This window comes from Phyllostomus hastatus, unplaced genomic scaffold (genome assembly GCF_019186645.2).
Source record: "Phyllostomus hastatus isolate PE091 unplaced genomic scaffold, TTU_PhHast_1.1 phas_contig_67, whole genome shotgun sequence".
Lineage (NCBI taxonomy): Eukaryota > Metazoa > Chordata > Mammalia > Chiroptera > Phyllostomidae > Phyllostomus > Phyllostomus hastatus.
In genome coordinates, this window is record NW_025333936.1 from 529 (window position 1) to 72,617 (window position 72,089).

At 37.5% G+C, this 72,089-nt stretch overlaps 2 protein-coding genes across 5 annotated transcripts in view; both read left to right on the top strand.

Moving 5' to 3' along the window:
* The first annotated feature begins 4,743 nt into the window (after positions 1-4,743).
* On the top strand, positions 4,744-30,350 carry LOC123825888 (guanylate-binding protein 6-like). 3 transcript variants are annotated; one of them, XM_045849538.1, is made up of 13 exons: positions 4,792-4,858; positions 16,586-16,680; positions 17,357-17,391; positions 17,679-17,895; positions 18,706-18,833; positions 20,622-20,731; positions 20,931-21,127; positions 23,207-23,452; positions 24,404-24,684; positions 25,087-25,299; positions 26,279-26,381; positions 26,681-26,874; positions 27,877-30,350. In XM_045849538.1, exons 4-13 carry the CDS (start codon positions 17,709-17,711, stop codon positions 28,201-28,203), a joined length of 1,986 nt encoding a protein of 661 aa, XP_045705494.1. In that variant the 5' UTR covers positions 4,792-4,858; positions 16,586-16,680; positions 17,357-17,391; positions 17,679-17,708; the 3' UTR covers positions 28,204-30,350. The 3 variants fall into 3 exon arrangements, with proteins under 3 accessions (XP_045705495.1, XP_045705496.1, XP_045705494.1); XM_045849540.1 differs by lacking the exon at positions 16,586-16,680 and having other exon boundaries at positions 4,785-4,858; XM_045849539.1 differs by lacking the exons at positions 16,586-16,680; positions 17,357-17,391 and having other exon boundaries at positions 4,744-4,858.
* A 29,062-nt stretch (positions 30,351-59,412) lies between these two features.
* LOC123825890 (guanylate-binding protein 6-like) overlaps positions 59,413-72,089 on the top strand; it is a 20,603-nt gene continuing 7,926 nt past the window's right edge. For both annotated transcript variants that reach the window (XM_045849541.1, XM_045849542.1), the window contains exons 1-5: positions 59,413-59,564; positions 64,480-64,683; positions 65,476-65,603; positions 68,764-68,873; positions 69,074-69,270. In XM_045849541.1, coding sequence (XP_045705497.1) covers positions 64,494-64,683; positions 65,476-65,603; positions 68,764-68,873; positions 69,074-69,270 — 625 coding nt within the window. In that variant the 5' untranslated portion in view covers positions 59,413-59,564; positions 64,480-64,493. The remainder of the gene's footprint in view (positions 59,565-64,479; positions 64,684-65,475; positions 65,604-68,763; positions 68,874-69,073; positions 69,271-72,089) is intronic.

A 72,089-nucleotide genomic window follows, 5' to 3' on the forward strand; every position in this document is an offset into this window, starting at 1 on the left:
GCATTAAAAGGGTTAGAGCTTAGGTGAGTCATCTTGCATGTTAGGGTTTGGTACAATTTATCTGTTTTGTGAACCATAGCACAGGCATATTAATTGTGGTTTCAGTTTCAATTATTAATTTCCCCAAACTGTACTTTTTCATATACAAACCTCCCAGTGCAAAACCCACACCCCAACTACTTCCTCTATTAGCTCTCTCACTCTGAGTCACTATCCACCTGCCCTAATCACATAAGGGTCAGATATCGGACATCTACCCACAGCTCTATACCCCAGAGTCAGCTGAAGTTATTCAGACTAGGCAATTCTAACCGTGCTTCCTATGCCTCACCCATTCATTCTTGTAGAAATACCAACAAAAGCTCTTGCCCATGTTTCACGTTGCTTCCTCTGCTTCCTCACTGACCCTCATGCTTCCCTGTGTTGGCCCTGCCTGGTTTGGCATGCCCTCTATTCTTGGGGACTGAGAAACAAAATACTTTTTCAATGGCAATTATCTTCTTATCTCCTGGCCTCATCGTATTTGGATAATAATAAAAACATACATTAAAAATATTTTATTTACTTATTTTTAGAGAGAGGGGAAGAGAAGGAGAAAGAGGGAGAGAAACAACAATGTGTGATTGCCCTCTAGTTCCCCCTACTGAGAACTTGGCCCACAGGCCATGCATGTGCTCTGACTGGGAATAGAACTGGCAACCCTTTGGTTGTCAGGCCAGCACTCAGTCCACTGAGACACACCAGCCAGGGCTAAAACCACACATTTTCACATGAACTCCAGGTTACAAATATATGATAGCCAGGTGGTCATTATAGCTCCTTGGGGATCTTTTATTCCCCACCCCTGTCCCCCCGCCTTTGTTCTTTCTCTTTTCCAAATTGGCCCACATCAATGTTGGGTATAATCCACTGGGAGTGAGGTACAGATTTACTTCTAGTTCACACTTGCTTTGAAGGTTTATTCCAATTGACTGCCCCCTTGACTGCAATTAGAATCACCTGGTGAAACATCTTTAAAAAACACTCATGGTCAGCTCCAGGTCCAGATCTATTAAATCAGAGTCTCTTTGATGGATCCAGAGTTCAAGTGTTGGTATTTTTTCAAAAGTGCCCCAGTTGATCTTTATGTGCAGACAGTGTTGCAAATAACTGATTTGTCTTTTAACATCCAAAGGGGGGTTTCTAGTAGAGTTGTGTTTTGAATATCTAAAGGACATTTTCTACTAGATTATTTTTTTCTCCCAACACCCTGTACTGAAAAAGTATTTGAAGCCGTGAAAGGCAAGGGCCTGCATGCAACATTACTCTGTTCAGCAAAGCTATCATTTAGAATGGAAGGGCAGACGAAGTGCTTCCCAGATAAGGTCAAGTTAAAGGAGTTCATCGTTACCAAGCTCTTATTATATGAAATGTTATAGGGATGTATCTAAGAAAAAGATAAAAAACCCCAAATAGTAATGACAACAAACTCATAACTATCAACAAGTGAACCTAAAACAAAAACAAAAAAGCAGAAACTAAGCAAACAACTATAACATAAACAGAATCAGAGAAATGAAGATCACATGGAGGGTTATCAGTGGAGAGAGGGAGGGAGGAGAATGGGGGAAAGGTACAGGGGATAAGAATCATAAATTGTAGGTACAAAACAGATGGTGGGAAGGAAGTTTAAGAATAGTATAGGAAATGGGGAAGCCAAAGAACTTATATGTATCACCCATGGACATGAACTAAGGGGGTGAATGCTGGAGGGTGGTGGGGTATAGGGCCGAGGAGGGATAAAGGGGTGAAAAAAATTGGGAAAGCTGTAATAGCATAATCAATAAAATATGCTTTTTTAAAAAAGAGCTCCTGCCACACGTGAAGTGCTCAATAAATGGTATTTAAAAAAAGGTTTATTTTCTTAACAACTTTCAAATATACAATAGCGTGTTTAACTATGCTGTAAATTATATTCTGATAGACTTTTTACTTTGAACAAGCTCTGGCTTTTGAACTCTGGCCCCTTATTACAAAACTAATGGTACATTCCTTTGTTTGGAACATGCTATTAGCAAAAAGCAGCTTCAATGTTTTTCTGAACTCTTTGGGACCCCATTTTACCTTGGATTTTGGCTTAGTAATATTATTCATTACTAGTTTGCCAATTTTTTAATTATTTCTGAAAAGGTTAAACTTTTTTTAACCCAGAATTTTAAATATTATTGAAATTTGCCAATACTTAGGCTTCAGTTATTTCTGATACTTATTATCTGCTCATTCTGCGTTTCCTCTGCTCTCAAACCCACTCTAGCAGTGAAGTCATGGTATCAGTCAGCAAAAACCTATCACATGTTTTTCTCCTATTCTCTCTCAGGCTTTTCTTTAAGCTGTTAAAGACAGCCCATTTTGCACAAGCAAAGCCTTTAAGTTCAGGGAGATTGAAGACCCCCATGGAAACTCTCTGTCGATGGGAAACACAGGTTATTGATAAATCCCCACACTGTCATTCAAAAGAATAATCCTGACGTGGATTTTAGTTGTTCTTCAGAATATCCGTGTTGGGACTGATCTTCAGTTTCCCACAGTGGTAGCTCAATAACTCACCTTTTTTTACTTCTTCATTTTCTCTTATTCTTGCTTTTCTTCTTCTTTCTTCTTCTGGCTCTCTGCCATCACTTCCCAAATAAATTACATGCATCCAAGTAAAAACACATATTCTCCATAGGAGCTTAAGATATTGCCACTTTCATAATTTCAATTAAGTTTTAAAGAACCTACAATTATGGTCAATGTCTGTCAGGAAACATACAGAGGGAAAATGATCATTACAGGTATATTTTCATGTGAGTTTCTACTGTGTTATAATCATATTTCTGTAAATTCTCTTGATTTCAATAAAGCAATTTTCATAGAAAAGTTTATGATACTGAGTTACCACATGGGGGCAGTACCTGCAAGCCTTTATATCTTAGGTATGGCCTTGGGCTGCATCCCCAGGAACTGTGGTGTTCCTAGTTTGTGTGTGGGATGGACAGGCCACATCTGGGAAATGCAGGCAGAAATGCCCCCACTCAGGCCAGTTGAAGTCACCTTGACATGGACCCAAATGTGAGGCTTCCTTGCTCACTCACAGAGGCCTGCAGAACTGGGCTGGTGTCTCCCCACTCCCTTCCTCCAAAATCAGCCTCTTCCATGCTACTACTGACTATTTCATCACCACGTTTCTTTTTAGCCTAGCTAGAAGCTACTTTCAATGCTCTGTTGCTGGGAGTTAGACAATTAGTTGTGCAGGCATGTGGATGCATGGCCCAGACATCCCAGTAGAAACTCACTTGGGTGATGCTCAGATAAATGGAGAAAATACATCCCCCTTCCATGTCTCTTTTCCTAAACATTAAAAACTTTTATATATACTGTTTGACCCAAATGTCCCTAGAAGCAGGCACAGATTGAAATTCTGGAATTAGACCATCGGTCTGTTAAGGCAATGATGCCTGGGGTCATCATCCCATGATAAACCCCAGCAACATCACATTTTCCTAAATCAAGGATGAGCACAGTATGGCCCATAGACCAAACCTGTCCCATTGCCTACTTTTGTAAGTAAAGTCTTATTGGAAGAGTCACACCCATTTGTTTACCTATTGTCTAGGATGCTGTCATGGAATAGTTATGACAGAGACCTTATGGCCTGCAAATACTAAAATATTTATTTACCTCCATAGGTAAGGAGGATGGTGAGGTAAGTGCAGAAGGTGAATTCCCTTCATCCTCACACAGCCCAGCTTCCTCAGGTGACCTTCCCACAGCACCTCTCCTTTTCCTGTTGTACATATGCTCCATTCTTTCCTCACAAATAAAACATGCACACCCAATCACTTTCTCGTCGGGCTGAATCAATGCCCCTGGAAGTGGGTAGTTGGCTAAATTTTTGTAGCTAGGGGGTGCCTATGCTAGGAGGGGGTCCATGTATTTGAAATGTGTAAGAATAAATGCTGGGAAAATATTAATAGTGAGTCTCTCTGGATAAAGCATTGAATGGTTATTCATTTTTATCTTACTTATCTTTGTTTTCTAATGATTGTATTGAAAAAGAGACTTGTTTAATGACATATATTTTATTCATTTCTTTTTAGAGAGAAGGGAAAGGAGGGAGAGAGAGAGGGAGAGAAACCTTGATATAAGAGAGAAGCATTGATCTCCTGTCTCTCCTACTCATCTGCAACCCAGGCATGTGCCCTGACCCAGAATTGAACTGGCAACCTTTTGTGGGATGACATCAACCAACTAAACTATACTGGTCAGGGCTTAATTAAATATATATTAGGGAACATATGAAAAATGCTATCAATAAAATCTCTTCCTTAACCAAAGTCCCCAGGAATCCCAGGAATCCCAGTAAGAGAAAAATGCTGGAAATACACTTGGTTTATACAGCTTTGCTTATATTTCTGCCATGAATTTTCTGTTTTTCTTGTGTGCCAAGGAAAATTAACCAATTGGGAGAGGTGTATTGTAAGAGGTCATGAAAGCCTTTCAGGACGTTGAGGGCACAAGATGGCTGGTGGAGTGTGTTTACTAAGGTGTGACTACCCAGTAACTGAGTTTTTTGTAACCTCCTTCATGCTGCACAGAACAACCATATTCACGTCCTTCTCGGGTGTCTTCAACATTCCCTTGCTAACTATAAATATCCCATGAACTGCTTTTACTTTCAATTTCAGTTTGATGACAGCATTTTTAGATTTTACTAGACCAATGGTTACGTTTCTCAGTCTATTTTAGTCCCTATAAAGGAGGGACAGGAAGGTGGAGAGAGCACATACAAACTGAGAGCACCTGAGACAGTTCTCGGACCTGTGTTGCTGTGGCATAAGTAAGTCCACCTTTTTTACCTCTCACTTTGTCTGGAACTCAGAACTTGACTTGTGATTCAGAGTGACCACTGAAGAGTGGGCAGGAAGGGAGCTTGCCTATTGTCTGGCCTGCAGGGGTCTGGGGCTAGCTTTAGTTTTGAGGAAGCTCAGCCTCTTTGCACAGTGACAGTTAGGTGCAGGTGTCCCCCTGGATGTGCTGCTCTGGAACCTCATCTTAGGTCAGCAGCAAGTAGAGTGGAAGAAGCTCCCGTAGGACCCTGCCTGCCTTGCTGTGTCAGTCTCTGTGGTAGGCATTAGAATGCACAGAACATGGCAATACTGTCCAGAAGCTTGCAGGCAATTATAGTCTCAAGAGACAGTTTCTATTAGTTATATGTATAAAGAGGTTCTGTAATGTCTGCATAGAAATAATTTAGTTTCTACATCCCTGATCTTTAGTAGTTAAAAATAGCTAGTCAAAACTCTCCCTTCCTTTCCCTGCACCCACCAGCACCCTCAACTCACTCTCAGATTCTTTCTCTCTCTTTCGTGTGTGTTTTCATAAGAGCATTCCATCTGGGTTTAACAATCCCTTCAGGTGATGCTTTTGTAAATGAATTTTGAAAACCAGTCCTGAACACAGTCGAACAGCTGCATTTTGTTATTTTAAAGTTCAAACTTTTGTGGCTCATTCACATCTAAGAACCCAGAGGCCAAGTTTTTGTAAAGTTGTTAGCAGTTGTTGCTGTCACATCTCTAGAGTTTCCTTTAATCTTCACTCTAGAGAGGGAATTGTACGATTCCAGCCATTCTAATGCTGTGGTTCGAGGCTCCTGGTCTGCACCACAGTCTTTGTTCTCCACCCACACTGAAGAATCAGACTAAAGGGAGTGGTACAGGAGCAGTGTGTTTGAACTTGCTTACTGCTTTGCTATGATAAAAAATGATACTGTATACCTTGTTTCTTAATATACTACGATTTGCAGATCATGTTGAAATGCATAACCCAGTGGACTTTTGGCTCAATGCAATTATTGTCAACTAATCTTCATCTGATTCAACACATAGATCCTGGAATGTTATCTTGTGCTGCATGCTATGCTAAGATATAAGTTTATAGTGTCTAGTTTTATTAGCAAAACGTCCTCTAGGCAGAACTTCAATTTTGCTTCCATTATCTCTGTAATTGTCCTTAAAAACCTAAGCATAGCTAGGTGAGGCTACTTGTTTAAGCCACATAAGTAGTAACTGATAGAGCTGGTATTTTAAACAGCATTAAATGCATCTTGAATATCTGACTTAAAAATATAAAACTGAACATTTGAGACATTTGAATGTAAGACCATGTTTATGTATTCTGATAATGAAACATACACAGATACCATAGAAAACCAGTTTAATATTTACAATGGCAATCAAAAATTGGTCAGGAGTCCCATGGGATAATTGTTCTGTTCTCCACCCCCCACCCCACCAAGGATTTTCTTTCTTTCTCTTTTTTAGAGAGAGCGGTAGGGAGAGAGAAAGAAAGAACATCAGCGTGAGAGACAGAAATTGATTGGTTGCCTCCCACACGTGCCCCAGCTGGGGTGTAGGCCTGCAACCCAGGGAGATATGTGCTCTTAGCAGGAACTGTATCTGTGATCTTTTGCTTTTCAGGATGATGCCCAACCAACTGAGCCACACTGGCTAGGGTGGATCATTGTACTTTTTTTAAAGAAAGATTTTATTTATTTACTTTTAGAGAGAGGGGGAGGGAGGGAAAAAAAGAGGGAGAAAAACATCAATGTGTCAGAGATACATCGATTGGTTGCCTCTCACACACTTGCAACTGGGGACCTGGCACACAGCCCAGGCATGTGCCCTGACTGGGACCTTTCAGTTCTTTGAACCAGTGACCTTTCAGTTCCCCGGCCAAGACTCAATCCTCTGAGCCATAGCAGCCAGGGCAGATAGTTGTACTTTTAACACTTAGTTTCTAAAATGAAATTATACTTTGAAAAGCAAGTATAAGAAAATTTCATATACTGTACCTTTTACTGAGTGTCACCCACTGGTGGCATTTTGCTAGGTTTGCCTTATTTCTCTTAATATATGTGTATGCCTCCCGACAAAATATGCAATGATATGTGCAGTTTTATTCTTATTCTCATTTATGGAAGTAACATGCAGAAAGACCCTTCTCAGTTAAATAGTTCATCCCGTGTCTCTTAAGATTCAGGGCATTTGCTTGTGTTTCCTGTTTGAAATGGATTCTGCATTTTTTAGATTGCCTTTATTCCCACACTGCCATTCCTTCTTCCCTTATCCCTTCTGTTCCTATCACTCTTCTAAATCTGCAGATAGGGTTACACTAAAGCATTAGGGAGCACATTTTGGTAAGTGGTAGTCACTATAAATCTACCATGGGTTACTGGTAAAGAACTCATAGGATAACCAATGTCTTTGAGGAAGATTATTCTGCCAAGTAAGTTATTGTAGTAGCAAAGCATAGAAAAATAGATGATCTAGTTTTTTTTTGTTATTGTGGCATTTTACTTATTTTTTTCTTGTGGTAAAACCTATATAACAAAACTTAACCATTGTACTCATTTTGAAGACACACATCACTGGCATGCACATTCACATGGTTATGCAACCATCACCACTATCCATCTCCAGGTATTTTCAGCAGCCTAAATAAAAACCCAGCACCCATTAAATAGTAACTCCCCATTCCCTCTCCTCCAAGCTAGGAAAATTTACCTGCTACCCTCTGTGTCTATGTATTTGGCTATTTTAGGTATTTCATGTAAGTAGAGTCATAGTGTTTGGCCTTTTGTATCTGGCTTTTTCACTTGACATAATGTCTTCAAGGTTCATCAGTGTTGTAACATGTACCAGAAGATTCTTTCTACAGCTGAGTAATATTCCATTGTATGTATATATTCTGCATTTTTTTATCTGTTTATCCCTTGATGCACATTTGGACTGTTTTCATCTTTTGGCTATTGCGAATAGTGGCTGCTATGAACATTTGTATACAAATACATGTTTGAGTCTATGCTTTTAATTCTTTTGTTTGTATACCCTGAAGTGGAGTCACTGGATCAAATGGTAATTCTACGGTCAGTTTTGGGGGAAACCACCAGGTTTTCCACAGTGGCTGCACCATTTTATAGTCCCACCAGCCATTCAAAGAGTTCTAATTTACGCACATCCTAGTCAGCATCTGTGTTTTCTTCCTTGTTGTTGTTTGATTATTTGCTACCCTAATGATTGTGAGATGGCACTTCTTGGTGGTTCTATTTGCATTTCCCTAATGATTAGTGACATTGGGCATCTTTTCACATGCTATGGACCATTTGTTTATCTCTTTTGGAGAATCATCTAGTCAGGTCCTTTGACCATTTTTAAATCAAAATGTTTTTGTTCTTGCTGTTGAGTTACAGGAGTCATTTATATATTATGGAGATTAATCCCTTATTATACATGGGATATGAAAATATTTTCTCCACTTCACTGTGTTGCCTCTTTACTCTGTTAATGGGGACTTTTGATGCACAAAAGTTTTTCATTTGGTAAAGTCCAATTTATTTTTAAATTTTTACCCATGCTCTTTGGTTTCATATTTAAGTAATTATTGCCAAATTCAGTGTCATGAAGCAGTTCTCCTGTTTTTTTTTTTCTCTAAAAGTATTTAGTTTTTATCTCACACTTAATTTACTGATCTATTTTGAATTAATTTTTGTATATGGTGTTAAGGTAATGATCCAGGTTCATTCTTTTGCATATGAATTTCCAGTTTTTCTCAGCACCATTTATTAAAAAGACTGTCCTTGCCCCCCTTGAATAGTCTTGGCATGCTTGTCCCAAATCATTTGATCATATTTGGGAAGGTTTATTTCTGGGCTTTCTATTCTACTCCATTGCTGTAGATGTGTGTCTTTATGTTAGTACTGCACTCTTTTTTGATTGCGGTAGCTTTATTACTGTCAGATTACTATAAGTTTTGAAGTCAGGAAGTGTGATATCTCCAACTTTGTTTTTCTTTTTTCAAGATTATCTTGTTTGTTTAGGATTTCTTGAGATTTCATATGAATTTTAGGGTGAAAGTTTTTAAAAAATTTCTGCAATAAATTTGTTGGATTTTAATTGGGATTGAATTGAATCTGTAGATCACTTACTGTAGATATTGTAATCTTAACGACATTATGTCTTCGAATCGATAGACAGGATGTCTTTTTATTTATTACTTCTTTAATTTCTTTCAGCAATATTTGATAGTCATTGTATAAGTTTTTCATCTTGGTTAACTTAATTTCTAAGTAATTTATTTCTTTTGGTACTACTATAAATGAATGTGTTTTCTTAAATTTTCAGTTTTTTCATTGTTAATGTATAGAAACAACAATTTTTGTGTGTGTTTATTTTGTCTCTTGCAACATTACTGGATTTATTTATTTTTTCTAATAGTGTTTTTGTGTCTTCATGGTTTCTACATATATGATCATGTCATCTGTAAAGAGAAATAATTTGTCTTTTCCTCTCCAATTTGGATGTTTTGTATTTCTTCATATTTTCAATTTTATCTGGCTGGAACCTCTAATACTATGTTGAATATAAGTGGCAAAACCAGGCATCCTTGCCTTGATTCCGACCTTTCAAGAAAAGCTTATAGGATCACGCTATTAAGCATGATGTTAGTTGTGAGTTTTCCACATTGTATGGCCTGGATTATGTTGAGATAGTTTTCTTCTATTTCTAATTTGTTGAGGGTTTTATTTTGTCATGAAAGTGTGTTGAATTTTGTCAAATACTTTCTCTGCATCAAGTGATCATGCCATTTCTTCTTTTTCATTCTCCTAATGTGGTATATTACATTGAATTTTGTATGTAGAAACATTTTTACATTCCAGAAATAAATGTATGATCATAGTGCTTAATCATTCTAATGTACTGCTGATTTTGATTTGCTCATGTTTTGTTAAGAATTTCTGTGTGAATATTTGTAGAGGACATTGTTCTGCAATTTTCTTTTCTTGTAGTATGCTCACATAGCTTTGGTATCAGGGTAATGTTGGTTTTAGAATCAGTAAGAAAATGATCCTTTCTCTTCAATTTTTTGGAAGAGTTGGGAAGAATTGGTGCTAGCTCTTTAAATGTTTGGAAGAATTAACCAGTCAAACTATCTGGATTCAGGAATTTCTGTGTTGAAAGATTGGTTGACTATTAATTTAATCTCTTTGCTAGTTACAAATCTATTCATATTTTTATTTCTTCATAATTTAGCCTTGTCAGATTTTGCGTGTCTAGGAATTTGTATACTGTATCTAGGTTATCCAATTTGCTGGCATCCTTATTTATAGTACTCTGTTATAAATTATTTTTATTTCTATAGAACCTTTCACAACGTCCTCGCTTAGGTATCTGATCTCAGTTTTCTGAGCCTGCCTTTCTTCCCCCTAGTTATTCTAGCTCAAGTTTTGTCATTTTTGTTTCTGTTTTCGAAAACCAACTGTTGGTTTTGTTTATGTTCTCTACTGCCTTTTTATTGTTCATTTACTTTTTTCTGCTGTAATTGTTAAACTCCTTTTTTCCGTTAGTCCTGGGTTATTTTTTCTAGACCCTTAAGGCTTCAAGTTAGGTATTGATTTGAGATGTGTTTTCTTGCAAGCATTTACGTTACACATTTCCAGCTTGGCACTGCTTTTGCCACATTAGCTTCTTATGTTTTTATTCTAATTTACCTTTAATTATCAAGTAATATTCCTTGTGATTTCTCTTTTGACCCATTGGTTGTTGAAGAGTATGTTGCTTAGTTTGTACATATTTGTGAATTTTCCAATTGTGCTTCTGCTATTGATTATAGTTTTATTCTATTGTGCTTTATATGATTTAAACCTTTAAACAAGCAACCAAAATATAACCAGAGATATTGAAAAAAAGAACAAACTGACAGTGACCATAGGGGAAGAGGGAGGGAGATTATGGGGGAAAATAGGGGATGGATTTTCAAGGAACATATATAAAGGACACATGGACAAAGCCAGGGGGGTAGGACTGAGGGTGGGAGGCAGGGATGGGCAGGGAGAAAATGGAGACAACTATACTTGAACAACAATTTTTAAAAATGTTAAAACAAACAAACAAATGAAAAAGAAAGAAAAGACTTTTTTGTGACCTAACATGTGATCTTTCCTTGAAAATGTTCCACCCTGGACTGCATGAACTCAGTGAGAGGTAAAAGTCACAGTGACAGAAGTGAGCCAAGGTTGAGGGCTGTGGGGTGCTGTAGTTACCTCTCTGGTAAGAGAGAGAAAATTGGGGCTTTGGAGACAGGTTCGGGGGATAAGCCCGGGAGGAACTGCTGCTCCCCTGGTTGGAAGTCTCGTGGGCATGCTCTAGAGAGGACAGACATGCTATGAGTCTTTTGTCTCAAGGCTTTTTAGCTTTCTTTAGGCAGTGGGAATCCTAGCTAGGGGTCTCAGAAGAGGGTCCAAACAGAATATTTATTAACTTTTCAGGTATGTCCTTCAACATGTTGATTCATCAAAATGTATGTATAGAGGGGTCAGGGTTATTTCCTGTTTAGTTCCCTTTTTAAAGAACATCATTGAAGAGAAACTGGGACTGAGGCCAGACTGTCCTGGGGTCATTTGGAATGTGTAAACCATTGGCTCCAAAGTGTCCCAGGTTAGAAAAGATAAAGCCTTATAATTCATTAGCTGGCTGTAAATTGCTCAAATTGTTTGGCCTTGTGTAGTTTTTTGTCTTAGTTTCCCTTATTCCCCTTGTTAAGGACTTTTTTGAGCTTTTTACCATCCTGCCTTATTTACTTCTTTGCATACTGTCTATTCACATAGATTTGTATTTTCAATGTATCTGTCTCTTTAGAAGTGTAGAAAATACAAGCGGAGTTACAAAGCCAAATTGCTGGTTTTACTTACCCATATATTTCCCTTCCCCAGAAATCTTTATATTTTATATGATTTCTATTTGCTGTGTATTATGTTTTAACCCAAAGGATTTCCTTAAGAGTTTCTTGTAAGGCAGGTCTAGTAGTAATAAAACCTTCGACCTTTGTTTATCTGGGAATGTCTTAATTTCTACCTCATTTTGAAGGACAATTTTCTTGGTTATAGATTCTTGATTGATTTCTTTTTCCTTATAAGTACTGTACACTAACTGCCTGAGCCACTGAAGCTCCCGATTTCTTTTTCCCTTTAGCACTTAAATATACAATTTTACTGCCTCTGACCTCCAAGGTTGTTTGCTGAGAAATTGTCTAATAATTTATTGTATGTGACTATTTTCTTCTCCTTTGTTGCTATCAAGATATTCCATAGATTTATCCTGCTTGAAGTTGCTGTTTCTTGCATTTGTACATTATATCTGTCATCACATTGGAATTCTTTTTTTCTTTTAAAAATAGGTTTTATTTATTTATTTTTAGAGAGACAAGGTGGGAAGGAGAAAGACAGGAAGAGAAACATTAATGTGTGGTTGCCTCTTGCATGCCCCCTATTGGGGACCTGGCCTGCAACCCAGGAGTATGTACTGACTGGGAATGTAACCAGCAACCCTTTGGTTCTCAGGTCTGCACTCAATCCACTGAGCCACACTAGCCAGAGCCACATTGGAATTATTTTAGTCATTATTGCTCTAAGCAATGTCTCTGCCACCGTCTTCTTTTTTGTGAATCCCATAATGCATATATCAGTCTGTTTTTGGTGTCCTACATATTTCTCAGTCTTGTGCATTTTTTTCATTCTTCCTTCTGCTCCTGAGACTTGGTAATTTCATATGTCCTATTTTCAAGTTTACTGATTGTTTATTTTTCTGATCATGCATGATGTTGAGACCTCTAGAAAAATTTTCAAGTCATTTATCGTGTATTCCAATTTCAAAATTTCTGTTTAGTTTATTTTTAGCACTTCCATCTGTTGGTAAAATAACTTTGTTTACATATTTTCTTTAGTTCTTTGTGTTTTCCTTTAGCTTTTTGAGCATATTAAATATTGTTATTTTGAAGTCTTTGCCTAGTGCATTCAATGATTGTGTTTCTTCAGGGATGCTTTCTGCCACTAGTTTTCTTCTTTGAGTGGGCCATATTTTCTTGGCTCTTTGTATGCCCTGTGATTTTATTGTTGTTGGAAATTGGGCATTTATAAAAACAACCACCTTTTCAAGTTCTTTGCACACTGACTTTGTGCTGAGAAAGTCCCACACTAATTAGTGAGGCATTGGTTTTGGGCCTTCCTGTTATCTTCAGGATAAACCTTAAAGCCTTTCAGGACTTTTATTAACATGCATCTTCTCTGGGCTTGTGTGTGGCTGTTTTAATTTTTCCATATACATACTAACTTTAATTGTTTTATCCTCATTTGAGAACATTCTTATTGATTTAGAGAGGAGAAGGGACGAAAAGAGAGAGGGAGAAAAACATTGATGTGAGAGAACAATATTGATGGGTTGCCTCTCATACATGCCCTGTCTGGGGACTGAACTCACAACCTAGGCATGTGGCCTGACTGGGAATCAAACCCATGACCTTTTGGTTTGTGGGATGATACTCCAACCAACTGAACCACACTGGCCAGGGCCATACTGCTCTTAAATGTTTTAATTCCCCAAACAATCTCTCCTTGAGGACTTTGGTAGTCTATTTTTTGTATCTACTCTAAAAATGAAAAATTATGTTTCTTCCCTCAATAGTTTATTTTTTTTTATTTCTGGCTTATTCTTAACACTTCACTTTGGTCAGTACATGTGCAGTCATTTTCCTGCACTAAACAGCTCTGACACTAAATGCCTGGGTTTAGTGCATACTCCACCAGTTAGGGACTCTGTCTCACAAAACTGTCCCATTTTTGATGCCAGACACAAGTGCAGGTTGTCATTCATACTTCTGTATGATTGACTATAAATTGGAGGTTCCCATGACCTCCCCCTCAAGTTTAATAATTTAACAAAATGGATGATAGAAGTCAGAAAAAACTTACTTAGTAATTTATGGGTTTATTTTTAAAAAGGATAAAATTCAGGAACAGTCAGATGGAGGAGATTCATAAGGCAAGGTTCAGGGAAGGAGTGTGCAACTTCCATGCTCTATGTTGTCTCTGGGCATGCCACCCTCTGAGCATCTCCATGTGTTTCCCAGCCCAGAAGCTCTCTGGACAACTTCAGTTAGGGTTTCTTATGAAGGTTTCATTAAATAGACATAGTTGAATAAATCATTGGCAATTGGTGAATTACCTCAGGCTCTAACCCCTCCTGCATCCTCAGAGGATGGGGTATGTGAGGCTAAAAGTACAACTCTCTAATCACATTCTGGGCTTCCATAGACACTGGCCTCCATCCTGTGATTATTTTGGAGCTTTCCAAAATCACCTCATTAACATAAATTTAAGTGGGATTGAAAGGGGCTTGTTTTAAATATCAAAAAATGACTTCCAGAAAAGATGGAGGCATAGATAAACACACTGTGCCTCCTCACACAACCAAGATAGGGACAATAACAATTTAGAAACAGAATAACAAGAAGAACTGACAGAAAATTGAACTGTATGGAAGTTGGACAATGAAGGAATCAAAATAGACCCGTTCATCCAGACTGGTAGGAGGGGCGAAGTTGGGCAGCCAGGCACAGGTCATGGTGTGAAGAGCAAAGAGCAACGGGACCAGGCGCATAAGGCATACAAGACAGCAGTGGGCAGACCCTGAGCACGAAAGTGGCAGCTGGCAGACCCCAGGCGTGGGGTGGCTACTGGCAGACCCAGTGAGGAGGCAATTGTGAAGCAAGGCACTGAGCGCTACCCAGGATCCCAGTGCTGAGAACTAGAGGCTTGGGGCACTGATTCAAAACACCTGTGGGGGTTTAGGCACAGGGCGAGTCCCCCAGCCTCAAAGAAGAGGTCATTGGAAAGTCCCACAGGGTGCACAAGCCCACCCACACAGGAATTGACACCAGAGGGGCCCAGTTTGCTGGGGGGAAGCAGTGGAAGGGACTGAGGTCTGACAGAAAGTGGAGCAAACACCATTGTTTCCTCTTGGACCACAGCCCCACATACAACATCATAACCCAGCGACTGGGGTGACCTGCCCTGGTGAACACCTAAGGCTCTGTCCCTCTACTTAACAAGCGTGACCAGACCAAAGAGAAAAAAAAAGATGGCTCAAACAGATTTGAAAGCCTCACAGCTAGTACTTTTAAGTGACTGAGAGATAGCCAACCTATCAGATGCACAGTTCAAAGCGTGGGTGATCAGGATGCTCACAGAATTGGTTGATTTTGGTCACAAATTAGATGAAGAAAATGAAGGCTACAATAAGTGAAATGAAGAAAAATGCATAGGAAACCAATAGCGATGGAATGAAAGCTGGGTCTCACATCAATGGAGTGGACCAGAAGGAAGAAAACAGCATACAATCAGAAAAGAATGAAGAAATAAAAATTCAAAAAATTAAGGAGAGATTTTGGAACCTCCAGAACATTTTTAAACATTCTGACATCTGAATTATAGGGGTACCAGAAAGAGAAGAGGAAGAGCAACAAGTGAAAAAGTTATCTGGACAAATAATAAAGGAGAACTTCCCCATTTTGGTAAAGGAAATAGACTTCCAGGAAGTCCAGGAAGCTCAGAGAGTCCCAAAAAATTTGGACCCAAGGAGGAGCACACCAAGGCACATCATAATTACATTAGCCAAGGTAAAAATGAAGGAGAGGATCCTAGAAGCAGCAAGAGATAAGGAGACAGTTACCTACAAAGGAGTTCCCATCAGACTGTCAGCTGACTTCTCAAAAGAGACCTTGCAGGCAAGAAGGGGCTGGAAAGAAGTATTCCAAGTCATGAAGGGCAAGGATCTATGTCCAAGACTGCTCTATCTAGCAAAGCTTTCATTTAGAATGGAAGGGTAGATAAAGTGCTTCTCAGATAAGGTCAAGTGAAAGCAGCTCATCATCACCAAGCCCTTATTTTATGAAATGTTAAAGGGACTTATCTACGAAAGGTAGGTAAGAAAAAGAAAATAAAAAACATGTATAGTAAAATGACAGCAAACTCACAATTATTAACAACCACACCTAAAACAAAAACAAAAACAAAACAAACTAAGCAAACAACTAGAACAGGAACAGAACAACAGAAATGGAGATCACATGGAAGGTTAGCAACAGGGAAGTGAAAGGAGGAGAGAGGGGGAAAGGTATGGAAAATAAGTAGCATAGAGGGTAGGTAGAAAATAGACATGGGGAGGGCAAGAATAGTATGGGCAACACAGAAGCTAAAGAAGTTATGACACATGGACATGAACTAAAGGGAGGAATGTGGGTGGGAGAGGGTGTGCAGAGTGGAGGGGAATGAAGGGGGGCTAATGGGACAACTGTAATAGTATAATCAATAAAATATATTTTATAATTAAATAAATAAATTATCAAATTAATTAATTAATATAAAAAGTGTCATATCTTGGTACTTATCCATTGTGGCATGAGTTCTGGCAGAAATTAACAATGAATAGCAAGGTACCATGGTTGTCTCTTTTCACCTTTATATCCCTGAACATCTTTTAAGACTTGAGAACAAAAGACCAAATATTAGAAAAAATTATACTCCCATCATTTTAATCCCTGAGAAAATTACAAGGGTTTATGAACTGTGCCAGCAACAAGAGGGAAGACAAAATACATGCTTTCTATTATAAATCACAATATCACATATCTACAATGACTTGCTGCAGGTTTCTGATGGTCTCTTTCTCTGCAGCTTCCCCAAGTGGCACCCATTGCTGTTCCCTTACTGAGATCCAAATTAGACAAAAGTGACAAGTCTTCTGGGAAGCCCTGCTAAGTCAGAACAGTGTAAGCAAATTCTTCTCTGCTCCGTTCAGTTTGAGGGAGGGAATTGGGAACTGAGCTGTTGCCTTAGATGGTCTATTGTATGTCTTCACTCATAATCTCTTGGCCTAAGCTTCTGTAGGTCAGTTTAGCTGCAGTTTTTCTCAGCAATGCCCACTACTTTTTTCTATCTGAGATATAAGCTATGCCACTGCCTCCTCATCTGTGGCCCTTTTGAAATTCATGTGAGGTGAAACAAAGACATGAAGAGGTACCTCTCAAACAAGTTAGAACATTGCAAGTAAGGTCTTCACTATTTCCTCTGATCAAGGGAGAGAACTGAGAACTGGGCAGTCACCTCCTGCAGACAAAGACTATACCACACTGGGGAGTCTGTGGGGGAAGGGCACGCATAAGCATCATAGAATTTCCAACCATTTTGAATGTGGCTTTTTTTTTGATTGGGTGTTTACTTGGTTACCTTAGGCTTTTGACTGTTTTTCAGACATGCCATAAAGTTATTTAGTCAGTTTTTGATATTTTTTGATGTCTCCATGGGAAACAAGGACTTAAAATTTCCTAGTCTGCCATTTTGTTTGATTGTCTAGGTTTTAATCCTGTCTCTGTAACTTACCTACTCATTCTTTGTGAGACTCATTTATCTCATTGGAAAATAGTTATAATAATTTTTAACTTTCAGGTTCTTGTAAGTACCAGTGAGGCCGGATATGTAAGGTACGTATCTCAGAGCTTGGTATATTGTAGGCCCTCAGTGTATGGTAATAATTGTTTGAATTTTATTATGTTATGGAAGTGGAACTTTGGAAAGTGACAATACCCTGTGTATTATCATTAACATTATCAGAGATTTGGGGGGATGATGGAGCAAGCCGTCTATAGTCTGCTGTTCAAGGTTACATTTGGTCCCATAGAAAGGACAGAAGTCTCACTCAGTCCTACATTGATGAGTGCTTTGTATAACTCTGAGTCAGAGAATGAATTTGCAATCTTATCTCCACCAGGAGGCTCTTCTAGGTTGGCAGGTTGCCCTGATGTCTGGATCCAACATGATGGCTCCCATTTGTCTGGTGGAGAACATCAATGAGCAGCTCTCAGTAAATACAGAAGCTCTACAGATTCTTGACCAGATTTCTCAGCCAGTGGTGGTCGTGGCCATTGTGGGACTGTATCGCACAGGCAAATCCTACTTGATGAACTGTCTTGCAGGACAGAACCATGGTGAGTGTTGTTTTAGGGAGAAGCCAAGTCTTTTGCTTAGTTTTCTTCACTGGTCACATGAAAGAGAGCTAAACTCCTTTCAATAATCCACACTTCTGATTCTAATTCTTACAGATAAATAACTACCTTTTTGGTATCTTGCTACTCTTTGGTACCTTTGCTACTCTTTGGTACCTTTGCAACCTGTTACCATATTTCTTGTTTTATTCCTATTAAGGAAAATCTTTCTTACTAATGCTCAGGTTTCTACATTCTTTTATCTGTGTAAGCACTGGGCTCTTGCAGTTGTGTCTCTGTTGTCTCACAGCACATTTTGCTTTCTTTGTAGAATATTTCCACCAACACATAGAGATGTTTGAATATCTGTTATGTTAAAAATCCTTTGTGAGTTCACATTCCATTGTGGCCACTAGCCCCACTCTCCTTTTTATCACTTTGCATGGCAAAAAAATACAATTTCTCTATTTCCTTTTTTCCACTTTTCCCTTCCACTGTCTCTCTTTAATTCATTTTTCCCCTGACTTTGAACATCGACATTCTTTCTAAATGTTCTTGTTCTGGTTATCAGTGGCCTCACTTTTGTCTGGTTCATGTATACCTCTTTGTCTCCACCTGGATCTTTGGGTTGTTATCGTCCTCACAGTTAACATTCCTTTCTCCTTGACGTACAAAGTAGGAAATTCTTCAGAAATAGAGAAAGCAACATCCTATAGGCTGAGATACTTACATTTTAACAAGTCTGATAGTGTAGCTCCTTGACTGTGTAGGTTATCTGCTGTCACATATGTTGCTTTTTCATGTCCCTTGCAGGTTTCCCACTGGGTTCTACAGTGCAGTCTGAAACCAAGGGCATCTGGATGTGGTGTGTGCCCCACCCCTCCAAGCCTAACCACACTCTGGTCCTTCTGGATACCGAGGGCCTGGGAGATGTAGAAAAGGTAAGTCAGAGAGTCACAGATTTTACCCTTTTTGATCTTATTTTCTCCTCATTTCTATATGATATTTGGTAATTTAACTGCTGTGACTTATTTGTGAAATCTAGAAATCCAGCTATAGTAAACAAGACAAATATTTATTTGTTTGACTTTCATTTCTAGGTAAGGTATCACATATACTGGGTCAATTTTTTTCATTATTTCTTGGCAGTGGGTAAATGATTTGATGCAATTTAATAAACATTCTTAAACACTTGAATTCTAGGTATCTGGGATCAGTACTGTAAATATTACTGATGAAAATATAAGTCCTGCCCTCAAAAACTCTGCAGTCCCATGGTGAAGTTCCTCAAGTACTCATGGAACATTTTTCAAGGCTTTGACATGCTTCTGAATGAGCCGGTTCTGTAAAAGCGTGTGTTTGTCCTACAACAAATATTTTAAGATGGATTTTTGATGTTGTAGTTTTATACTAAGAGTTGAAATGAATGATTTCTTCATTTTTGGCCTCCTTTTAGACTTATGGGAAATAGTATCTACATTTCTATACTGGTCTTTTTCTACTGAAAGAGGAGTTAGAAATTCTGTGTTCATTTTTAAAGTTATACATTATACAAAGCTATATAGTCTTGTTATCTAAATACTATACTGTTTGTTACCAGTGCCATTTCATCTTCTCTTAATTGATTATTTTTGACAGATGGTGGTCAGGGAAATACATTAATTAGCAAGTTATTTTTCTTCCAAACTTCTGTATTGAGTCTTTTAGGTATGAAACCCAGTTTTTACATTTACTCTGGGGAATGTCTTTTGATAGTATTTATAACAGAAATAATTTCTGGATTATGCCATTATATGACATTATTATAATTTGTGCAAAAAAATAGCCTGGCCTTGAAGACCCTCTGTCTGGCTTCACTAGGCTCACTATCCAGCCTTAATTTCTGCACCTAACTTCTGGTCCTGTCAAATCAAATAACGCAAAAACACATGTTTCTGGCATTTCTAATTTCACTTCCATGAGTCTTTCTATCTATGGGATTACTTTTATTTCTTTAAGTCCACATTTCAATAATTCTTAAGCACTCAGATCAAGACTTTGATGATGACTTCATATTAGGCACTCATTTCCAGCTTTCAGACCTCTATTCTTCCTTGATGGATATCTGAATTTCAGTTTAATATGATAGCTATAGGTTTCACTGCTTATATACATTATAAAGATGCAAGCCTCTTATAGATAGATATTGTCATCCTTGTTGCATTCATTGTTGTGGATATTTGTCACCATTTTGAAACAGTCATCATAAAAGAAATAATCGACATTTGAAACTTAAAAACAGTGGGAAACATTGAGTACCTTCCTGTGAACGTTTGTTGAATTTAATTGGACACAATTTGAATCCCTGGTTATATCAATTATTGTGTGTTATATATGGCCTAACACCAAGAAATACATATAGAATAGATATGTGCCAATACCTACCACTGAGTACCTAATTGCACTCCAGATAATCCATTAGTTTTTCTATATGTGTTATTTTATTTCATCCAATTAAATTTAAAGAAGACTTGTAGAGACAAGAATCCATTTATCTATGAAAAAATCAGTCATAAGAAATGCCGTTGTAATTGTCAAAGCTGATAGCTCCATCTGTGTCTGTTTTCAAACTTACTTCTTTCTGTGGTGAGTATGTTAGCTGCAATAATAATGAAAGACTAGTAGACTTAGTGTCTGAATGAATTTCCACATGTAAACTCCTAGCTGTCTGGCCCTAATGTCCTCCCTAGGGTGACCCTAAGAATGACTCGTGGATCTTTGCCCTGGCCGTGCTTCTGAGCAGCATGTTTGTCTACAACAGCATGGGCACCATCAACCACCAGGCCCTGGAGCAGCTGCAGTATCCTTCCAGGGACCACTCCACCATGGGTCCTGGGGTCTGTGGGAATGGAGATCCAGTCAGCTTCTCCTTCTCTTTCACTTAGTTGCCTTTGGTGGACCAGAAGGAACCAGAGCAAAAGAGTTTTGCCATATATGTTTTCTTTTAGAGAAATGTGGGAATTGTGGGTACAAGTTTCTTTTCCTTAACCAGGTGCTAGTTATGTGACAGAGCTGACAGAACTCATCAGGGCAAAGTCCTCCCCTACACCAGATGGAGGAAATGATTCCATGGAGTTTGTGAGTTTCTTTCCAGACTTCGTCTGGACTGTACGGGATTTCACCCTGGAGCTGAAGTTAAATGGTCACCCCATTACAGAAGATGAGTACCTGGAGAATGCCTTGAAGCTGATTCCAGGTGGGAGAGCATGACTGGGCAGTGGATGGTCCAGTACAGGGTTTGCGGGGTGGGGGGGGTGGGGGTTGCGTGCTAAACTTGTTTGTCATCTCTGGAGTTGCACTTGTGTTTTAGACTAGGTGAAATCTGTAGAAATGGTGGCTGGGAGATGGGTTGAAAAGCCCTAGGGACTGGAGGTTAAGTTCACTTAAGAAAAGTAGAGCTTAAAGTAGAGTATAATTACTCAAAACCAATGTTTTTTTATACATTATAATTTAGCATCCAATTGTAACCTAGAATACAGTGGTGCTAAAATGTTCTGAAGACTAGATACTTGTGTTTTTACTTTATTTTGGCTTCTTCTTTTTTGTTTTCAGCAAAACAACTGACCAGATATTTGTTACACCTGGAATTACAATGGAAAACCTATTAATGGAAAAAAAATTCATGCAATTAGATTACTTTTCTGAAATAAGGATATAATTTCCATTTAACTGTATAGCTATATCATCTACAAAAATTGACTTTATATTCTAAAAAACCTGAAGTATACATTATTGCAATCTATGCTACTGTCATATGACTGTTATCAGAACATTCATTTTATTTTCTGTATAATAGCTGTTTTTAATTTTAATTATTATTTTATGTTTTTTACATTATTTTATTATTGTTCAATTACAGTTTTCTGCATTTACCCCCCACCACTCCCTCCCACACCAGCCATCCCCTTTTCCCTCCCTTGCTTCCCTCCCCACTTGGTTTTGTCCATGTGTCCTTGCAGTTGTTCCTGAAAACTCTTCCCCCCATTATCTCTTCCCACCTCCCCTCTGATTACTGTCAGATCTTTCTTAATTTCAATGCCTCTGGTTATATTTTGCTGGTGTGTTTGTTTGTTGATTAGGTTCCAGTTAAAGGTGAGATCATATGGTATTTGTCCCTCACCACCTAGCTTATTTCACTTAGCATAATGCTCTCCAGTTCCATCCATGCTGTCACAAAGGGTAGAAAAATAAAAGTCAAGCACCAAATTACACCATACACACAAAAATATTCAAGGTGGGTAAAAGACTTACATCATAGCTTTTAAAAAATTCCCACATTTATCCATGCTACAATTTTAAAACAGGAAGTTATTTTAATGGCTTACATTATGTGAGTATAACCTGATGAAACCTTAAGAGAAATATGATTTCTGATTTACCCATTCTTGTCTTCATACTTCTATTTATGTTTTCTTAAAACATTTAATGAGAATTTTGCTAGGCAGAAGAGCAACATTGTCAAATCAAATATATTTTTTTTATATTAAAGAGTTTATAGATTAGTGGTGACATCTAAAACAAAATTTTAGTCACATATACTCTTTTGGTTTCTGCTACAAAAGAGCTAACAGTGTATACATTATTATCATCCATGCCAGATGATATCTTTACTGAATTTTTAGAGGAGGATGGTGGGGGGAAGAGAAAAAGAGAGAGAAAGTGAGAGAGAAAGAGAGAGAGAAAGATCTATGTGAGAGAGAAATATGGATTGGTTGCCCCCTGTATGTGTCCCAACCAAGGATACAAAACCCAGGTATTTGCTCTGACTGGGAGTCAAACCTTCCACCTTTTGGTGTACAGGACAACACTACAAACAACTGAGATACCCAGCCAGTCTGTACACATTATTTTTAGCATCAAAATAGTTTTCCTTACATAATCAGGGTATCATTCCCAATGTTGTTCTTTATGCCTTTTTTGTTTCTCTTCCTTTTGGTTGCACAGCTCAATTTCTACATGGGATCAAGTAGACAAAAAATTACATTTGACCTTTCATTCCAATACTCATTCATTCAGTAAATCTATATCCTGTTTAGGTCTGGAGATGGCAGCAATAGGCCTTTTTCTTCCCCCCACCTACGTTAGACCTTACCCCAAGTTTCTCCCCAGTTTGTATCATTGATAAGTTTGAAGATTAAAGAAGCATTGTGTGTCTATGATAAAGGAATTATAAACACAGAAGATGACAAAGAGACACAAATCATTTTCATGAAAACCTTTATGTTCCTTGTTAAAGACTGTTCCTACTGTAATCTCTGGGTCTTTTTTTCCTCAGGCATGGGTCGAAAAACCCAAAAAGCCAATCTTCCCAGAGAGTGCATCCGGCATTTCTTTCCAAAACGGAAGTGTTTTGTCTTTCACCGGCCAATAAATGACAACAAACTGCTAGCCAATATTGAGAATGTTCCAGAAAACCAACTGGATCCTAAATTCCAGGAACAAACAAAGAATTTCTCTTCTTACATCTTCACCCAGGCGAGGACCAAGATCCTCAGAGAGGGAGCCAAAGTTACTGGGAAAAGTGAGTCTCCTTTTCACATACTAAAGGGCTCAGTATATGTTAAATAAATTGTATGGTGTGTTTTCTAGATTTTTATTTGATTCTATAAAGAATTTTGGGTCTAAAGATATTCATACTCCATGAGGAAATGTGTGTATTTTACAGTAATCATAGTTTTAGGAGTATACAAATTCTTACCAAAAACTACAAACTTTATCAGTAATATCTGTGGTTTCTGCATATCTGAAAAAATCCTCTACAGATAAAAAATTTCTGATTAGATATAAAAACAAAGAACATATTTACCTGGCTGGTATGGCTCAGTGGATTGAGTGCCAGACTGTGAACCAAAGTATTACTGGTTTGATTCCCAGTCAGGGCACATGGCTGGGTTGCAGGCCAGGTCCCCTGTAGGGGGCACACAAGAAGCAACCAGACATTGATGTTTCCCTCCCTCTCTTTTTCTCCCTCCCTTGTCCTATGTCCAAAAATAAAATAAAGAAAATCTTTAAAAAAAGAACATACTATTTTCTCAGGGTAAGTCCTATTTAATAAGTGCAATTTGTAAGGAAAATACAAAGATATTTTGGAAATTTGGAGCAGTCCAAGAATAACAATCAGCACATAAATCCTTGAAAATCCATTGGAAACTGCAGAATTAGGAGTAAATATATCTGATTTACCCAGCCTCATTTGTCTATTTATGTAAACATTTACACTTCAAATTTTTAAATAAGAAGTTATGCTTCTTCAGATAACTTTTAATGAGTTAGATGATGGTAGACATCAAGTTTTTTTCAGCTCTGTGGCTGAAAGAACCATAAAAATGAAGAGTCAGTGGGACAATGAAGGTGATAACAGTAGAAGGAGGTAGAGCGGTTGTGTGTGTGTGAGTCAGAAATGTAGTTTCATATATTTCAGCTTGTTGAGTGATAACTTAATTTTTCCCCCTTAAATTTTCTGGCTTATTAGGGCTAAAAACTTTGGCAGTGAGTTATGTGGATGCCATCAACAGTGGAGCAGTGCCTTGTTTGGAGAACGCAGTGACAACTCTGGCCCAGATTGAGAACTCAGTGGCCGTGCAGAAGGCAGCCGACCACTACAGTGAGCAGATGGCCCAGCAAGTGAAGTTCCCCACAGACACGCTCCAGGAGCTGCTGGAGTTGCACGCAGTCTGTGAGAAAGGAGCCATTGAGGTCTTCATGGAGAACTCCTTCAGGGATGACAACCAGGAGTTCCAGAAGAAGCTTGTGGTATTTGTCTTAGTGCTTATTACTTGGTACTTGCCCAGTCCTCCAGCATCCACCTGATCACAAGACCTCACCACCATGGCTGCCCTTCTCTTCCCCTCCTACTTGTCTGGATGAATATTTCTTCTTCAACTCCTTGGTTGTCGAACATCCATACGGTTTGATTTTCTGGCAGTTCTGGTTATTTTTTGTTTTTAAATTTGTTGCCCTTCTTTTGGTTGTGTGAGGAGGCAAAGTGTATTCCTACGCCTCCATCTTGGCTGGAAGTCTCTTATTCCATGTTCTTCTCTAATAGAATGCTTCTCTCTTAAGAACCAGAGCTAGACTTCCTTCTGCCAGGTTCTTTGGAATTTTATCTCCTTTGTTCGTTTCTTCTGGTGACATCCCTCTATACTTCCCTTGTAGAAAATCATAAAGGATAAGAAGGACAATTTCATGCTGCAGAATGAAGAGGAATCTGTTAAGTACTGCCAGGCTAAAATTGATCAACTTTCAGTGGCCCTCATGGAAAGTATTTCAGCAGGAACTTTCTCTGTTCCTGGGGGTCACAAGCTCTACTTGGAAACAAAGGAAAGGATTGAAGCTGATTATTGCAAAGTGCCCAGGAAAGGAGTGAAGGTGAGGAATATGGGAGCATGGAGATCCTACAGATTAAAGTCAGGAGGGTCTCCTGAAAGTCTGAGAGCACAGTACCTGTTGTGGGTAATATGAGAGAACCGGGATATCATAGCTTTAGCTTTTAGGGTCCATTATTTGGTATTTCTTCCAGAGGAGAGTAGAAAGTCCAATCTTAGAAATGAACATGGATTTCTGATATCCATAATAGACAGAAGAGAAATAATCATTTCTTCATCCAACAACATGACATTCAGTGTGCAAAGGGCAGACAATTTACAAGTCAGAGTCTCTGTATTCAAAGCTGATTCAAAGAGAAAAGGAAGTCAACCATGTAGACAATTGCATATTGGGCTATAATACTTATGAACCTGAGAAAATTGGCTACATAGGTGGTAGTAACACATAAAATATTAAAAAAATAATAATGATAATAATGATACACTAATATGTTTTTAATTGTTAGCATCATAGGCATATCTTTATGCTGTTTTTCTAAATATTTTAATTTAATTCATCAAGTAGTATTAAAAAGCATCTACACTTTTTTGTGAACATTTTACACATCTGAACTGAGAGGCAGAGACAGGTTAAAATGACTTGCCTAAAATTATAGTCAGCAAGTGGCAGAGGGGAGGAGCGGTGTTAACTAGAGACATTTCACCCTGGGGAAGCAAATATAAATAAAAAAGCACCAGAGACAGTGGGTCTGTAGAACTGATCATGGTTCTCACTGGCTGGAACCTGGAGTGTGGGAAGGAAGGAGCCCTGGGAATGAGACAGGAGGGAGACAGGAGGGAAAGAGGAGGCAGGGGGTGTGGAGAACCTCCGGTCACTCTAAGGATCCTGGACACTGTGTGTGGAGCCATGATCCAGTTTTAATCATGAAGAAAAAAGTCCATGGACTTACTTGTTCTTGTTGCATTATTCTTCCCAGTGGGTATCGAAGTTTCGAAGTCCTTTGCTCCTTCTTGTTTCCTAGGCAAACGAGGTCCTCCAGAGCTTCCTGCAGTCACAGATGGCAATAGAGAAATCCATTCTGCAGGCAGACAAAGCACTCACAGCTGGGGAGAATGCCATGGCAGGTATGGGGCAGGGCAGGTTCCTACAGTTCCTTGGTAGGTGTGAAAACAATACCTTCCCAAAACAAGGAGCTCTTTTTCTTTTGTGGAACAGATTCTCCAAAATCTGAAAACAACAAGGGGACATCAGCCAGTCAGGGTGTTTCCCCTCACATACTGAAATCTGTTCTTGATAGTGTGGACTAAGGGGGAGTTCAGAGATTTTTCACACACCCTCCAGTATGGTTTGGTCTCTGAGCTCAGGAGGGTAGAGATCAGACCTCATTTACTTTTCTTGCCTCTCTCAAACCTCCCTGGGGCAGAGGAGCGGGCCAGGAAGGAGGCTGCTGAGAAGGAGCAGGAGCTGATGAAACAGAAACTGCAGGAGCAGGAGCAACAGATGGAGGCTCAGAAGAGGAGTCATGAGGAACACATATCTCAACTGAAGGAGAAACTGAAGCAAGACAGTGAGAACATGATAAAAGAGCAGACTATGATGCTGGAGCATAAACTGAAGGTAAGTCCTGCCATGGCCTCAGTAGTGCTGGAATGTCATTGTCCTGGGCCTCAGGTGGGGTGGAGAAGGTTACAGCAAGACCATGGAGGAAAGCACATTTACTTGTTGTGATTTATGAAAACTGTGAATCCTTGACAACTTCTTTCTCTTGTTCATCCTCTTCCTTTTCCGCTTCTTCCTACTTCTTCCTCCCACTCCTCCTTGTCCTCCCCATCTCTCTTCTTTCTTCCTCAAAGCTTTTGTATCTACTCTGTAAGTAAACTCTGGAGAAGTCAGGACAAACATGTGCCTTCCAGTCCTTGCAGAATATAAGTAGAGTTTGAGCTGCTGTTTTGGGCAATTTTTCAATGATCTCATAAGGCCTGATTAAACAGATATTCCAATCATATATATATCATATGAGCAGTAACTGTTTTATTTTATTAATATCACTGGAAATTATCAGGAACCTTACTAATATCCAAAGCCCTTGAGACAGGTCTATGCTTACATAAAACTATTGAAAAAGTCCAATATTCAAAGCACAGGGAAGTAATAGCTTTTAAGCTTGTTGCATTGTCCCCAAATGTAGATAGACTACTTAAGTTATCATATAGTATAGGGGGAATGCTCTGATTATCCTTCTGGACATGTTTATAACAGATTTTGGGTTGACTATATTATCCCAAGTGAGATCTAGAATTAGTGCCAGCAAACCAAGGCTACCTCCCAATTGGGATTATTTGTCTGGAACATGTTACATTTGTCCTCATGTTAGGCTTAGCATTCTTGCACACCCCTAATGGTACATGAGTGTTAGTTAGGCTGGGAACAATGCTTCCTCTCAATGAGTGTGTCTCAGCTAAGACACATTCCTTGTTCCAAAAATTGCCTTGATATTGTAAGAGAGAATAATTTTAGTATTAAAACAAAGAAAGTTTGGACAAGTACTTAAATATAAAATATATTTCATAGAAAATTTGGGATTTTAAAAGTGGTTCTTCCTTACTCACTATTTTTTAGGTCCAAGAAGATCTTCTTAAGGAAGGATTTAAAAGGAAAGCTGAACAAATGAATGCAGAAATAGATGAGTTGAAAAATATGATTGATACTACTCAAAAAGATGATACACCCTGGGTTGCAGAAGCGTTAGAAAAATTTGGCAATGAGATCACTTCAATATTGTCAGCTCCTGCTAAACTTGTTGGTAATATTGTGAAAGGTATAAGTTCGACTACTAAAAAAAAATTAATTTTCCTTTTAAAAAAATTTATAAAGTGTGGATACATTCTTTGGCCTATTTTGGGTGTGTATGCTTTTTGTTTTCATCCAGTCAAATTTTTAACATAAAAAGTGCCTACTAGAGGATAGCAATGCCTGGCCCACATTAGATAGAATAAATGCCTGTACACTTTGATATAGTGTGTTTACACTTGGAAATATACATGTACAAATCATATTTACATACATATATATATATACACATATATTGGAACAAAAGTAGGTTTACAATCTTATTCACTTTCAAATACAATAATTAATAAATATTTAATAATACAAGAATAAAGTGTATTTTGTGCAATTCAAAAGTGGATACAACTTTAAACCTACTTTTGCCCAACCCTGTATCTAAGAAATCCAACAAGACATCACTTTAAGTGAGAAAAGATTGGAAACTACAGAAATATTCAGCTATATTAATTAGTAATATAAATTTAGTATGTACGTATACTTAATTACTATGTAGCCACTAAATAAATTGAGAGTTGAGCTCTGTTTTTACAAATATAGAACAATCTTGAAAATATATCACAAAGTGAACACATGGTGTGTCACTGTAAAAGAATATAATTATTGTGCACAGACATACATATGTTCATTGAATGTCTCTGGAAAGATTAGAAACTAGTGTCCTTGGTAATTTTGGGGAGAACTGAGTGGCACTGGGGTGGAAAAGAAACATGCTTTTCATTTTGTGCACTAACTCTTGAACCTTGTAAATAAAGCTGTATTACCATTTCATAAACAAATAATAAGAATATAAAGTATAACAGTATTACTACTAATAGAAGGAATGTGGAATTGATTATTAGGTGATGAAGGTGCTCACTGCTTCTAGAAACAGTGAGGGGTCTAAGACTAAGATCAGAGTATGTGACAGCACAAAATTTGCACCCTAATCTTATTTGTATTTTGGCCTTGGCTCTTAATCCCTTGTATTTGCTCAAAAACTAAGATATAAACTTTCATGTTGCCCTGGGAAATTGCAGAAGAGTATCTTCTACTTCCTGCCTTTGAATTATACTCTTAAGGTGTTAGAAGCAAATTACTAACATGAGAATATGCAATCATGAGAGGGATTGTATCATCCTTAAGAGCGCAGTGGTGGGCTCTCTGCTATAGGCAAGAACAGAAGGCACATGTGCCCTTGCAGGACTGGGTGGCCTGATAGTTCTGGAAGTGATAAACCCTAACACATGAAGGCCATCAGGAGCCAGGTACATTCAATGATAGTAATGAGCAACATGGTTTGTCTTAGTCAGCTCAGGCTACTATACCAAGTTGCCATAGACTGGGTGGGTTAGACAACAAACCTCTATTTCTCCCAGTTTTGAGGCTGTTCATCTGAGGTCAATGTGCCAGCTTGGGTGGGTTCCTGGTAAGAGCCCTCTTCCTGATTTAAAGAGGACCACTCGCTTGATGTGTCTTCTCATGGTAGAAAGAGTGGGGGAAGCTCCAATGATTGCTTGCTGTAAGGGCAGTAATCAGACTCATGAGGGGCCCCACCCTTATTACCTAATTACCTCCCAATGTACCTACCTCCAAATATCATCACATGGGGACCTTGGAGGTTAGGGTTTTAACAAAAAAAATTTTAAGGGAACAAAACATCCACTTCAAAGCATGGTTGGAGTCACAGCAAGCTGGGCCTGACCAGAAAGAATTCTGAAATGGTGAATACAACAGGCATATGTAGGGTCATAGGGTTGGGGAAACAACAACCAAATGAAATCTAGGTGTCATCAGGATGCTGAGGGGTAGTCAGGACAAAAATATCACAATCTCTAACCTTGATCTGAGCCAATTTGGGATTCTGAACCTGTCTTTTGGAGGATAGGACAAGATCTCAAGACAAAGAGCCCTGCAACCTTAGGACAAAAAATAATAATACTAATTTTCCCAGTCCTTCTCTCAGGATACCTCTGCCCATTTCCTCAGTACCTGTGTCCGAAGGAAGTGGGAATGACTAAACAATTTGAGCACTTGGAATCAGGATCCAAGTTGGCAGTGATACCAGATATGAGAAAGACATCACAGTGTCCCTGTTAAAGTAGAGGCACACAGTGTTCAGATAATAAATGCTGTCTTGGCCCACAGACAGCACAGGCAGATAAAAGTGAAGTTCATCTGCTGATAGGAACCATTACTTATACATATTTCTGCATATCTCCTTGGAGTATGTTTAGGCACAGGATGTCCAAAGGCATCTTCTGGGGCAAAAAAGGTTGACACATGTGTAAGTGTTTTTACCAGAATTCTATGAACACATCAAATATTTAAGGCAATGGTTACTTTAGACTTTTGATATTTGATTAAGATCTCTAAGGTGATCTAAAGTTTAACAGAACAAAACAACTTTTTCTGCTCTCTGTGTTTGCTCTCTGTGACCTTGTGTCCCATAGTCCCTGTGCCTCTGTCAAGATGTTAACACACCTGCAGTGCAGATTTTAAGGTGCTCCATCCAGCTGAGACTTTGAATGTTCAAAAGAAAGAGTGACTTTCCTGTTAAGAAAGAAATCATACAGTAATGAATATGTGACCAATAAATAGGGTTTAATGGAAAAGCAAACTGTTTATAGAAATGTCTGTTCCCATTGAGAGCTTGAATGGATGTTCTAATCCTGAGAGACATCCTGAATTGAAGAGCAAAAAGCTAGGCTTCATTCACTACTTTAGATTCCACATGTAAGTGATATCACACAGTGCTTATTTTTTTTCTGTCTGACTTATCTCACTAGAATAGTGTGCTCAAGATCCATCCATGTTCTTTCTCGTGGCTGAATAATATTCCATTGCGTAAATATACCATATATATTTTATCCATTCATTTGTTGCTGGGCACTTAACTTGTTTCAGTAAGTTGGCTATTGTGAATGATGCTGGGATAAACATGTAAATGTATATTATTTCCTTGAAATGTTATTTTGATTTCTGTTCAATAAAAATTAAAAAAAAACCTCAACATGTATTGATCACTCAAAAGTCAATGAAAGGCTCTCAAAAATAGTGAACATGTTATTCACACACCCACTCTAATATTTACTAAAGAGTAGTTAGTTTCAATTATTTGCTCTGTTTGCTAAATTCTCACTTTTCACCTGCTTTTGTTCTGTATTATATGGAGAAAGGCAAAGATCATGTCCTCATGCAGTTTATAATCTGTGGATACCTTAAAAAATGAGTAAAAATAAATAACATTATTTTAGGGAGCAAGAAATGGTGTGAATATATATTTCTGCAGTGGATAGTGATTAAAGCTCAGAATAGAAACCAACAGTAATTCTTTAAGTTTATCTTCAATCTAGTTCTTCTTTTTTAAAGTATATTTTATTGGTTATGCTATTACAGTTGTCGAATTCTTTTCTCACCCTTATCCCCCTCCGCCTTGCACACCCCCTCCATCCAGCACTCCTCCCCCCATTATTAGTTCATGGCCATGGGTTGTACGTATAAGGTCTCTCGCTTCTTCATTTCCTACACTATTCTTAACCTCCCCCTGTCTGATTTGTGCCTGCCAATTATGCTTCTTACTCCCTGTACCTTTTCCCCTGTTCTCTTCCCTCTCCCTCCCTGCTGATAACCCTCCATGTGATCTCTATTTCTATGTTTCTGTTCCTGTCTAGTTGTTTGCTTAGTTTGTTTTTGTTTTTGTTTTTAGGTTCAGTTGTTGATAGTTGTAAGTTTGTTGTTGTTTTATTGTTTACAGTTTTGATCTTCTTTTTCTTTAGATAAGTCCCTTTAACATTTCATATAATAAGGACTTGGTAATGATGAAGTCCTTTAATTTTACCTTATCTGGGAAGCACTTTATCTGCCCTTCCTTTCTAAATGATAGCTTTGCTAGATAGAGTAATCTAGGTTGTAGGTCCTTGCTAATTCTAATTGTGTGGAAATAGGATTGCTTGTTCCTTGAGGAAACATTCATTATTGAGTTGTAAAGACCAAATGTCATGACATTAAAACATAATAAATCCCAGAGTGTTTAGTGATTGGAAGAATAAATAAATAGGTGAATGGTAAGACGAATGATAAATGTATCATTTATTTATTATTTAGGGGGATAATAAGTATTTCTTCTATTACTCATGGTCAAAAGAGTAAAGACTTTTGCAGAGAGTGTTGTGTTCTTGGGAACCACGGAACCAGATTACAGACAAGGTCCTAGGTGGAAAGATCACATTACTAGGCTGATGCAAGGCTCTCGGTAGCTGGGTTAGGGGAAGTAGGTACCATGGGCAAGCTCCCTCACAGAGCAGGGCTTGGGCTTTATAGCTCGGTACTCCAGAGTCCCAAAACAGAGTTAATCCAAAATATTCCTGACCTTATTAATACTCAAAATGATATCATAGGTTTGAGTGATTATCAGAAGTAAATAATCTTGTTAAAAATGATCTCATGAATTTTTCCCCACCCTTTTCCTGAGATACTTTTCTCTGTCTCTAACACTTGTTTCTGGGGTGGATATATTGCTGCCCTTTGCCTGATTGGCTCTGAGATCATTTTGTTCCCTTTCCTGCTGCCCCCTATTGCAGTGGGAATGGCGGCCACAACACTGTATGCCACCTCTCTGGTTCAGCTGGCTGCCTGCTGGGTTCAGGCAACATAGGAGGCACTGGGTGAGAACTGCAAGTGGAGAGTAAAGGACGATTTGGGGTTTCCCACACTTCTGTGTGCCTCACATTGTATCTGGGTGCAGTTTCAACTCCTCCACTGCTTGAACTCCCAAAACACAAGCCCTGTGTGATACCACACTCTACTGTGAAGATCAGGCCTCTGGGCTTTTGTATCATCACCTTGTGACTTGCCTTTCCAGCTTTAGATTGTTGCTTCTCCCTGGTTTGCTTTATGAGCCCCTGTTTATGGTCTCACCTCCTCTATCACCTGCATAAATGCATTATGTTTCCACAAACTAAAGTGGTTTCTTGTTCCATGACTGTACCATGACTTACAATGTCAACTCTAGATTGTTCTTTTTATTATCTCTTTTTTGGAAGTGTAGCTTCCCTACTCAGCAGTTATTTAACTGGAATCCCTCTCAATTTAGACAATATGATCCTATGCCCTGATCATCTTTATTTAAAAATTAAATTTATTGGGGTGACATTTAATAAAATTATATAGGTTTCAAGGGTATAAATCCATATTGCATTGTGTGCTTACCACCCAAAGTCAATTCTTCCAGCACCATGTATTGACCCCTTTACCTTTTTATTTCCCTCTTCACCTCCTTCCCTCTGATGCCCACCAACTGTTGGGTCTGTGTGTGTTTTTCCCCTGCCAATACGTTAGGGCTTTTATTACTGTCACTTTGTATATGATTGAAAGTCAGAAGAGTGATACCTCTAGCTTCTTTCTTTCTTCTCAGGATTGCTTTGATTATTTGTGAATCTTTCATGGTTCCATGCAAATCTGATGATTTTTTTTGTTCTATCTCTGTAAAAAATGCCATGACTATGTTTTTGAGGTCATTTGTTCCATGCTAGACTGAATGTGGTGCCCACTCTTTGGCCAGTTGAATGGGCCAGGTAAAGTCCCTGAGAAACATGAATTAATGAGTAACTTTCCCAGATATGTGAGTGTTTTGACTAGGAGAGGCTCCAATGTCCAGTCCTTCTTGAATGTTCATTAATGTATAAAATGCAGAAACTATCACATTGTCTTCTCCTTCCACTAAAAGACTTGAACACTTTTATTGTGGTAAAATATACACAACATAAAATTTAACATTTTACCTATTTTAAAGCATACAGGTTTGTGAAATTCAATATATTCACATTGCTGTGCAACCATCACCACCATCTATCTCCCAAGTTTTTCATCATTCCAGACTGACACGCTGTATCCATTAAACAACAAGTCTCTATTTCTCTCTCCCCAGGCCCCTAACTACTCTGGATAACACAAACAACATCCTACAGTATTTCTTTATTTCTTTTTCTGACTGGCTTATTTTACTTAGCATAATATCCTTGGGTTTATTTATGCTGTAGAATGTTTCAGAATTTCCTTCCAGTTTCAAGCTGAATATTATTCTATGCCACATGTATTTATACTGAATGATTGATAATGTTGAGCAAATTTTCATTCATCTGTGGATGAAGAGTTGGGTTATTTCCACTTTTTGACTGTTATGAATAATGCTTCTATGAGCATAGCTCTACAAATATGTGTTCAATTTTCTGCTTTCAATTCATTTGATTATATAGCCAGAGAGGAATTGTTGGATCAAATGGTAACTTTATGTTTAGTTATCTGAGGAACTGCCATTCTGTTTTTCATAGCAGCTGTGCCATTTTACATTCCCCACAGCAATGTACAAGAGATTCTATTGCTCTACCTCCTCACTAGAACTAGTTTTCTGTTTTTTAAAAAATAATAGCCATCTTATTGGATATGGAAGGTATCTGTTTATGGTTTTGATTTGCATTTCCTTAATGATTAATGATGTTAGGTATCTATTCATATGCTTATTACACATTTGTATATATATTGGGAGAAAATCCATTTCAAGTCCTTGCTCACTCTTTTTCATTAAGTATTTTATTGTTGTTCAGTTCTAGTTGTCCCCACTTTCCTCCTTTGCTCTCCTCCACCCAGCCCATGCCCTGCACCTTGCTCACTTTGGGATTGTTTTGTGTGTGTGTATGTGTGTTGTTGCTGTCAAACTGTAGGAGCTTTTAAAAATACAATGTTAACCTTAATATGTTATCAAATAAAAATAATGTGCAAATATTTTCCCCTTTCTATGAGTTGTATTTGTACTTTGTTGATGTCCTTTGATGCACACAAATTTTAATTTTGATTAAGTCTAATTTATTTATTTTTGTTTGTTGGTCATTCCTTTGTTCATATCCAAGGAATCCTTGCCAAACCCAGTGTAATAAAGCTTTCTCCCTATGTTTTCTCCCAAGAGTTTTTATAGTTTTAGCTCATATGTTTAGCTCTTTAATCAATGTTCAGTTAATTTTTGAATATGTTAAAAGATAGGGTGTAATGTCAATCTTTTGTGTGTATATACTAAGTTTTCCCAGTGCCTTTTGTTGAAAAGTCTGTTCTTCCCCATTTGGGTGGTGTTGTCATCTTTGTTGAAAATCATTTGATCTTATAGGAGAATGTTTATTCCTGAACTCTATTCTATTGGTCTGTATAACTGTCTTTATGTTAGTACCACATGATTTTGATTACTGTGGCTTTATAGTAAGTTTTAAAGTCAGAAAGTGTGGTAACTCCAACTTTTTCTCTTTTTCAAGTTTTTAAATTTATTTCATCTATTCGGGAATCCCATATAATTTTCAGAATGATTTTTCTATTTATGCACAAACTATCATTAGAATTTTGAGAAGGATTGCATTGAGTCTGTATGTTGTTGACAATGCAGGGTAGTGCTGACATCCTATGAACATAGATATCTTTTTATTTATTTATGTTTTCTTTAATTTCTTTTAGCTATGTTTGTTGTTTTAAGTGTACAAGCCTTTCACTTTCTTGGTTAAGTTTATTTCTAAGTATTTTGTTCTTTTCATCCTATTGTAGATGGGATCTTTTGCTTAATTTTCTTTTCAGATTGCTATTATATAAATATGCAGTTGACATTTGAGTGCTGATTTCCTAACCTGCAAATTTGCTGACTTTGTTTATTCATTCAGATAATTTTTGTGTGTGTGGAATCTTAGGGATATTTCCATGTAAGACATGGTCATCTCTTAACAGAGAGCATTTTACTTCTTTCTTTCTAATTCTGAATCCTTTTATTTATTATTTGTGCCTTTTTGTACTTGGTAAAACTTCCAGTATGATGGTGAATAGATGCGGGAAAAGTGGGAATTCTCTTCTTGTTCCTGGTTTTAGAGGAAAGGCTTTTAGTCTTTCACCGTGCAGTGTAATGTGGCTGTGGATTTTTCATGCATGATTTTTGTGTTGAGGAAGTTTCTTCTATTCCCAGTTTGTTGGGTGTTTTTTCTTTTTTTAAAATAAAAAAGGTGTTGAATTTATCAAAGATTTTTCTGCTGCAATTGGATGATCATGATTTTTTCTTTCCTTTTTTCAGTTAATGTGGTATATCACATTGATTGATGTTTGTAGTTTGAACCAGTAGTATGTAGTAAACATTTGTACAATACTTCATGCAAAATAGCAGAAAACATATTATTTTCAATCTCACTTGTAACATTTACCAAGAAAGACCACATTTTGGAACATAAAACACATCTTTAAAAAATTAAAAGAATAGAAATCTTACAACATATGTCTCAGACAACAATTAGCCTAAACTGAAACCAGTAAGAGAAAGATAGCTGGAAAATCCTGAAGTACCTAGATATCAAACAATACATTTCTACATTACACATAGGCCAAACAACTCTCAGGAGAAACTAAAAAATATTTTAAATGAAATGGAAATGAAAACACACCTATCAAATTTTGAGAAATGCATTGAAAGCTGTTGAAGGAGACATAAGACTTACTTTTGCCCTGACATGTAATTTTATGCAAAATGTGAACTAAATTTGGGGAGAGGGACTGAGGAAACACTGAGTGGCTGCCTGTGTGTTTTTAAACTCATCTAAGAGGATAAAATATTCATTCTGTTTCCAATTAATCTTTTCACCCTCAGGCAGTTGTTCTGGGGTCTCTGAGCTCCTCAAGAGCCTTTGAATGAGAGGAGAAGGCCTAAAGTCCAGTGTGTATGTAGAATTAAGGGGCTGCAGTGGGAAGGAAAGCAATCTGACAAGGGTGGATTGAAGCATAGAGTATACAGTACTTTTGTAGTGGGACATACTAATAGATCTCATGTTTTGGAATAGGCTGTGCTCCTTCCCATTTGATTTTTAACAGACAGAATGGAAGTGTTGCATGAGCAAGAATAGCAGCCAGGAGTTCTTTATCTAGTGTTTCTTGAATTATTGGGGAAAGTCTCTCAAATTTGTTTAATTTTAAATTATACTTGGGAATTTTGGGGAGGGACATAGAGGTTTCTACCTCTCTTTATGATGATGTTTTATTATGGGGTTTCACACCCCTGTAAATGCCCAATGTCAGTGGAATTTGTTTGCCCACAGAGAGGAGGAATCCTGTCCACTAACTGGCATAAGTTCTCGGTAAGATCGATAATAGGTTTAAGAGGACCGAGGGACTTAAGGAAGTCAGACTTTAGGGAACACAGGTGTAAAGGAAATGAATAAGGGGGCTTTTGGCAGGAATCCTTCAGGGTCACAATAAATTTTAATGCTCCAATCTATGAAGTTGTTGACATAGTTGGGCCCAGGAGGAAATGTGTTTAGCCTTAAGGGAAATTATGGGGACTCTGAAGGAATGAGAGACAAATTACGAAGTAAATTCTCAGACTCCAGCACTTGACAATGTTTGGTGACTCTGAGGAAGTTGTGAAAAATGAAGCAGTGTTAAAGGTGGACTGTGTCATCCCCATATTGGTGAGAAACATGGTAGGTTGTCCTTCAAGCAATATGGATAATATCACCGTTTTACTCTAGTGAGATCTAAGTGTTTGCAACATTTGCTGTCTCAGAATTGAGTTAGTATTCCTCCTGTGAATAGGGTATTATATGTTTTTTCCCTGCTTTTGAGGGCTGGACGTTTTCAAACCAGATAACCTTTTCCTTTACAGTACCAGCAAGTATCCAGATCAATAGGTCTTATATTTCTGGGTCCTGTCTTTCTTTGAGCTTTTCTAATGGTTTTCATTGTAAAGCCACAAGCTTGGGTTGAGTATTTTCTATCTTATTGGAAATGCTACCCTAATAGTTAATGTTAGAAGCTCAGGCATCTCAGCAATTTACCAGTAGATGTTGTTTGGTAGTGTCACTAAGCTCAAGACTTAGACAATTGAGAAAGCCTGTAGCTAGAGCAAAGGCTATTTGGTAATTAAGTTTAAGCCCCTAATGTTCTTTCCAAATACTTCCTAATCTGTGTCAATAACTTGCCGCAGTCTTACCTTTTAGTTGTTTATAATTTTAAAAATATGACGAATCAGTTGTGGTACGATAAACTTTGAATTGGCTTCTGAAGTTTTTCCTTAACTATTAGTCTCTGACTGGACTCAGTCATAGTTGGGGGACCCTTAAGGTCTTTCAGCACAGTAGTCTAAACAGGTAGTAAACACAGGTTTGCTTTCTTAAACCAAAGAAAGACGTCTCCCAGTCCCACAAATAACTGGACTAGTTCATATAAGTCAGGGAATCTCAGATATGAAGATTTAATACATTCTGAAATGTTCAATAAATTTCTCTCTCTCCTTTTGGGAAATGGGTAAATATTTAGTTATGAAATTGAACCAAGACCAAGGTTTACATGCCACTTTCACAGTTTGGTTTTAGTTGGGATTAGGTTGTGAGAGTGGCTTGAGCATCTAAAAAATTTAGTCATCAAGCAAACTAATAGTAGGACAGCATTCTGAGAGGAGAAGGAAAAGGGAGAGGGAAGAGAGGAGTATGGAGACACTGCAGGATGGGGTCCAGAGGATTGGGTTTTGGGAAGGTCAAGAGATGTCTCAGGGTCTGAATTAGTGATCTTGGAAACTTTTTGTTCCAGGGTTCCTCTAAGGTAAAAAAAAAGTAGCTCAAAGTTAACGTAACTAAGTATACAATGCAAAGATGCACCATGAATAGGCAGAAGCAGAAATAAAAGAGAACAGGTAGAGAACTTGAAAGTCTTTAAATATAGAATTATGAAAAGAATATTAAAAATACTTAAGTTCTGTATGTGTAGAGAAATAAAAGACAAAAGTATTTGCAGGAAATGGTAAACTGCATGATTACATAGGTATTTTTAAGTGGACTTATTGAACTTCAAAAAACAAAAGTTCAAATAATCGAGTTAAAACTCAATGAATGGGTTTAGAAGCAGATTAGACACAGTTGAACAGAAATTGATTGAGCTGGAATATACACCAAAAGAGTGGCTATGGTGAAAGTCTGGTAATAGAGAGGCTGGAGCAAGGTAATCTAACCAACATGTAATCAGAAATTGCAGCTGAGGAAAGAGAAATGGGACAGAAGCAATATTTGAAGATAAAATGTCAGAAAATTTTCCAGAACTTTAAAAATCACCCATGTGCAAATGCGTGATTTAATGAAAGTTTTATTTTAAAAAGTAAATCTAATTCTGAGCAATCAAAACCGAATTTTGGCATACAAATGAAAATGTCTTAAAAACATCTGTAAGAGCAAGAACTTACTTGCTTCAGAGAAAGACATAGTGAAAGCTCACTTCTCAGCAGCATCATGAGAGTCAAGTAATAGTGTAAGAGGGAAAGTACAGGTGGAGAAAAGAATAATTGTTGGCATAAATGGATGTGGGAAAACCTTCCAAAATATGTGAAAATTCATATTTAGAGAAGAACTTACCGCAAGCAGATTGACTAACAAATTCCAAATACATGTTTTACTTCAGACAGAATTAAAGATATCCCAAATAGAAAATCTAAAATACAAAGCAAATGAAGATTGCAGACAGCCTAAGATATATGGAACCATCAATAAATATTGACAGCATAAAACAATATTACAATGTCCTCTGGGATTCTAAGAGAAGATAGCACTAACACAAAATAATACAAAAAATGTGGGGATATGGATCAAGTATTGTAAGGTCCTTGGATTGTTTTGAAATGTAAGTAATTTTGAGTTTCATGACTTAAGTCTGGATATTGTCATTTATACTGTACACAATACAGAACAGAGAAAGTTTTAAATTTCCATAGGAGGAAAAGTAAAAATGATTTTCACATGCCTTAGTAAGTCAGAAAAATAATAGACCAATAATGTCAGTAAAGTTAGAAAAAAATTTTTATAAATCGTACAAATTTGGCCAAACATATTAATGTAGAATAGAACCCTACTCCAAACAAAATAATACACATCTTTTTAAAGCATGCTTGGAACATTTACGTGCAGTTTATATATACTGAAGACCAAAGCTAGATTAATAATGCCATAGGTAAGATTCCCTAGAAGCAAAACCTCAGAAATTGATTCACGTGCAGCTGATTCATTGAGAAAGTGCTTTCAGTAGAATGGGCCTGAGGGAAGTAGGAAAGGGCAAGAATATAAAAATGAAAGAAGCTGTGGTCTAGGTGGAAACTCACTTCAGCCTGATCTCAGGCTGCACAAACAGTACCAGAGTTGATCCCTTCTTGAAGCAAAGGGGCTGGAATCTTGTAGAATGTCAGGCATTGCCTAGGACCACCCGTATTAGGCAGAGAGGTCCTATTAGTTCAAGGGAATGAAGGCTAACCAGCCCAGCTGTGACAATGAAATGTTTCTCCAGACATTGAGAAATGTCAGGTGGAGGGCAAAATTACTACCTTCAGGAACTACAGAGCTGGACAAAATAGAATCATGTCTATTCAAACACATCTTGATGTCATAATAGGTGTTCCAGGGTACAAACAGCCATAAGGGCCAGAAAAAAGCAGGGAAGAAGGGGTCACTTATTAATGTCTAAGGGAGATGTCTTCTTGGCTTTAAAATATGTTTAAATTGCCAATCTGTGGGGAAAATCAAAGAAACATGATCCAACCCCCTGACTCATGATGTACTTCCTTGGGTCTCTTTGTTTTGTTTGTCAATTGTTAAGGAAGTGGGCCTTATTATGATAATATTTTTCAGCATTTGTTATTTTATCTTTTAATATTTTCATTTTATTTATTTTTAAAAGAACTCTTTAGTTTTCAATTCCGGTTGACATACACTATTATATTAGTTTCAGGTGTACAAGCAAGTAATTTGATGTTTATATCAATTATTATGTGATCACCCTAAGAAATAGAGTAACCACTGACACCACACACAATCATTACAATATTATTAACTATATTCCCTATACTATACATCCCCATGACTATTCTGTAACTACCAAATTGTACTTCTTAATCCTTTCACCTTTTTCACTCATGCCCTCAGCCCTCCTTCCTTCTGGCATCATTTAAAATATTCTCTGTATTTATGAGTCATTTTCTGGTCTGCTTGTTCATTTATTTTATTTACTTACTTTATCTTAGATTCCACATATAAGTGAAATCACATGGTATTCATATTTCTCTGTCTGACTTATTTCACTTAGCACAATACCCTCTAGGTTCATCCATGTTGTTTCAGGTGGCAAGATTTCTTTCTTTGTTTCTTTTTTTTTCTGGCTGAGTCATATTGCTTTGCATAGATGCACTACTTCTTCTTTATCTGTTCATTATTGATGGACAATTAGGTTGCTTTCATATCCTGAGTTTTGTCAATAATGCTGCAATGAACATATGGATGTATATGTCTTTTTGATTTAGTGTTTTAGATTTCTTCTGATAAATACCCCAAAACAGGATTGCTGGGTCCTTCTTTGTTTCTTGTTATAGCCTTCATTTTAAAGTCTATTTTGTCTGGTATAGGTATTGCTACCATATATTTTTTAAAAATTATTTTCATTAAATATGTTTTTCCATCTCTTTACCAAATCTCCAAAGGTCTGTGTCTTTTGATCTGGAATATCTTGTAGACAGCATATGTAAAGGTCTTGTTTTGTTATCCAATAGGCCTACATGTTTTTTGATTGGAGCATTTAATGCATTTGAAGTAATTGTTGATAGATACATATTTATTGACATTTTGTTATTCATATATTTAAGATGTTTTCTTTTCTTCTCCTTAAAGAAGACCCTTTAACATTTCTTGTAATACTGGTTTGGTGGTGGTGAACTCCTTTAACTTTACCTTACCTGGGAAGCACTTTATCTGTCCTTCCATTCTAAATGGTAGCTTTGCTGAGAAGAGTAGTCTTGGTTGTAGGTACTCATTTTTTCATCACTTTGAAAATTAGTGGCAACACCTTCTGGCCTTCAAAGTTTCTGTTGAGAAATCAGCTGACAGTCTTATGGGAGATCACTTGTAGGTAAGGAACTATTTTTTCTCTTGCTGCCTTTAAGGTTTTCTCTTGGTCTTTAAACTGGTTTTATAATTATGATGTGTCTTTATGTGGGCCTGTTTGGGTTCATCTTATTTGGACTTTCTGTGATTCTTGGACTTGTATATTTATTTCTTTTACCAGATTAGAAAAGTTTTCCATCATTATTTTCCAAATAGGGTTTTCCATTCCTTGCTCTCTCTCTTCTTTCTGCACTCCAGTGATGCTAAAGTTGGAAGCCTAAAGTTGTCCCAGAGGCTCATTAACCTATTCTCCTTCTTTTGGATTCTTTTTGTTTTCTGATAGGGTGTTTTCTGCTTTCTTATCTTCCAAATCACTGATCTGATCCTCTGCCTCATCTGCTCTACTGTGAGTCCCTGTATTGTATTCTTCATTTCATTTATTGTATTCTTCATTTGTAACTGTTCTTTTTAATGTTTTATATCTCACTTTTTATGTTTCTTATCTCTTTGTTGAAGTTCTCACTAAGTTCGTTTACTCTACCCCTCAGTTTATTGAACAATCTTATAACTAGTGTTTGGAACTCTGCCTCTGGTAGTTTGCTTGTCTCTGTTTTGTTTAGTTCTTTTACTGCAGTTTTGTTCTGTTCTTTCATTTAGGACATGTTCCTTTGTCTCCTTATTTTGATTGTATCTCTGTGTTTGTTTTTATGTATTAGTGAAAGCTGTTATATGTCTCTGTTGGTAGAGTGTGCTTATGTAGTAGATGTCATGTAGTGTCCAGTGGTCCAGCCTACCTGACCTGGGCACTTTACATGAGCCCCATGCTGAGGCTGTGAGCACCTGCCTGTTTTAGTTTAGACTTGATTGCTGTTGGCACCTTAATGGGAGGGATTTATTCCCAGGGTGATCCATTGTGAAGACTGGTTGCAACCACTGTAAAGTATCTGCTGTGCAGGGGACAACCCAATGGAGCAGGACACATTTCAGTGGGATTCTGATGCCCAGTGAATCTGCCCCCTTGAAGGTGTCACTCACTGAGGTGGTTAGATGATGCTTTGGTCATAGGTCTGAAGCTGTTTACTAAGTGTCTGTCTCTGGGCCTTCCCACAAGGTGCAGACCAAGATCAGCCACCACCAGTGCCTTGCCCTGCCCTGGGATACCCAGCATGAGGTACAAAGTGATCTCCAGATGGCTGCTACTTGTGCTGGGATTGGAAATAACTAGGAGAGGACAAGCTCTGAAATGAGCCACTTAGCAAGGGATTTTAGGGCATACTGAGGCCAGATGCTGTTTGTTTGAGAGATTTTAGGAAAGTCTGCAGCATGAACCAAGGCAAGTCATTTTTATGAGAAAGCCAATGGAAATGGCTTGGGTGGGCCCAAAAGTTGGGTGAGGTAGGGTCTTAGGGAATCACCAGGGTGGGGCAAATCCAGCGTTAATCAGGTTAATGGAGACTCATATTGTACCTGCTTACCAGCTCTGTAGAGGGGGGCTGAACAAAGGAACAATGGTTTCTGGCAGCACTTCTGTCTGGAGAAAGCTGCCCCTCCAGCTTTGACTTGAAGTCAGACAATTCAGTTCCTCTTCATAAGACCCTGGCACATTTTGAGCTGCTGCCTCAGTGTTGGAGCTCAGAACAAATGAGTCCAATTAAATCCATGTGTGCCCCTGTAAGAGAAATGTTTGCAACTTCAGAAACGCTCAGTCATACTAAGCCACAATCCCTACTGTTTTTCACAGCCAGAAGTTACAGGGACTTTTCCTCCTGGCACTGGTACCCTGGGCTGGGGGATGTTGTTGTTGGCAGGACTATATGCTTTTCAGTGGGGATGTCCATTGCTGATATAATTCCCCTGACTTTTAATTGCCACATGTGTTAAGCAGATAGGAGCCCATTTTCTTTAATAGCCACGTTGTACAACCCCTCCTATTGGTCACAATGTGGTTTCTTCCTTATACTCTTAGTTATAGGACTAGCTGGCTTTCAGGTGGTTCTGAATGATGTTTTATTTAAAGTTTAGTTGTAGTTTTGTTTAAAAATATTTTTTATCCTCACACAAAGACATATTTTCATTTGTTTGAGAGTGAGAGGAAGGGCGAGAGGGAGGGAGGGAGGCTGGAGGGGAAGATAGAGAGAGGGACAGAGAGAGCAACATCTATGAGAGAGAGAAATGTTGATCAGTTACCTTCTTGTAGGTGCCTCAACTGATGATTGAACCTGCAACCTGGGTGGGTGCCCTGACTGGGAATCAAACCTGCAGCATGGAGGTCTACAGGACAATGTTTCATCCAACTGAGCCATATTGGCCATGCATAAGTTTAGTGGTAATTTTGACGTGGTTGTGGAAGATGTGAGTAATGCATCTACCTACTCTACCATCTTGACCAGAAGCCTGTTCTTCTATTTTTTATTCAGAGTAATAGTAAGTCAATAATTGAACTCAGAATAAAATTTAAAACTCTTAGTGCAAAGAAATATAAGGAAAATACCTAAATCTCCTTGGTTTTGTATTATAGATTCACGTCTTCGAGACACTGATTCTTTTGAGTTACAAAACCATCAAAGGCAAATCTAATGCAGATGATGGTGGTGCTGATGGCAGCAGCAAATAAAATTCTACAAGAGCATGCCTTTATTAATTCATGTTTTGTGTATTTCATTCTCCATATTTTGTCAAGGTTACAATGAAGAGAGCAAAACTCATATTTTTCTGACTGACATCAAAATGGGTATTTTAAATGCGACTGCATTTTCTCACTCAATAAGTATGTGTTGACCACTGACTATGGGCTGTGCACTGGGAAAGGCATTGGAAAAATGTTGAGGATTGTGCGGTTATTATAACAACCGTGGTCCCTGTCCTCATGCCTTTTTTTTTAGTTTAGAAATAAGATATTAAAGCAAGTTACACAAACAAATGTCATCCTAAGTTTCAGATAAGCATCGTAAAGAACAGTACAGAGCACTACACGTTATGGGTAGAAAGAAGATCCATTTAGATTAGTCAGTAAGAATTTCTCTTGATGAAATGAGATTTAAGATGAATTTTCAGTATGAGCACAATCAGGAAAGAAATGAGAGAAGTGAGTTATCGGCAAAAGGGAATTTTGTGTACAAAAGTCCTTTTTAGTGAAGAGTTGAGTGTGTTTAGTATCCAAATGAAAGACCATGTTCTGAAGCTCAGATTAAATGTGATGAAGAGTGGGGCAGGCAGGAGCCCAACGCAGCATCTGCAGCCACGGTATGGAGAATATGGGCTTTTAAGACTTTTGTGTAGAAAAAAGTGACTTAATTTTTGTTTTAAAAAATTCACTGTGACTACTGTGTGAACACGAATAAGGACTACAACTTCTTGACCATGCCTTTAGCCCTAAAAATAGCCCAACCAGCAGCTTCTCAAAATTATCAGCTTGGTTGTTAAAATTTAAAATGTCAAGTGCCATATAATTGTTCTTAAAAACAATAATGAGAGGTGCTAGAACTTTTTATTTATAATGTTCCTCCCCTTACTCCCTTGAGATTGATTGCACACACTTCCAGTCTTTCTTTTCAGCTTTAGTGAGATACAGATAACATTCTGTAAGTTTAAGGTAAACAATAGTTAGGTTTTTAAATAATCTGGTGTGAAGGGTTTCCAGCCAGAAAAACAATCTCTTATGTGACGCGAGGCCTCTGGAAATGTTTCTCAGAAACATAGATGAAACTGAAAGCAGTGAAAAGCTACTTTTACCACAGGCTCATTTCCGGGAAATCAGCTACCTTTCTGTAGGAGCAACAGAAGAGCCTGGGTTTGACCATCTAAATCCATAGCAGAGTGCCAACAATGTGACCACTGTCCTTAATGTGCTTTGCTGCTTTCTTTGGACAATCCATTCTTCCACTGGGGCCACTTGTATTTCATGGGCCAAAAAACCCCTCATGGATTGTGCAACTGCTGCTTGTTTGGAATCCTCACTAAAATTTCAGAGTACTGTCCCTAAAATTGTGGAATTCAACTTAAGCTGCATTCCTCTGTTTTCCTGTAGTGCATTTTCCCACAGAATTTCCCGAAGAAAAGTGTCTGGAAACTAGTTGAAGTCTTATGTTGTTCACACATAGCCTTCTTTCTTATAGAGGAATAGATATTGTGGTAACATATTATAAAAAAATAAGTGTTATTATTTTAACATTTGATCCCAATTTTTAATTGAATTTATTGAGGTTACATTGATTGATAAAATTATATATGTTTAAGGTGAAGAATTCTATAACACGTCACCTGTATATTGTATTGTGCATTCACCACCAAAGTCACGTCCCTTTCCATCACCATTTATCCCCCCTTTACTCTCTCCTGTACCCCCTACCTCATTTCCCTCTGGTAATGTCCATGCATTTGTCTATGAGTTTTTTTTCTTAATCTGTTCACCTTTTTAACCCAACCCCCTACCTCTTCCCTTCTTACTAATTTGAAAAAATTATATGGGACCCTGTGTTCATTGAAGTGTTATTTACAAGAGCCAAGATTTGGAAACAGCCCAGTTGGCCCTCAGTGGGTGAGTATATAACATAGTTGTGATACATTTACACAATGGGATACTACTCAGCTATAAAAAAGAAGGAAATTTTACTTTGTGACAGCATGAGTAAACCTGTAAAGTATTATGCTAAGTGATCCCCAGTTCTTGATAGTTATGCAAATGTGTGTGTTTGTGAAAATTCATTTACATGTCAACTAGAGCAGAGAGAAGATTCAAGGATGAATCTTCAAGGATGAGGTTTCATCAGGAGAATCCTCAGCAATAGAAAATGATGTTCAGTTGCTTTGTTAGAGAAAGTTTAATTGCTCCTAAAAGCAAGGTAGTGAGTAGAGGACAGGCTAGAATAGGGAGATGAGGGTGGAGCCAGTGAGGTAGAAGGGGCTGGGCTGCGGTGGGTTGAAGAGCTCATGGTTCCCATCAAAGCTGTGATGGGCAAAGAAATCTTAGGGGACAATATTCCTCCCAATTTTCAGTAAAATCTATTACATTCCCATAAGCTTTTTGGATAGTCTTACATTTGGCAGTGAGGTTATAGGAGGTGATATATGCAGGTCTATATCTCATTGAATTACCATCCAAAAGGTGAGGTCATTTTCACTGTGTCTGTAAAAGTCATGCTGCAAGGAATCAGGCAATGTCACCACAGGGTCTCAGATAGCCCTTGAAACCACCCAAACATCCCAGGAAATAATGGGAGTCACTCCTTGATCTGCTCTCCCCTAAGGATGCCACATAATTTGAGATAATATTTTTGAGTTGGAAAAATGGGATTTTATTTCAATAAATGACCTAAGCAGATTAGAGAAGTCCATCATGAATTAGCAAACAAACAAACAAACAAAATCTCTGAGAGTGGAATTCTAGGGAAATGGAAGTTCAGCCACATGTTCTTGGGCTGTTTTAAAATTCTTTACTATGTTTCATGTGTTGGAGACTGGGCTTCCAACATCAGATTGGTTCTCAGGTAAGTATTGGAGGATGAGCTACAGATTATGTCTGCTAAATACTAGAAGTGGTTTTAGAAATATTTAAAAAAATGAAAATAGTCTAAATGTGTTTCAATGGGCAAATCCAAATGTTATATTTGTATCCATAAATACAGTTAGTTAAGAATATCTGCATTTACAAATAGATGTCAAATTTTTCATGAAAGAAGAAATATTATAACCAGTGACATTTTGTATGACATTATTCTTCTGACTAAATAGTAAAAAGGGATATCAAGTTACCAATAAACACACAAAAAGCTGCTCAATTAAATGAGTCACTAAAATTTATTTTTATTTTTAAATGTATTTTATTGATTACACTATTACAGTTGTCCCATTTTTTCTCCCCTTTATTCTTTTCTGCCCTGTACCACCCTCCCACCAGCATTTCCCCCACCTTAGTTCATGTCAGAAGCAAAGTTCTTTGGCTTCTTCATTTGCTATATTATTCTTAACCTCTCCCTGTTTATTTTGTACCTACCATTCATTTTTATTCCCTGTAGCTTTCCCCTCATTCTCCCACCCCCACTTCTTTGCTGTTAAACTTCCATGTGATCTCTATTTCTGTGATTCCATTCTTGCTCTAGTTGTTTGCTTAGTTTGTTTTTGTTTTTAGGTTTGGTTGTTGATAATTGTGAATTTGTTGTCATTTATCTGTTCATATTTTTTATAATCTACTCTTTCTTAGATAAGTCCCTTTAACATTTCATATAATAAGGGCTTGGTGATGATGAACTCCTTTAACTTGACCTTATCTGGAAAACACTTTATCTGCCCTTCCATTCTAAATGGAAGCTTTGTTGGATGGAGTAACCTTGGATGTAGGTCCTTGCCTTTCATGACTTCAAATACTTCTTTCCATCCCTTTTTGCTTGCAAGATTTCTTTTGAGAAACCAGCTGATGACCTTAAGGGAACTCATTTGTAAATAATTGTCTCCTTTTCTCTTGTTGCTTTTAAGGTTCTCATCCTTAATCATGAGTAATGTAATTATGATGTGTCTGGCTGTGTGCTTCCTTGGGTCCAACATTTTTGGGACTCTCTGAGCTTCCGGGACTTACTGAAAGTCTATTTCCTTTGCCAGATTAAGGAAATTCTCCTTCATTATGTCTTCAAATAATTTCTCAATTTCTTGTTCTTCCTTTTCTCCTTCTGGGACCCCTATGATTCAGATGTTGGAACATTTAAGGTTGTCCTGGAGATCTCTAAGCCTCTCCTCATTATTTTGAATTTTTGTTTCTTCATTTTGTTCTGGTTGAATGTCTATTTCTTCTTTCTGCTCCAAATCATTGATTTGAGTCCCAGATTTGTTTTGTCTCAAACCTAAAAAGACACATGAAAAAATTTAATCACTCTGCCTTTAGAATTTTTATCTGCCGTTATCCCTAACTAATATTATTAACTATCAGGTAAAAGCTGTACAAGCTGAAAGAGAAAAATAGATGGAAATGGCTGCCAAACAATAATCAGACGTATGATATATTGGGCCAAATAGATTTCCTGTAGCTCTTTTCCCTTTGGATGTATGGCTTGTACTTTTATCTCTCCAAATGGGACATATATGTGGACAGGGGATAATTAAGAAACAAAAAGACAATTGATTTTTCCCTGGCATCCACAAAATATCTGACCAAATTACTTCTTAGTGAGCAACTTATAAATCTTACCCAACTTTTGAAAAAATATCAGGAAGTACTCCTGTGTTCACACTGCCCTTTGTGGCCCTTGAAATAAAACTTAGATGCCCCCAGCTGCAGGCTATTGTCATTGATTGGCCATTATCTACATGTTCAGTGGGTGGACTGAATGCAGTAGGACTAGATGTGCTAATACCACAACAGTGGTAGAAAATTTAATGACTGGGATAATCTATATTTTGCATTTCCATTTCTGGAGTGAAACAGTACAGAAACTTTATTTTACAGCAAAGATAAACAATCTGCTTGTGCACATTCTGGGGTACTAATGAAAATGTCATACCTCATATCATCCTCAATCATCAGGGCAAATAAAACATAAAAATCTGAAGGAAAAAAGGACTTTGGAAAAGATCTATCAAGAACTGAACTTACCTGGTCAGAAGCTTTGACTTTGGCCCTTGTAAAGATCAAAAATACTCAAATGAAATGAAATGGATTGATTCTTGTAAAAATAATAGTTGAATGCTCAGTGCCTGCTGGCATCTCTAAATCTTCCATTCTCGGGTGTAGTGAACATTATGGGAATTTAAATGAGCAAGTTGATGCTCTGACTAGCTATATCCAAGACCTAACTAGCATACTTGAAGTATATAACCATCAGGTAAAAGAGGCATAGTCTCAGGCAACTGACAAGCCTTACCATCCCATTTGACCAGGAGACTGAATGTACATCAATTTCTCTAGAAGAAAACACCACCACTTCCATAGAAAGACCTACCTACACTGCCATCAAAATAAAAGTCTTCCTGGGTCCACACAAGCCACCCCTAAATAGATCCATCATTCTCAAGACAGTTGGGAGACAGTTCCTACAGTTGACCTTCAACTAAGGATGTCTAGGGACAATCCCCAGGCTCAGAAACAAATGGCACTATCACATAGACAGCTTTTCCCAAGATTACGGATCAAGAAACTTTGCTTTTATCTATTACCCTCCCTTTTAACACCCCCTCCCATATACACACACAATTATTAAGCACATTTTTGCACATTTATTAGAAGCCTGACTAAAGAATGCTTAGTTTTAACCCACTATCTCTCTCTGAAGCTGCAGTCCCAACCTTTAATGTCTAAAACTTTCAGGGATATTGTAGAGGAGAGCACTGACAGGGCCCAAGATGGGCTGCCTCAAAATATCCTACAATGACATATTGATTACTTCGAATTAAAATGACTTGAGAAGCAGCTGGTGCCAGAAGGGTACCTGGATCCTCCTTGTCTCCTTGAGTGTAGGAAATAAATCTCCCACTTGAAAAGTATCTTCTCTACGTTAAGAAGACACTTCCTATTGCTAGCATTACATAACTCAGAACTGAAAATTTTGTATAACCAAATCGTATTGCCTCTCCTCTAATTTATTTTATTCCTTTTTTAGATTCCTCACTAATAACATAAGATTGTCTTCAAAACTTGGGTTTTTTGCCCTACCACTTTGCTATATATCCTACAGTTGAATGAATGGATGAATAAATGAATGATCAGTGAACTCCTCAGTCTATCTCTGTAATTTGCTTTCTAAGTTGAATGTGAGAATATCTCATTGATCTTTGTGCTAACCATACTCCTGAGCAGCACTGTTGCCCATTACAGCAGGAGCAGCATCAGCCACTAGGCTCTGGTGTAGCTACTGGATTGTTAGGGAAGGCCATCAAGGCTGCCAAAAGGACCCAGACAATTGGAAGACTGCCACTTCATTCCCTGTGCTTGGAATATGCCCTCTGCTTGAGTCTGCCCAAGGACACTGCCTGGACATAGTAATGTGGCGATGAGAGCATCTGGACTGGGCATGTGGCTGAACCCTGTTAAGGCCTCTTGTGTGCGTGACTGAGCCCAGTTAAAGTTAATTAAATGAGGCTCTATTAATAGCTCTAATGAGGCTCCTACTTCTGTGGTAGGAGTTCTGTGGGACTCAGTGGTGTGGTCTCTTTGTTCTCCTTGTCTTGATGCTCTAGGGTTGCCCCTTTTTCCATTTGTGTGGGCTCTGTTTGTGTGGGCTTCCATTTATGTTGGGCTTTACCTGTTGGTGGGTTCTCCCCTCCAGCAGGTTTACTGCTACTCACAACTCCCACCTTGTCTTGTATGTGATCAGGGGTAGGACAAAGGTGAGATGGAATAAGACAGCAGGAGAGTATTATATAGGATTTAAAGTATTAACAAATAGAGAACAGATAGGAGATCCTTTGGAGAAGTACAGCAATAACCATGATACTTCACCCAACTAGCCACTTTTTATAAAAGGTGAAAAAGAGATAAGACTCTTATTAGAAGGGAAAAAGAATGTGAGCTGACTTTAGAAAGGAGAGTGCTTATGCTAGATTAGATGGTGAGACATAATGAGAGTAAGGGATAGAAACGTGGTGTAGTGTGTGAGAGAATAAAGTTGAGCTTTAATAAAGAGTAATAAAGCTCCGGAAGATGGCAAAATGGATTAAGACCAGGGAAGGGTGCTGAGTGGGATTTGGAATAACAATATTATGATTAGAAATATATAACCTAAATAAAAAGAATAAAAAGTAAAACATCAAGAGTAATGCATTATTGGAACATGGATGAAGTGAAAGAAGAAAAATTAAAATGCACTATAACAGGGAGTGTAAAGAAAACCAAACAATGAATCAAACAAACAAAACAAAACAAAAAGCTAAACAGAAAGAGAAATAAAAAAATAAAAATAAAAAATGAAAGACAAAAATAACAAAAATAAAAAATAAATAAAAATAAGATGCAAGTTCTGAAGGATAGCAAAGTGAAATTTGTCTCAGTTGTTGGTGTTAGCCTTCTGATTTCTTTCTGGACCTTTGGTCTTCTCACAGCTCAAGGTCTTTTTGTCTTACACTTGGATAGAAAAGCCCACTGCTGACTTTACACCTGTGAAGCTGGTTTTACTGTTCTCTCAGGATGCTGCAAGACAGGGGCAAGCCGGGCTCTGTATTTTTCCCCTTTCCTCTGGTTCTGCAAGGATCGGGGCTCCATCTGGGCTACAATATTTGTGGGTGCCCAGTTTCAGTCCCATGCCCTCAGAGCGTAGTGTGGCCCACACTGTCCACTGTGTATATGTGCCAGGCTAGCACCTCCAATCCACCTCCTTGTACAACCCTTTGACTAATCCGTGGGATATACTGAGTGGGAGCAAATTGTACCCCTTCTTTTCCCGCTTTGTTGGCCTGAGCCTGCACACACCCAATGTTCCTTCAGGGCAGTTATGTTCCCCTATTGAATTAAGTCTCTCTGGGTGTTGCTACCTCTCTGAGCCCCTGCTGTCCTGTTGATCAATCCATGTGGTGCCCTGCAAGGGAACAAACTGCTCCCCTGCCCCACCCACCATCCCTCTTTGCTGGCCTGGCCGCTTCATGTGAGAGGTCCTTGCACAGTGGCCGGGAGCCTTTTTTGAGCATATTCCCCTTGTTTGTGTCAGGCTGTTTCTAATAAGCACCCGGCTTTCCCCACAGTCTAACTCTCTGACCAGCCCAGAGTCTATCTGCATCACGGCCGGTCATGGGCTACATTTCTCTGGTACTGTACCAGCTGGCAACCACAGTCCCAGCCAGGCCCTGCAGCCAGCTGTGTGTCTCTTACTGAGTCTTTATCCCCCCAGCAACTTTAAGAATCCAGGTTTCTCTGGGCAGAAGTCTGTGAACTTGCCACTTTGGGAAGGCAGGGAACTGCAAAGTCATGAAATCACTGATCTGGCTCTCCTCTAAAACTGCTGAGGCAGCCATGGTCACCGGGGCAGGGCCTGGGGACTCTCCCATCAGCCTACAACATCTCTTTACCATCGGTTTTTCAATGTCCTCTGCAACCTTTGTCTTCCAAACTTTGTATCAGCTAGAATTCTGTTGGCTCTTCACTCTGTTCGTCAGAAGATTGGCTAGGTGTCCCAGTTGGGTGCATGAACAAGAGGGTTCAGCTACCACCTACTTTGTTGCCATCTTCCAGACCTCTCCTATATTATATTTTAGATACGAGTTTTTTGTTGGTTAGATGGCTTGAAATATCTATTCTATGACTACTTTTTAACACATTTAAAGGTGTTTTTCATGAAAGGTGTAGTTAGATTTGATGTAGTCAAACATCAGGTTTTTCCTTTATGGAGGTAGTGGTAGGTATTTGTGTGTCTTGTGTTCTGTATGAATTGTTTTTTATCCAAGTTCTGACATTATTTATATACGTTAGGTTATTCCCACCCTCATCCTTATGATTAAATTGTATTGAAAAAATTGGTACTCACCTCCAAAATATACTTTGGATCCACGTTTCACACCACATAAAAATCTATTATTGGTGAAATATAGATTTAAGAGAGAAAGGTAAACTGATAAGTATTCTAGAAAATAGTGTAGGCAAACAAAACAATGACCTTTGATGAGAAAAAATTCTTGGAGAACACACACACGTGCACACACACACATTACTACTACCATCACCACCACAATGATTTACAAATAATGACAGTCTTATTTCATTCTTTCCAATTTTTGCACTTTTCTCTGTCATTTTACTTGCACACTGCAATGAAAAGACCATCCCAGAATATGAAGAACAGAAGTAAAAAAGATGGCATCCCTGTCTTCTTCCTAGCTACAAAAGTATAATTTAACCTCTAAATATATTTGTTAAAATTTCTATAGGTATTTTCTTTATTACATTAATCTTATAGAGTAATTGTATTTTATCCCATTTGATACAATTTTATAAACTTATATAAAATTGGATGTTAAGGTTTATCACACTTTGATTTTATATCTATTAAGATGATCATATTATTTACTTACCTTAAGTCATATCATTTAATGTGAGTGATTATTTAAAAGCTTGATAAAGTAGACTTCTGAGGATAAACCAAACTATGATGTCTTATCTTTGTTTTTATGGCCAAATTTTGTTTAATACTTGATTTAGAATTTTTTGCCTCTGTATTTATAACTGATATAAGCTTTTTAAAATATGCCTTATTGTAATATTTTGATATAAAGGATATTCAGTTATCAAGTAATGAATTGGGTAATATATCCTACATTTTTACTCTGGAGGTATTTATATAAAACTCATGTTATTTTTTACTTAAATATTTGTTGAAACTGAAATAGAAAGGTCTCTGCCTGCTGACCTGCGGTCAGTCTTAGCCTAATCACTGACCAGATTATTTCTGGGAGGGCATCTGTTGGAAACAAGGAGCTGTGATTCCTGAATCTCCCATGGCAGGTGCCTTTCAGATTTCAGGGAAGATGGTGGGTTGATTCACCTTCCCTGGAGTCATAGTCTGAGTCTGTCCAGGATTATCTCCTGTACTTGGCACAGTGGGGCCTCTGGTAGAGCTCCTGAGCCAAGATTTTGGATTGCCAGATGCCAGAAGGGTGTTTCTTTGGCTCACCTGTGAGGGGGGAGTACTAGTCTGTTTCCCAGGATAGTATGCAGGTTGGTTTAGCCCTTTGCCAGTCTCTGATGAACCCTGAGTCTGTTTATGTTGCTCAGCAAGGGTTAAGATGCAGGATGGTGAGATCATATGGTATTTGTCTTTCACTGCCTGGCTTATTTCACTTAGCATAATGCTGTCCAGATCCATCCATGCTATAGCTAAGGGTAGGAGCTCTGACCCCTCACCCCATGTTCTTATATTTTTGTACTTGCATTGTTTGCAATAATAAAGAGATGCCTTTAATTCATGATATGGATTTACTTACACATTTTATTTTATTTAAATTTACTGACACTTTTATCACTTTAGGCATTTTCATTTCTTTGTGAGAACAACCTTCTTTATCAAACTTTAATGAAATATTCTTAAATAATTTCAATCAACTTTATTTTTAAAAAGTTTTATTTATAGTCTTTTGGATACAATTTTATCAAGGAGAAAATTCTGGTTCACTATTCTTTTTTATTCTATACTTTGGATATCTTATTCCACTTTGTTTTAACCTGCATCATTTCTAGGAAAAAAGTCTTCTGTAAATAATGTTCTTTTCATCTTCTTGCTGTCTTCAAAATTTTGTCAATATGTGGGTTTCATAAATTTAGCTATGGTGTTCTTAGGTGTACTTTTGTCTGTTGTATGTTTCACATGGGGCTCTCTAAACTTCTGGGTATGTGGTTTTTGTCTCTCACTAATTTTGGAAGATTATATATCTCTTTTCTTTCCCTCTTCTACTCTTCCAGTTAAATGTATACTAAAATTATATAGTGTTCAATGAGCTATGCTTTGGGGAAGCTCTAAAAGACAACATCCTCATTTTTCACCCAGCCTCCAACCCTCACCACTCTGACAGCTGTCAGTCTGTTTTATGTATCCATGCTTCTCTTTGCATTTTGTTTGTTAAATTATTTTGTTCAGTACATTCCACATATAACTGAGATCATATAGTATTTGTCTTTCTCTGACTGGCTTATATCACTTAGTATAATACTCGTCAGGTTGATCCATGCTGTCTCAAAAGGTAAGATTTCCTCCTTTTTTATAGCTGAGTAATATTCCACTGTGTAAAGGTACCACAGCTTTTTTATCCACTCATCTACTGATGGACACTTAGGCTTATGGAATATACAGTGTGGAGCAAAAGTAGATTTATAGTTGTGAATACAAAAAACACAGAGTCAATGAAGCAATTGTAATAATCATAACCTGGACATCTTTTTCCATGTGAACAACTGTAAATCTACTTTTACCAAACCATGTCTTTTTAAAAGATACCTTTTGTTACAATAATTTACCACCATGGAAGATTGGAGGAACTCCAAATGTATTTTCTTCCATAATAATAATAATAACAATAAATATAATAATAACAATTAAAATAATTCAACAAACATTAAATATGATAAACAGCCCTAATCTATGAGTGTTGTCCAGCAAAGTGAAAGGTTGCCCATTTGGTTCCTGGTTGGAGCACATGCCTGGGTTGTAGGTTTGACCCCCAGTTGGGGTGTGAGCAAGGGGCAACCAATCGATGTTTCCCACTCACATCAATGTTTCCCTCCCTTTCTTTTCTCTCCCTCCCCCTCTAAATATAAATAAATAAAATCTTTTAAAAATAAAATATGATAAGCTAATAAAACAATAACAATAATAGAATATTAACTTAATGGCTAAAAGAACAATCTAACCTTATATTCTTTATCTCTAGCCTCACATTTTATTATTGTAGCCTCCAGGAACAAAATAAAAAACAGCAAAAAGTAAGGAGAGAGAAGGGGAGGTCCAACTCTTTTGATCCAGTTGATAAGGAACGGCTCTCTTCCTTTGATTTGGTTTGTTGCCTAACACTCATCTTGCATCAATTGCTGTGTCTCAGTAAATACAGGATCACAACACTAGCCCAGCTTATGCTCAACTCTAGAAATTGCCAAGTTAGAATAAGGGTCTTTAAAAAAAGCTGTCTCTGATATTCACGCATATACTTTTAAAGCTATGACAGAATTTTCAGCTCTAAATATTGGATGGTTGTATTTTAAAAGATGATCTTATAGCTACCCAAGTACAGATTAAATCTTTCTAGCTGCTCTTGCATCCACGTGTGACTATGTGCACATGGAATATGAGCAGAATTATATGCATGTTATTTGTGGGCCTGGGTAAGAAAACTTGGAGCCTGTTCTTTACCAGTTACTTATTTCCATTTGCTGTCTGGATATCAGATATGGCAGCACTCAACCTTTACCTTGCAGATGTGTACAACTCTTTAGGGGATACAGAACAACAGAATGGAAGGAACCTGAATCCCTGAATGAAAGATAGAGTGGTGGGACTGTAACATACTTTCGAAGCTGTAGCACCAGCCTATTTAATCTGATTTTGATCTTGAATACTCTCAATTTATTCATTCTCTATTCCTACCATCAGAGAAACACACTTCAAAATGGCTCTGGGCATGCCTAGTAAACATCAGAGTCTCTACTTGTCTGTGCAACATAGTCCATAGTCCATGGTCCAGGTCCCAATCGATCTCTCTACTTTATTCTCAGTCAGTCCACTACACTGGCTACATTGGACCTAGTTGATTGCTAGCATCCAGCCCCTACTTTTGTGTATTTGCTCATTCCCATTTTTTTTGCCTTGTTCAAAAGTGAGTTATTCTTTTTTAAAAAAAGATTTTATTTATTTTTTAGAGAGAGGGGAAAGAAGGAAGAAAAAGAGTGAGAGAAACATCAGCATGCGCCTCCAACTGGAGACTTGGCCCTCAACCCAGGTGTGTGCCCTGACCAGGAATCAAACTGGTGACCTTTTGGTTTGTGGGACTATGCCCAACCCACTGAGTCACACCACTCTGGAACAGAAGGGAGTCATTCTTTAACATCCAACAGGAATGAGACCTTTTCCATCAAGCCATCTATAACCCTTCCTAATACTTAACTGTTGCTTTTGTAGAGACAGGCACTTTTTTGAAATATAATTTTTAACACTCATCACTTATTGCTTTATTCTGTATTTCCTTCCTTCAAGGTATAGATTGCCAAGGGTGAGAACCTTACTCCGTTCCTCTTTAAATATGCAAAGGCAATGGTCCGCACAGTTATGTTACATATGCCAGTGAGAGCTGCCACTATGTTTTGCAGGAAAAATATTACTGTCAGGATGGGCGGGGTAGGACAAGTGGGAATCTAGTTACAATTAGCATTTTGGATTACAAATATGGCCACCGTTTGGACTACAAGTAATATGGCAACTGAACTCTGACCTAGAAGAGGTGACTGACATCAGACCAGGAGCCACCAATGCTAAGTTGCTTCTTTGTTCACCAAGAACCAATCCTTGGCTCCTGCATGAAGTCAAGCCATATAAAACTCCCAGCCTTTCCCTTCTCCCGCAAGGTGTTTTCTTAGCCCTTTCTCCGGGCGGGGGAAAACATCGCCCAGGAGCACAAACTTCCAAAATAAAGCTCATCTGCCTGTTTCCATGGCTAATTGGCTGTTTATTTCCTCGGCGGGGTCTAAGAAAACCTTACAATTACCACTGCCCAAATTAAAAATACCAAACAAAGGTAAGTTATAAAGAATGACCAACTAATATCACACCATGGAATATGTTATAACACTGAAAAGAAGAGGTCCAGGATAGAAACTCATATTAAAAGACAAACACTCCCATAAGAATGTGGTTGGTAGTATTATGCAACATATTAAATGGAATAAATGGATTTCAATTTTTAATGTATTTAATAGCTTTCTTGGAACAAGTTTTTCATTTTAGTAATCTATTTTTGATAACGCTATAAAAATGAATCTAACATCTAGCTGTTGCTACTTTGTTTTTACCATGTTGTCAAACAACCAATTTCAACCAAACATTTTGATGAAAGTGGAAATAACACTTTAATGTCTTTGAAACCAACTCAGAATATTCTAGGCAGGGAAAAATAGGCAGGCAATGAAACTAACCCCAAACTGTTCCCAGAACATAACTACTACCTATATCCCTCCAGAAACAACAGGTGTTACAAAAGTCTAATTTAATTACGTAATTTTCTTCAGTAATTTAATACAGTGGAATCCCTTAGAATTACATATGTTTTGTTTCTGAATTATTATTTACACTAAAATTCAAGTATGTGGGAATGAAACTCACTAGAAGAAAAAACCAGAAGACAGAGACAATATTTGTGGCACTTGTCAACTTTTAAAAATTTGTTGATGGTTATTTCTTTGCTCATTTTGAATGTTCCCTTTTGAGTTTGCATTTTTATATTATTTTATTTAAAGCAAACACTCAAAATATAAATTCAGGACCACTATTATCCCCCATAGAGCCACCACAAAGAAAGTAAGTGGAAGAATTTACTACAAAATAATAGTGATTATCTCTTGACTGGAAAAGTAAGAGTTTTGTGCACACAATTATCATTAATTAAAAAGAACGAATTACTAACAAGAATTAAAAATATCTAGAAATGAAAAGGGAGTCTAAGCATAAAATTAAAACAACAATTACAACAAAACCCTTATTGCTTTTCAAAAAGGACCCATGAGAGACAGGCTCTTGACCTCTGTCAGCCTGCTGTTATGGGCTCACTTTCTTCCCTGCTCATCTGTGTTCTGTGTAGAGTTCAGGAAAGCAAACCAAATGAGGAAGTGGTACCCCGGCTGGGATTCTGAAGCTTTGCCTCCTCCCTGGCCCCTTGCATGCCTTTCAGTGGAAGGAGGGAGGGGATGAAAACCCAACAGTTAACTTGACAGGAAAGGGTGTATCCTTTCGATTTCGGTTCTGTACTTCCCGACCTGACACAAAACTGCTTGCCTGCAATCTCTGGCTCAAATTTCCATCTATAAAAGAGAGCAGCGGGTACCGGGAGGAATCAGAAGCAAGGGGAGAGCGAGGACAGTTGAGACCTTGACCCTGTTTGCAGTGTCAGAGACACGTAAGTTTGCTCCTAGACCTTATCTTCTGTGCACAAGTTCGTTAACTAACAACAACAACAGCGCGTGCTTCAACAAATATCCCACCCCAAGGGCGAGGTTCCGCACCGCAGTCCAGGAGGCAGCTGGCAGGTGGTGGGGGCCGGAGGAGGTGTAACCCACGGGACTAGATGCTCTGGGAAGCTCAGTGTTTCTGTTTGGATCCTAGGCTGCTGAAAGGCGACAGCGGGCACACGTTGTCCCTGGGATGTGCTGCTTCTTCTTGGGTGCCCACACAGGGCTGCACAAAGAGCCCTACATGGGTGAAGGCGGAGTGTATCCTACATCACTTGCTTGACGGGGCTGAACTCCTTTCTGTGGCTGAGGAACAAAACCCGGCCTCGCCCCCCAGAGAGGCACTGGTTAGAGGCCCTTCCCCCATCTCCCTCCTCCCCACCTTAGATATTTCTTTTTTAGGACAGTGGAAAAACAGAGAGAAAAAAATGATCCTCAACATACAGTTAAATATTGAAATATTCTTTGTTGTATTAACCATTTTTCATATTCCAAGAATTCTATAAAGTGGTATTTAGATGAAATTAATTCATTCTGAAGTATTTTAATCAACTGTTAAAAATAACTGTAAGGTCTAAACCTTTTTTTATCCTGCAGTTTCCAAATGTGTGGTCCCTACCAAACAAATTACCTCAATTACTTCTGTTTTTGGGTTCAGTTGTTTCTGTTTCCTTTGCAAAAATAACAATATTTCTCAGTTTGTTTTAACTTCTACACACTAGCAACAGAAGAGTGGGAGGAGGAAAGGGAGCAAGCAGGGGTGGGAAACAACTGGGAGCTTGTGCTTGCTTGGACAAGCTGACCTGAGGAGCCTGGGGCAGAAATGCTCAGTTATCAAGATTCTTTTGCATGCAGTTTGGCCTTGAGCTTAAATCCCTCAACTTCCAACTCAAAATGGTCTCTGAGGAATGCAGTGGTAAGGGCACCTGTAGCCTCATTGTCTGGGCTGCGGGCTTCAGCTGTGGCTTTAGTTCTGGGAAAGCCCAGCTTCTCCATTTGGAGCAGAGGTAGCTGTGAGGTGACATCCTCGCAGCATGGCACATAACCAGGGCAGCTGCAAGTGGAGTGGAACAGACAGATGCATGGAGAAATGAGAAATCAGGGTCTTCTGACTCTTTAAGGGGGATATTAGAGGCAGTTCCATCGTCCATGAGCTCAGTGTTCCTAATTATAATTTGCATAGGTTAGACTTATCACTGGTTCTCAACCTTGGCTCCACATTACATTAGATTTGCCCCCCCCCCCCATATTTGTAACATTATCACTGTCATTATTATTATTAATTATTATTAAATCAAGAGTAGGCTTAGCTAAGAGAGCTCTGCCTGCCTTCATTTGTTAGATGGAGAGGGAAAAAAAGAGCCAGAATGAAATGGGCTGTCTAAAGATTTTTACCTCATTCCCACCCCCAGTCTCACACTTATAAGCTGGAAAGTAAGCATGTTATCTCTGGGTGTTGGCTGTAAGTCACTGCTCAGGCTCGAACTTGCTCCTGGGGCAGCTCTTTCATAGTATGTTCTGAAAATTGGAAAATGCCAACTTCTCAGCACTTCCTGGAAAATGAGTAGTTCTTTCTTCTCTCTAATGAAATCCTATGGCAGCTGTGTTCAGGAGTTTACAGGCCCACTGGAGAGTAGAGTTTGCTTTGGGTCTTTTCACATGGATATTTTTAAAAATGTATTTTTAAATTAGAGTTAACATAATATGTTATTTTTAGTTGGTGTACCTGTCTGGCACTATACAGTTATTCCCATATTATTGACTATATTCCCTATGCTGTACTTTACATCCCTATGACTATTTTTATAATTGGAACTTTGTACTTTTTAACCTCCTTCACCTTATTTATGCATCTCCCAGCCCCTCCCATCTGACAATCAGCAGTTTGTCTCTGCATCTATGAGTTTGTTTTGTTTATTTATTTTGGTTTTTAGATTCCATTTAATACCATAGTGATTTCATGTGGTATTTGATCTTCTCTGACATACTTCACTTAGCATAATACCTTCTAGGTATATTCATGCTGTTGCAAATGGCAAGATTTCATTTTTTAAAACATTTTATTTATTTATTTTTAGAGAGGAGAAGGGGGGAGAAAGGGAGAGAGAGAAAAATCAATGTGTGGTTGCCTCTCACCCCCTGCCCCCACACTGGGGACCTGGCCTGCAACCCAGGCTTGGACTCTGACTGGGAATTGAACTGGCAACGCTTTGGTTCATAGTTTGGCACTCAATCCATTGAGTCATACCAACCAGGACAAGATTTCATTTCTTATGACTATGGAATATGCTAATATTCCATTGTATATATGTACCATGTTTTCTTTATCCATTTGTATATCATTGAACACTTAAACTGCTTCCATATCTAGACTATTGTAATTAATGCTGCAATGAACGTAGGAGTGAATGTATCATTTTGGTTTTTTATTTTTCAATTAAAGTTTACTTTCACTATAATTCTGTATTAGTTACAGATGTGTAGCATAGTGGTTAGTGCATACATCTTTTTGAATTTGCACTTCTGAGTTCTTTAGATAAATACCTAGAAGTAGGACTGCTGAGTCACATGGTAGTTCTACTTTTAATATTGTAAGGAATCTCCATACTGTTTTCCATCGTGGCTGTACCTGTTTACAGTCACACCAGAGGTGCACAAGGGTTCATTTTCCTCCACATCCTTGCCAAGATTTAGCCTTCATTGTCTTTTTGATGGTAGCCATTCTGACAGGTGTGAGGTGATAGCTCATTGTGGTTTTTATTTGCATTTCCCTGATGACTAGCGATGATAAGCATCATTCCATATATCTATTGGCCATATCAATAGCTTCTCTGGAAAAATGTTTACTCAGACCCTAGGACCATTGTTTAATTGGATTATTTGTTTTTTGATATTGAGTTGCATGAGTTCTTTATATATTTTCGATATCAACCCCTTACCAGATATATTATTTGCAAATATCTTCTCCCATTTAGTAGGTTGCCTTTTTGTTCTGTTGATGGTTTCCTTTGTGGTGTAAAAACTTTTTAGTTTGATCTAGTCCCATTTGTTTATTCAACCCTTTTGTTGTCTTTACCTTAGGAGAAATGTTCTCCCCAAATATTGCTAAAATCAATTTCAAAGAGTTTATTGCCTATGTATTCTTCTAGTAGTTTTATGGTTTCAGGACTTACTTTTAAGAATTTAATCTATTTTGAGTTTATCTTTTATATGGTATAGTAAAGTGTTCTGATTTCATTTTTTGTATGTATCTGTCCACTTTCCAAACACCACTTATTGAAAAAAGTTTATCCCATTGTATATTCTTGACTCTTTTGTCATAGATGAGTCAAACATATAAGTGTGGGGTTACTTTTGGGTTCTTCATATAATCTATGTATCTGTTTTTATGCTAGTTCCATACTGTTTGATTACTACTTCCTTCTGGTATAGTTTAAAATTAAACAGCATGATACCTCTAACTTTGTGTTTCTTTCTCAAGAAGGCTTTTGCAATTCAGAGTCTTTGTGATTCCATACAAATTTTAGGAATATTTCATCTAGTTAGGTGAAAAATACCATTGGTATTTTGATAAGAATTGCATTGAATCTGTAGATTGCTTTGGTCATACGGTCATTTTAGCAATATTAATTCTTCCAGCCTATGAGCACTGTATGTCCTTCAAATTATTTGTATACTCTTCAATTTCTGTCATCAATATCTTACAGTTTTCAGAGTACAGGTCTTTTATTTCTTTGTTTAAATTTTTTCCTAGGTATTTTACTTTTTTCAATGCAATTATAAATGCAATTGTTTTCTTAATTTCTCTTTCTGATTGCTTGTTATTGTTATATAAAAATGTGATTGATTTCAGAATGTTAACTTTGTATCCTGCTACTTACTGAATTAATTAATTAGTGTTAATAGTTTTTTGTGGAATCTTTAAGTTTTCCTATATATTGTATCAAGTCATCTGCATATAGGACAACATGGGTATTTTTGAACACTTACATAGAGGGTAAAGAATTCAGAGGTACTCTTGTTATTGCTAACTGAATTTCATTAATATATACATTTTATTGGCTTAAAATATACATCTTCTTTATTTTGATGCACATTTCTATTTTGAAAAACAAAAATGATCTCCCAGTGACTCAATTTTGTTTCAAAAGGAATGATTTTTATACTTTGTGGCCAAAAGGATTTTGATGACTTCTCACAAAAGAAAAAAATCAAAAGCTATTTCCCTTCTGGAAACCCAAATTCATTCAGTCTCTTGAATATCATAGATGATTCTGTAGATACTACATTTCATTGATCTGTCATATGTCAAACTGAATTGTCAATTTAAAATATCAGATTTTGATGAATACTAGTCATACTCATTACTAGTTGAGTAGCTGTTCCCAACTACTAAGACAGAAGAGATGCATGAAATCTCTGGCTAAAAAATCATGGCTTATGTTTCTGGGGTCATCCTAATGCCAGGTCCTCCCTCAGCATCAGCCTCATTGCCCCCTATGCAGCTGGTTAAGTCTTAAGTTTGGTGAGAGGATGTTCTCATAAGGTGACGGCTTTGCTTCTCAGTGAGGATGACCCTTACATTGGGTAGGCCCACTCTAGTGCATTATAAGAATTGGCTGCCCAGTGCCAACAACATTCAATCTGAGGTCCTTATGGCATTGGGAGCAGTTTGGCCCTTGCAGAGAGTCACTGTAAGGGCAGAACCAAAAATCGATGAATTTTTCATTGTGGGGCTTAGCCGATGCTTACTGTGACAGAAACAAAGCAGAAAACTCACACAGCCTAAGGTGATGGATGCTTTGTATAATGCCTCATGGAGAGTAACAGTATAATCTCTTTTCAACTGGGATGTTCTCCCAGGTTGGCAGGTTGCCATGGCATTTGGACCCAACATGAGAGCCCCCATTTGTCTGGTAGAAAACATCAATGAGCAGCTATCAGTGAATCAGGAAGCTCTAAAGATTCTTGACCAGATTTCTCAGCCAGTGGTGGTCGTGGCCATTGTGGGACTGTATCGCACAGGCAAATCCTACTTGATGAACTGTCTTGCAGGACAGAACCATGGTGAGTGCTGTCCTCTGGCAGGGGACATGTTTTTGACTCCGTATCACAATTTATTCGTTTTCTTTTCCGATTATGCAAAGAGAGGACTGAACTACTCTCGATAAACCAATCTTCTAATTCTCACCACTAAATTATAACCTTATTGTATTTTGTTACCATATTCTTTGTTTTATTCAGTTAAGGAAAATCTCTCCTACTAATGTGCAGATTCCTACCTTATTCTACCTGTGCAAGCACTGTAATCTTTCAGTTGTGTCTCTTCTCTTTCATGACACATTTTGCTCTCTCTATGGAATATTCCCATCAACATATAAAGATGTTTGAGTATCTATCATGATGTTAAAATTTTATGTGAGTGCACATTCCACTGTGGCCGCTATCTTCCACCAGCCAGCCACCATTTTTTAAAATCACTTTGGACAAAATATCATCTCAATTTCTTTTTTTCCTTCTGTTGTTTTTTCTTTAGCTGCCTCTTTTGTCCACTGCTATCTGGTTTGGACTTGACCATTTTTTAAAGTGCTTTTATTATGGTTATCAGATACCTCCATTCTTTCTGGTTTGTGGATGCCTCTTGCCTCCATCTTGAGCACTTGCTGGGTATCATTCTCACAGTTAACATTAATTTTCTCCTTGAAGTAGATGACACACACAGTAGGGCATTTTTACAAAACAGAGAAAGTACCATTCTATATTCTCAAGTTCTTACATTCCAACAAGTTTGACTTTGCAATCCTTTGGCTGCTTAGATTATCTGTTGTCACTGTGTGTTGGGTCTCTCCTTCCATTTAGGTTTCCCTCTGGGCTCTACAGTGCAGTCAAAAACCAAGGGCATCTGGATGTGGTGTGTGCCCCACCCCTCCAAGCCTAACCACACTCTGGTCCTTCTGGATACTGAGGGCTTGGGTGATGTGGAAAAGGTAAGGCAGAAAGTCACAGATAAATTGTTTTTAATCTGGATATTGTCATAATGAACTCTTTAATTTAACTGCTTCATCTATATGTGGAACCTCAAAATCCAACTGCATGTCAGGCAAATCGTTGTTTGTTTGAATCTTTCTTCTAGGTAAGGTGTCATGGTACACTGAGTAAAATTTTATTTCTTGGCATTTAGTGGATAATTTGATTCAATTTAATAAATAATTACTGAGTACCATATTCTCAGGTCTCTAGATTAGTACTGTAGGTACTAGTGACCAAAGCAAAAGTCCTCTCAAAGTATCTACAGTCCTATGATGAAGTCTGTCAAGTATTCACAGAGCATTCTGGAAGACTTTGAGATACCTCTTAATGCATTAATTCTATGAAAGCATGTATTTTTCTACAACACCATTTTAAGATGGGCTTTTGATATTGTAGTTTTATACTAATTGGTAAAATGAATTATTTCTCCTTTTCTGCTTTAGTTTGAGACTTTTTTGGAAATAGTATCTAAATTTCTACAACTCTCTAAATCTACCCAAAGAAGAGTTAGATATTTTGTGTTTATTTTTAGATATCAAACAGTGGTCTTGTTGTCTAAATAAACTATTGTTTGTCATATGTGTAATTATGTAATTAATTATAATTATTATGATTAATTACAATGTAATTATTATGATTTTAAAATGTCTTTTTAATTTATTTTTATTTTTAAATTATATTTTATTGATTTTGTTATTATAGTTGTTCTGATTTTTCCCCTTTTGCCCCATGTCTGCCTAGCACTCTGTACTTCCTCAGGCCATTCCTCCACCATTGTTCATGTCCATGGGTCATATGTATAAGTTCTTTGACTACTCCCTTTCCTATACTGAACTTTACATCCCCATGGCTATTCTGTAACTACCTATTTGTACTTCTTAATCCCCTCACCTCTTCACTCATTCCCCGACACCTCTCATCTAAAACCTCACAATATCCATGATTCTGTTTCTGTTCTTCTTATTTGCTTTGTTTTTTTTAGATTCAGTTGTTGATAGGTATGTACTTATTGCCATTTTATTATTCATGGTTTTGATTTTTTTTTACTTACATAAGTCCCTTTAACACTTAGTATAATAATAGTTTGGTGATGATGAATTCCTTTAGTATTGTCTGGGAAGCTCTTTATCTGTCCTTCAATTCTAAATGGTAACTTTGCTGGGTGGAGCAATCTTAGCTGTAGGTCCCTGCTATGCATCACTTTGTTTCTTGCCAATCCTTTCTTGCCAGCAAAGTTTCTTTTGAGAAATCAGCTGACAGTTTTATGGGAACTCCCCTGTAGGTAACTAACTGCTTTTCTCTTGCTGTTTTTAAGATTCTCTCTATACTTTTAAACTTCAGCATTTTAATTATGATGTGTCTTGCTGTCGGCCTCTTTGCATCCATCTTGTTTGGGACTCTCTGTGCTTCCTGGAATTGCATGTCTATTTCCTTCACCAAACTAAGAGTTTTCTTTCATTATTTTTTTCAAATATTTTCAATTTCTTGTTCTTTGTCTTTTCTGTCTGGCACCCCTATGATGTAAATATTGGAATTCTTGAAGTTGTCCCAGAGGCTGCTTACAATATCCTCATTTTTTTCGTTCTTTTTTCTTCTTCTTGTTCTGATTTCTTGTTTTTGCTTCCTAATGTTCCAGATCATTGATTTGATTTTCAGCTTCTTCCACTCTACTATTTCTCTGTAAATTATTCTTTATTTTAAGTAGTGTAAACTTCATTTCTAACTACATCTTTTTCATGCTGTTGAGGTCCTCACTAAGTTCCTTAAGCATCCTTAGACCAGTATTTTTTTTTCATAAATTACTTTATTGTTGTTCAATTACAGTTGTCTGCATTTTCTCCCCACTACTCCCCCTCACCCCCTCCAAACCTCCCCCCCTCCCTTGCTTCCACCCTCCCCCTTGGTTTTGTCTATGTGTCCTTTATAGTAGTTCCTGAAAACACTTCTCCCCACAGTCCCCTCACCTCCTCTCTGGCTATTGTTAGATTGTTCTTAATTTCAATGTCTCTGGTTATATTTTGTTTGCTTTCTTCTTTTGTTGATTATGGTTTTAAATTGAAATTTGGGAAGATAAACTAACAAATTGATGTTCCCTTCTAAAAATTTCTTATTGCATTTTCTAGATATTTTTAACTTTGCTAATGAACCAATTTAGACACCGTTTATAATAGAAAAAACTCTGTGTTATGTCATTATTTATACACTGCTATATTTTATACAAACAAATTAGCCCAGCCTTTAAGATCCTTCATGTGGTTTCAGTAGACTCACTGTGCACCCTTAACTTCTTGCCTACCCTGTGTTCCAGCCAAATCAAGTAACTCTATTAAAAAGACCCCTGGATTCTGCCATGTTTACTTTTGCTTCTTAGGGTCTTTCTACCTGCAGGTTAACCTTCATTTCTTCAGATTCACATTCTACCAAGTCTTTCATTTTCAGCCAAGATGCTGAGAAAGGCTTCAGGTTATATACGAGTCTCCAACTTTAAGATCTTACTTCTTCCTTGAAGAACTTGTAAATTTTAATTTAATATTGTAGCTACAGGTTCTAGTGCTTATATACATTATTAAGATGTAACTCCTTACAGATATTATCTTTGTTGCATTCATTGTTATAGATGTGCATCACAGCTTTGAAACAGTCATCTAGAAAATAATATTTTTCATTTTAAACTGCTTTTTAAATTTAACAACAGTGGAAATATTCAATAGTTTCCCATAAACATTTGTTGATAATCTCTCCAGTTGTGTTACTTATGGTATATTTTATATAGCCCATGACCAACAAATATATTTAGAAAGAATATGTGCTAACACCCTTCATTAAACCTAATCGTACAATAGGTACAGCACTAAGTTTTTCTATGTTATTTTATTTCATCCAATTAAATAAAAAGAAAGTCCTGTATGATATAATCCTTTATCTATGAAAAAAATTACAGTCACAAGAAATGCCATTGTAATTGTCAAACCTGATATCTGTATCTATGTCTGTTTTCAAACTTCTTTGTGTGGTGAGTATGTTAGCTGGAATAAAAATGAAAGACTGGTAGACTTAGTGTCTGAATAAATTTCCACATGTAAACTCCTAGCTGTTTGGCCCTAATGTCCTTCCTAGGGTGACCCTAAGAATGACTTGTGGATCTTTGCCCTGGCCGTGCTTCTGAGCAGCGTGTTTGTCTACAACAGCATGGGCACCATCAACCACCAGGCCCTGGAGCAGCTGCAGTATCCTTCCAGGGACCACACCACCATGGGTTCTGGGGTCTGTGGGAATGGAGATCCAGTCAGCTTCTCCTTCTCTTTCACTTAGTTGCCTTTGGTGGACCAGAAGGAACCAGAGCAAAAGAGTTTTACCATGTATGTTTTCTTTTAGAGGAATGTGGGAATTGTGGGTAGGAAGTTTCTTTTTCTTAACCAGGTGCTAGTTATGTGACAGAGCTGACAGAATTCATCAGGGCAAAGTCCTCCCCTACACCAGATGGAGTAGACAATTCCATGGAGTTTGTGAGTTTCTTTCCAGACTTTGTGTGGGCTGTACGGGATTTCACCCTGGAGCTGAAATTAAACGATCACCCCATTACAGAAGATGAGTACCTAGAGAATGCCTTGAAGCTGATTCCAGGTGAGAGAGCATGACTGGGCAGTGGATGGTCCAGTACAGAGTGGGGGGTGCAAAACACTGTCTGTCATCTCTGGAGTTGCATTTGTGTTTTAGACTAGATGAAATCTGTAGAAATGGTGGCTGGGAGATGGGTTGAAAGGCCTTAGGGACTGGAGCTTAAGTTCACTTAAGAAAAGTAGAGCCTATAGTAAACTTATAGTAAAATTATTCACAGTCAATTTGTTCTTTACACAATTTTTTATTTAGCATCTGATTCTAACTTTAGCTCCTGCTTTCCCCTTGAGAAAAACAACTGATTAGATAGTTAGATACAAAATTGCAAGGAAAAGTCTATCAAATGAAAAAAAAATCTTTCACATAAGTAGACATTATCCTTCTAAAATAGGCATATAACTTTCTAATGTCTTTATATATTGTCTATAAAAATGATTTTATGTTCTAATAAATCTGAAGAAGTATATTTTGTCTTTTCAATCTATGCATTTTTTGAATTTTTGATAATTATCAGAAAATACATTTTAATTTCTGTATCTTAGCATTTTTCCTTTTAAAAATAAATTAATTTTTCAAATAAATTTACATTCAACATTATTTTTGTATTATTTTTAAGTGTATAGCATAATGGCTAGATATCACATACTTTACAAAATAATCCTCTTAATTTTTTCAGTACCTTGCATCATACAAAGTTATTACAATATTTTTAACTACATTCCCTATGCCATACTTTACATCCTCATGGCTGTTTTAACTACCAATTTGTGTTTGTTAATCTCTTTATCTTTTTCACCCAGCCCTCCAAAATTCCTTTCCTCTGTCAGCCATCAGTCTGTTTTCTGTATCTGTGAATATGTTTCTATTTTGTTCATTGAATTCAACATAGAAGTTAAATCATATGAGATTTGTCTTTCTCTAATGTATTTCTCTAAGCATAATATCCTCTAGGTTGTCCACACTGTCACAAATGGTAAGAGTTCACTCTTATGATTACATACTATTCCATTGTTTATATGTACCATCTTGTCTTTATCTACTTGTCTATTTTGGGGCATTTCCATGTCTTGGCTATTATAAATAACACTTCAATGAACATAGCAGTACATATATATTCTTTCAAATTACTATTTTAGATTTGTTCAGATATATATAACCAGAAGTGAAGTTGCAGTGCCATAAAATAGTTTTATTTTTAATTTTTGGAGGAACCTGCTTGCTGTTTTCTGTACTGGCTGCACAAGTCTGTATTGCCATCAACAGTGTACTATGGTTCCCTTTTCTCCACATCCTCACCAGTATTTGTTGTTTGTTGTTTTATTGATGAGAGCCATTTGGACAGGTGTGAAGTGGTATCTTATTGTGGCTTTAATTTGCATTTCCCTGTTGATTAGTGATGTTGAGCATGTTTGTATATGTCTTTTGGCCATCTGTCTGTCCTCTTTGGAGAACCATCTATTCTGGTTCTCTGCTCACTTTTTAATTTTTTTTATGCTGACTTGTGTGAATTTTTTATATATTTGGGATATTAATCCCTCATTGGTTGTATTTTGACCAATATGTTTATCCACTCAATAGGTATGTTTTTATTTTGTTTATGGTTTTCTTTGCTGTGCAAAAAGAATTTAATTTGATGTAGCCTCATTTGTTTATTTTATGTTCTTGTTTTCATTGCCGGCAGATATATCAGAAAAAATGTCACTAAAAGAAATGCCTGAGATTTTACTGCCTACGCTTTCTTCTAGGAGTTTTATAGTTTTGAGTCTTAACAGTTAAGTCTTTAATCCATTTTGAGTTTATTCTTGTATATGAAATAAGATGGTATAGTTTCATTTTTACATGTATTTGTCCAATTTTTCCAACACCATCTACTGAATAGGCTTCTTTACCCCATTGTATGTTATTTTGCCTCCTTTAGCATATGTTAATTGATCAGATTAGTATGGGTTTATTTCTGGGCTCTCCATTCTGTTCTATTGATCTATGTGTCTGTTTTTATTCCAGCACCATGTAATTTGATTACTACAGGATTGTAGTATATCTTGGTATCAGGTGGCATGATACCTCCAACTTTGTTCTTCTTTTTTCAGGATTTCTGTGGCTATTTGGGATCTTTTTGGTTCCATATACATTTTTGGACTATTTATTCTTGTACTGTGACAAACACCATTGGTATTTTGATGGAGATGGCATTGAATCTATAGTTTGCTTTAGGAAATATGGACATTTTTACAGTAATTTTTTCTATTTATACTACAGGTTTTTTTAATTCCCACATATTTATCCATGCTATGATTTCAAAAATAATAAATAATTTTAATGGGTATGTATGTATGCGATGAAACCTTGAAAGAAATATCAGTTCTGATTTGTTCATTTTTTTCCTCATGCTTCTATTTTTGCTTTCTCAAAAAGTGAGAAATTGGCTAGGCAGAAGAGCAGCACTGTCAAACCAATACAGTTCTTTATTTTTAATACTTTAGAGATTAGTGGTGACATCTTTAAATTACATTTTAGTTATATTTACTCTTCAGAGGTTTTGGTTTAAAAAAAGCTAGTGGTGTACACATTATTTTTTGGCATCTAAGCAGTTTTCCTTAAATAATCTGGGTGCTATTGCTACTATTTTTTCATTGTCTTGTTTGTTGCTCTTCATTTTGGTCCCACAGCTCCATTTCCACACAGAATTGAGCAAATTTACATTTGACTTATTTTTCCATTAGTCATTCATCTATTAATCAACATAGACAACACAGTGTTCTAACATTTTAGGTCTGATAGCAGCAATAGATATTTTACCATGTTTGATATATTCTAAAATTTCT

Excerpts from the sequence above, each read along its gene's own strand:
- LOC123825888 (XM_045849539.1), top strand. The coding sequence starts at position 17,709 with ATGTCTGGATCCAACATGATGGCTCCCATTTGTCTGGTGGAGAACATC. Across the intron at positions 18,834-20,621 it reads GCCTGGGAGATGTAGAAAAG|GGTGACCCTAAGAATGACTC; the intron begins GTAAGTCAGAGA and ends TGTCCTCCCTAG. Across the intron at positions 26,382-26,680 it reads TGGGGAGAATGCCATGGCAG|AGGAGCGGGCCAGGAAGGAG; the intron begins GTATGGGGCAGG and ends TCCCTGGGGCAG.